Source organism: Chanos chanos, chromosome 5 (genome assembly GCF_902362185.1).
Source record: "Chanos chanos chromosome 5, fChaCha1.1, whole genome shotgun sequence".
Classification (NCBI taxonomy): Eukaryota; Metazoa; Chordata; class Actinopteri; order Gonorynchiformes; family Chanidae; genus Chanos; species Chanos chanos.
The window spans coordinates 40216398-40286433 of NC_044499.1; the positions used below are offsets into that span (position 1 = coordinate 40216398).

At 42.0% G+C, this 70036-nt stretch overlaps 7 protein-coding genes across 7 annotated transcripts; 4 read left to right on the plus strand and 3 right to left on the minus strand.

Moving 5' to 3' along the window:
- Window positions 1–3357: 3357 nt before the first annotated feature.
- aclyb (ATP citrate lyase b) lies at window positions 3358–16886 on the plus strand. The gene is made up of 27 exons (XM_030773464.1): window positions 3358–3516; window positions 3858–3980; window positions 5720–5782; window positions 5891–6081; window positions 6403–6482; window positions 7423–7553; window positions 7760–7878; window positions 8118–8254; window positions 8531–8592; window positions 8675–8792; window positions 8967–9121; window positions 9538–9631; window positions 12044–12185; window positions 12380–12548; window positions 12793–12897; window positions 13021–13217; window positions 13389–13470; window positions 13729–13839; window positions 14633–14760; window positions 14918–15011; window positions 15188–15342; window positions 15451–15601; window positions 15847–15990; window positions 16081–16194; window positions 16311–16393; window positions 16498–16574; window positions 16792–16886. The coding sequence occupies exons 1-27, from the start codon at window positions 3358–3360 to the stop codon at window positions 16884–16886; spliced, it is 3279 nt and encodes a 1092-aa protein (XP_030629324.1).
- Window positions 16887–19517: 2631 nt separating this feature from the next.
- Window positions 19518–22499, plus strand: klhl11 (kelch-like family member 11). The gene is made up of 2 exons (XM_030775381.1): window positions 19518–20056; window positions 20766–22499. The coding sequence occupies exons 1-2, from the start codon at window positions 19518–19520 to the stop codon at window positions 22351–22353; spliced, it is 2127 nt and encodes a 708-aa protein (XP_030631241.1). The 3' UTR covers window positions 22354–22499.
- A 2505-nt stretch (window positions 22500–25004) lies between these two features.
- Window positions 25005–28982, minus strand: LOC115812517 (kelch-like protein 10). The gene is made up of 7 exons (XM_030774995.1): window positions 28864–28982; window positions 27622–28105; window positions 26636–27253; window positions 25871–26020; window positions 25505–25621; window positions 25243–25334; window positions 25005–25146 (listed from the first exon to the last, which is right to left on the minus strand). Exons 2-7 carry the CDS (start codon window positions 28036–28038, stop codon window positions 25005–25007), a joined length of 1536 nt encoding a protein of 511 aa, XP_030630855.1. The 5' UTR covers window positions 28039–28105; window positions 28864–28982.
- A 1155-nt stretch (window positions 28983–30137) lies between these two features.
- On the plus strand, window positions 30138–34664 carry LOC115812518 (cytosolic 5'-nucleotidase 3-like). Its single transcript, XM_030774996.1, has 10 exons — window positions 30138–30197; window positions 30503–30577; window positions 31923–32021; window positions 32237–32306; window positions 32716–32762; window positions 32916–33001; window positions 33313–33402; window positions 33495–33657; window positions 33803–34003; window positions 34434–34664. Exons 1-10 carry the CDS (start codon window positions 30138–30140, stop codon window positions 34542–34544), a joined length of 1002 nt encoding a protein of 333 aa, XP_030630856.1. The 3' UTR covers window positions 34545–34664.
- Window positions 34665–36395: 1731 nt separating this feature from the next.
- On the minus strand, window positions 36396–41770 carry fkbp10b (FKBP prolyl isomerase 10b). The gene is made up of 10 exons (XM_030775422.1): window positions 41577–41770; window positions 40776–40921; window positions 40409–40598; window positions 40031–40176; window positions 39297–39486; window positions 38035–38180; window positions 37565–37754; window positions 37285–37427; window positions 37003–37166; window positions 36396–36814 (listed from the first exon to the last, which is right to left on the minus strand). The coding sequence occupies exons 1-10, from the start codon at window positions 41768–41770 to the stop codon at window positions 36626–36628; spliced, it is 1698 nt and encodes a 565-aa protein (XP_030631282.1). The 3' UTR covers window positions 36396–36625.
- Window positions 41771–42845: 1075 nt separating this feature from the next.
- LOC115812520 (endoplasmic reticulum protein SC65-like) lies at window positions 42846–46263 on the plus strand. The gene is made up of 7 exons (XM_030774997.1): window positions 42846–43337; window positions 43450–43599; window positions 43932–44103; window positions 44936–45064; window positions 45178–45323; window positions 45830–45913; window positions 46111–46263. The coding sequence occupies exons 1-7, from the start codon at window positions 42846–42848 to the stop codon at window positions 46261–46263; spliced, it is 1326 nt and encodes a 441-aa protein (XP_030630857.1).
- Window positions 46264–51870: 5607 nt separating this feature from the next.
- Window positions 51871–69850, minus strand: adam11 (ADAM metallopeptidase domain 11). The gene is made up of 25 exons (XM_030774079.1): window positions 69764–69850; window positions 69200–69328; window positions 65931–66007; window positions 65741–65807; window positions 61786–61868; window positions 61368–61431; window positions 58956–59014; window positions 57001–57118; window positions 56725–56796; window positions 56286–56452; window positions 55923–56007; window positions 55645–55735; window positions 55383–55434; window positions 55083–55182; window positions 54747–54818; window positions 54525–54617; window positions 54175–54255; window positions 53878–53928; window positions 53622–53685; window positions 53417–53522; window positions 53043–53162; window positions 52538–52706; window positions 52331–52445; window positions 52127–52217; window positions 51871–51919 (listed from the first exon to the last, which is right to left on the minus strand). The coding sequence occupies exons 1-25, from the start codon at window positions 69848–69850 to the stop codon at window positions 51871–51873; spliced, it is 2262 nt and encodes a 753-aa protein (XP_030629939.1).
- Between the last annotated feature and the right edge of the window lie 186 nt (window positions 69851–70036).

Below are 70036 nucleotides of genomic sequence, written 5' to 3' on the forward strand. Positions count from 1 at the left end.
GAATACATAAGTCCGGGGGCAATATGAGGATGTGCTGCGAACAGGCCAGTTGCTCACTTGACTGATCGATTTCCCGAGGTGTGCTGCTGCGTTTCGGCAGTGCTTTTCACTCTCTCTAGATGATGTTGCCTTTTCCTCGAGTGTCCTTTCCTTGCTAGGAAGCGACATTAACGCTTGTCCGGGATAAGTGAAATGAGTATTCGGGCTGTCACACGCAAAAAAAGGATTTGTGCGTACAAAGTAGAAAATTACACAAATCCCAACGTTCAAGAGTTCACCAGTAACGAAGACTGGTGTGTTGAGGAGCTATTATTCTTATAGGAGCTATTATTCTTATTCAGATCATTATTGTTATTATTACCCCGCAGCTTTACTGTGCTGATACGCTTTCACTGTGAAAAATGACGAACTACAAAGATTTGGGAAACGGCGATACGGAACGTGGTATTCTGTCTTCATCTTTATACAGTTTTAGGAGATAAAGAAAGCGGTGTTGAGAGTTGTGTTTAACTGCGTATGAAAATGTGAGGGGGTTTCTTGCACATGGGGCCATTTGTCAGGAAAGCGCACCTAAGACGCACCAAGCTGGTCTTTGACCGTAAAACCGTAACATGAAATAGAGAGGAGGGAGGAAATTCAATTCGTCTTCACACTTGATATCGCAGTTTGCGAGCTCTAGAGCCCCACAGCACTGCACATTTTTAAATCTCTTACAGCTCCAACACATTTGATTCAGCTCAGCAGCTAATTATCCAGCTGAACTTTTCATCACCTCCCCTGCAACTTTTTGGGTGCAACCTTCTGTCCGTTTACTGTTCTGTTAACAGATGCACCTTTGCATTCTGCCAGTGAAGACCCAAGTCAGTAGATGTGGTGGGTGAAGTGAATGCTCATAAACCCCACTACTCTTGACTAAATACCTGCTTATTTGATTCTTTTTCTTAAGACATCAGCTGTTTCTTTAACCCAGATGGATTAATTGAGAACCTCTTTTCAAAGGTGTAAAAGCAGCAATATAACTTACTATCTTTCAAGTGAGTTTTCCTCCTTAAAACTACTTTGTTCCTAAACAGTTTGTTCTTGACATTTTTGCGTAATGCTACTTTAATAGGATGTGTAAAATTTAGGCAAAGTTCCTTAGATGTAATCAACTCCAGTCGACTATCTCCAGTCTTTTTTTGAATTTATGAAACAGCTCTGCCTTTGTGGCATGTCTCCTGTCTGGGCTGCATAGATCAGTGTTTCTTAACTCCAGTCCTGTGACCCACAAGACAGCACATGGTTTATCTAGCCCAGTGCCACTGCACCTGTTTCAACTTATCTGTTGATTATGAATCCCTTGGCTTCTTGAACCTGGTATTTTGGTGCTTGGTATTTACAAAAATTTAGTTTAATGGGTCAAAACGAAAGAGGTTTGTAAAACTGATTGGTAAAAAGCACCCTGTTTTGTTTTCTCCGTCTGTTACCATACTGTAGTCCTCATTCTCTTGCGTTTCACCACTCTCTGTGCAAGTTCTTATTTGACAGACCTCTCCCATCTGTCACACCCAATAAGGTGTGATGGCTTTTCCACGTCAGTTGATCTTGATTGTTCTGTCTGGAATGGAATGTCTCATTGAAGTCAGTAATGCTGTTGGTTTTCTGTGACCAAGCTTGCAGTGCACTAGCTATCTGTTAATTAGTCAGTCACACACCAGAGGACAGTACATGCCAATTGCACTTAGAATAGCACAAGTGTTTACCAAAGGAATGGACTATAGTTGTTGAACACATCGTATTGCAATTCATCTCAAGACAAAACCAACAAAATCAATTCTTTTATTGTTGTCTTAACTGTTTTTATGATGTTGATTTTTTTTTTCTACCAAACATTGAGGCTTACAGAATAGACTGTAACTCTTGGTGGTATTGTTTACATGTTACCTCAAGCTACATTAAAGTGTCTATTTGTTGAACTGGTAAGAAGTTTATTTTTTACTGAGGTGTTTCATATGTTGCACAACCCTCTGAATAAAGGACATTAGTTATCCCTTTGCACACATTGCTCTCTGCAGCTTAAATAAGTCACTGAGTCATTTCTGGAGCAGAGACTTGTTTAAAAAATGTCTATGACAACCAGCTCTGTGAACCACAAAGCCTCTGACATACTGGTCCAGCAAGGGCCCAGATGTGGAGACCATGCTAAGATGTTAAATCTGAATTAGGTGGATTTCACTTGCAGTCAAAATGCATGGAATTATTTAGTGTCTCTTTTTCTATACGTTCAGTCATGTGTGAAACCCTTAATTTTACATACGTGTTATTGCATCAAACTAAATATCCAAGAAGTAGTGATTTTTCAGTTATTAATACAAACACTTTAAGTGTCTGGATTTTCAGAATTGTGTATGTTTTTTCCCAAGCTCTAATTTCAAGATAGTAAAGAGACCCTATGAAAATTGCTCTCTGAGCATTAATTTGTGAAGTCTTTAGTCGTAGGAATATCTTGCTTTGATGAGGAACATTTTGAATTAGTACTGTGAGGGATGACGTGAGACTTCATCAGCACAAGTAATCGTTCTGATTGCACTGTTTGTCCCAGCAGGCCCCCTGTAGTCCTGATTTTGGAGGGGAGTGAAAAGCATCCACTCCTCCATCTGAAACAGCTATTCCTGATTACAAAGGACTGTACAGGTTACTCTGGTTTTAATAAATAAATAAATATGCACCTTGCCCATATCTATCGATGGCAAACTTTTGTTAGCACTGTGAGGAAACTTAATCGTATATGACAGGTCTGACAACCACATTGATCCATACAGTCAGTTCTGAAGGAGTTGGGAACAGAGAAAACAGTGAGAGTGGATCACTTAACTATGGAGACAAGTTTTCTAGGCCATTTCTGAAAAAAATAAAATGGTAAGCCAGCCTCGCTGTGCATACTAGTCTTTCCAGTCGATTCACTGCACTGTGTGGAAACGTCAGACTGATCTCTCTTTCTTTTTTTTCTCCTTATGTCTGAGGATCTCAGAAACTTCGGGCAGAGTCGGAAACCATTGTTTTTGATTATTTGCACAACTTTGGGATAAAATCCATATGTATAGCTTCCGCTAAAGCAACAGTGTGTTAATGCATGAATTTGAACATTTGACCGAGGCTTTTGTCAACGGTGACTTTGTCTTTTTAAATACCTGGCGTTTCGTGCTTTGCTGAAGGGCATATTGGTGCATAGCTGTCATGCACAGGAGTCAAACTGACAAAAGATCTGCTTTCTGCACTTATTGCTTTGTGTGTGTCTCCACCCTGATGTGTCTCTCCTCTTGTGTTAATTTTCCTCTGCTGTTTTTACCTCTCAGGTCCATCACTGACTGAGGCAGCATGTCGGCTAAAGCCATTTCAGAACAGACGGGAAAAGAGTTCCTGTACAAGTACATCTGCACCACAGCCGCGGTGCAAAACCGTTTTCGCTACGCCAGGGTTACCGCTGAAACAGACTGGGAACGTCTGACCCAGGACCATCCATGGCTCCTTACTGAGGTCTGTGTGCATTGTCACCCATTACTGCTGATGAGCATAAAGATAAATCAGATTTAGACTGGTTTTTTTCTTTTGTAAGCCCTTTGTACTCGGGTGGTCAGACACTGTTTGTAATACTGATAATACTACAAAGCAAAATATCTGAGTCACTTCTCTTCTCTGTATATTCTTTGTTTTAACCCAACCATTTCTTTTGTCTGTGCCTTCGTGTTCATAAGAAGTGGTTTGGTGTAGCTTTTCAGTGTTGTCTGTTTTAGTGGTCGATGTTGTCACTTTATTTTAGCACAGGTCAGTAGGTAAAGCTACCATAGTGATGTTTTGACTTTTCTCTCACTCTTCAGCGACTGGTAGTGAAGCCAGACCAGCTGATTAAGCGCCGAGGGAAGCTGGGATTGGTTGGTGTTGACCTGGATCTAGAGGGCGTAAAGGAATGGCTGAAAACACGAATGATGAAAGAGACCACAGTGAGTCAACAAACTCAAATGCTTTTCCTGTTCAGGCACTGAAGAGAAAATGTCACTCTAATATCAGAGGTGGGCAGTCCCCCACCAACAGGGCACTGGGTAAATTGTTTTTTATTTTACCTGAAACCTGTTCATGTAACTTGTCAAAGCAAAACTGGCAAGTGCTCAAAGTTTTCCGAGTGTCTGAGCTCAAAAGTTTAATATTACGTTTGAACTTAAGTTTTACATGAAATCCTTCAGTTTCTGACAGCAAACTGCAAACATCCTTGAGCTTGGCAGTTAATACTTAAAACAGCCACTTGGGCCTTTAGCCTTTTGTGATTCTAACTCTTTAATTTTGACATTCAGTCTCTCTCTCTCTCTCTCTCTCTTTTTCCCTTTCTCTTTGGTCTCGGTATTGTGGCTTATCAGGCTACAAGGAAATGACCTTGTTTTTGGTTTCAAGTGTTGAAACAGAAACCTCTTTCAAAATAAGGATAGATATTATAAGAATGCTATAGCTATACTTAGCCATAATATGCTATGCTAATAGCAGCGCCTGTGATGGTTTGTAGAATTATACGCAGAGGTCTGTGAGTCCCCGTGCCTATTCCAACAGAATGTGACACACTAATGAGGCAGACATGGTATGTGTTTGCAGTTTGCTGGTAATGTTTTAAGGCATTTGAACACTTAAGATCCAAACACATTACTCTATTTTGTCAAATTGAATATCATGCTCTTTACTGATGGACAAGGAGTATTTGTGTGTGTGTGTGTGTGTGTGTGTGTGTGTATGTGTGTGTGCGCCTGTGTGAGTGTGTGCATGCTATGCACACACCACTGTCTTTGCTGTCTTTCATTGAAATCTACGTTATATGCTCTGACAGTGTTGAAATCTATTGGCTGGATTGAGCGTGTATTGGAGCGCAAGGTTCATTTAATCTCTCAGAATATTTCTTTCTCCCCATGGAAACCCCTTATAGTCCATATCTCTCTGTATCAGCCCAGCATGTGCTGCAGGTTTATTGCTAGTGAGATCCAACACAATATTTATTGAAATTGTGGAGGAAGTTATTACTCTAAACAATGTGAGCACACATGTAGCCTGGAGCACATGTTTATGATGATGCTTAGTAATTATCTCTTGTGAGGATTTGTCGGGCTGCCCGAGCTTGCATGCTCTCAGATTCACACAAACAGGCATCGTGTCTCTCCAAGCTGTCAAAGGGGCAGGAGAAGTTTGTGATGTCACTGCACTGAAGGCAAAACTCTGAAACTCATTGGCTGATTGTGCCTCCAAATGCAGTGAATGTATGGAATGGGTGTCTGTGTCACCGGTTTAGAGAGCGCTAATCTATTTGAGCTCTCTGTGCATGTCTAAGAAATTAAACGTCTGGGAGTGAGCCAAATTATGAAACACAGACGTCAGTGAGAGAAGGGAGAGTTCAGTGTTAGTGACAGAGAGGGATACTGACACAGACAGCATTTTTCTATGGTTATGTTTAGAGTCGCTTAAGGGGCTCAGTATCAGAGGTCAAGGAAAGTAAAGGTCAGAATTTTACAGGGCAGTCGGAGGATGGATATTTTAGGCACCTACATTTTCTGGCTTTGAAATGGATTCACTCTGGCTTACTATGCAATAACCATGTTACTCTACAATAATTGGGGGGGGGGGGGTCGGAGCCAACTCTCCAGTACAGGATCCAGACTGTTGGGGCATGTTGATTCTGGTTTCTGAGAATCTGTTTGATTTACAGGTAGGAAAGGCAAAGGGCATCCTGAAGAACTTCCTCATCGAGCCGTTTGTTCCACACACACAGGTAATATTTTAAGTAAGGCAGCACTAAATCTACGTGGATGTTTGCACTGCTGTGTGTGTGTGAGTGCGTGTGTAAAACTTGTGTAATCTGTCTTTGTCTTCCCATCAGAATGAGGAGTTCTACGTGTGCATTTACGCCACGCGTGAGGGGGATTACGTGCTGTTCCACCACGAGGGCGGGGTGGACGTTGGCGACGTGGACGCCAAAGCTCAGAAGCACCTGGTGGGCGTGGCAGAGAAACTGTCCGAGGAGACCGTCACCGAGCAGCTTCTCACACATGTTACAGATGAGAAGAAAGAGTGAGTCACTGGCCTATCAGAGCAGGCCAGGAAGAGAAGCCTGTTCAGGAGTTCTTCTGGGGGTTGTTTTGCCAATGTAAACATGGGCAGGACGGTTTATTACTTATGAAACTGCTGTGAGGATGTGGACGCAACTGATAATAGTGCATTTCACAGACTGCCTTGTAATCACACAGCGTGTGCTGTAGCTGGGTAATCATTAGGTACAGTAAACGGTTCCTCTGCAGTGGTCAGTTGAATAAAGATTTTCTCGATGTGTGAAGACAAAATGTGTAACTGAGCTTTAAGTGATGGTACTGCTGTCTGTGTGTTGATCCACAGGGTCCTGGCCAGTTTTATCGTGGGACTCTTTAACCTGTATGAAGATTTGTACTTTACATACTTGGAAATCAATCCACTTGGTATGTGCACCACTTCTCCCTCACTCTCCTGCTCTCTTTGTCAAACTCTCTTTGACAAATCAAGGAAGAATTAAAGATTAAAAACAAAAACAAAAGAAAGGTATTACATATACCAGAGTAAGTGCAGCTCTGGGAGACCCTTCTAAATGTAGTTTCACACACACACATTTTTAGTTGGTTACTGACAAAGGCTTACAAGGATCAATAAATGAATAGTTTAGGTGCTAAGACACAATCAGTGTCCACAGCAGCCATCTGAATATGAGTTTGTCCTTCTCTGACTTTGACACTCTCCTCCACTCTCCCTTTTTTTTTTTAGCTTTCACTCTTTCTCTCTCTTGCTCTCTCCCTCTCTTTCTCTCTCTCTCTCTCTCTCTTGCTCTCTCCCCCTCCCTCTGTCTCTCTCACTGGCACACACACACATACACACAATTTAGTTTTACCCCAGGAAACCTTGACACACATAGTTGATGTATTTTAGTAGCAATAATTAATCTGCTGTACAGTAACAAAATAACAGACCTCTTGGCTTTGTTCTTTATAACGGCTTAACCTACACGATAAAGTGGTGTAACTTTGTGCAGGTTTTTGGCAGTAGTTTTATCCTCAGTAACAGTATTATCAGTGACCTCTGTTATTGGGTCATAACTACAGTGCATTGCTTAGCGAATTATTTGCCATTTTGCTGAAGAAAAAAAATATGCCCATAGTTTTAATACCAGGGAGTTGCATTGTGAGAACATTCATTTTAACAATCAGAATTTAGTTTTGCTTTTTTGAATATTGTTTAAAAAAATGCATATACACTCATTTGCTGTAATTGGAGCAATGTGTCTGTAGAGAGTCTCAGTTCTGTCATTAAAGTGGAGAAAAATCAAGGTCCTGCTGTGAGCTCTGCCCTTTCCCCTGGTTACAGTAATCCTTCCCGTGTCTTCTGCAGTGGTCACTCAGGAGGGCGTGTATGTACTGGACATGGCTGCCAAAATCGATGCTACAGCAGACTTCATCTGCAAACCCAAGTGGGGGGATGTGGAGTTCCCCCCTCCTTTTGGCAGAGAGGCCTACCCTGAGGTACAAAAAGTCTGACTCAGTGCAGTGAAACACTGTTCCCAGGCAGAGGCCTGTGCACACACGCACGCGCACACACACACACAAAGCTCATGGGAAGCTATGACTGACTGCTTCATCTTCATAAGCTGTTAATAAAAAACATTTAGGCATAGCAGTGCATTTGATGTGGTGGTTTTAGATCGTGTGTGTGTGTGTGTGTGCTGTAGGAGGCATACATAGCCGACTTGGATGCAAAGAGTGGAGCCAGTCTCAAACTGACCCTGCTCAACCCCAGAGGCCGAATCTGGACCATGGTGGCAGGGGGAGGAGCATCAGTGGTGTACAGGTGGGGAAAGAGTACCGCCGTCACGTAGTCTGTGTTTGTCTGATTACAGAGTGGAATATTTCATCACCTTCTCATCCTCATATTGGTAAAACAGTCGATGGCTGTGTTCAGGTTAGGTTACTGACTGCTGTTTGGAAAAAAAAAAAAAAAAAAAAAATCACAAGTTATCAGTGTATTTCTCCGTGTTTATACTTTCTGACCGTTGTTGAGTGGATGTGGGACTTTGCATTCTTTTCCAGTGATACGATTTGTGACCTGGGTGGGGTTGATGAGTTGGCCAACTATGGAGAATACTCTGGTGCTCCCAGTGAACAGCAGACCTATGACTACGCCAAGACCATCCTATCACTGATGACTCGAGAGAAACACCCTGACGGTACACGCCCACCGCATGTCTAAGTTTGTGACGTTAGTGTGACAGTGTTTGTGACGGTGTTGTGTTTGTGGTACATCAGTGTTTTCACAGAGTCACTAGAAACTATGACTCGGAGGTTATGACACTAATACTATCTAATACTTTCTGTTTAATGTTTACTCATTTCACATTCCTCAGTCATCTGTTGTGTCTACGTAATCAAACAGTGACAGTTGATTGATTTTTTTTTTTTTTTTTTTTTTTTTTTTTTTAAATCTGTCTGTATTCTCTTCACAGGAAAAGTTCTGATTATCGGAGGAAGCATTGCTAACTTCACTAACGTGGCTGCTACCTTCAAAGTAAGCCCGTTTTTCAGTGGGGAAATATTTTTGGAAATGTTTTCAAATGAACACGTTCTGATCGCTGATTGTCTTTATGCAGGGTATTGTCAGAGCCATTAAAGACTATCAGGGGCCTCTGAAGGAACATGAGGTGACCATCTTTGTGCGCCGTGGGGGGCCAAACTATCAGGAGGGTCTGAGGGTGATGGGAGAAGTCGGTGAGTCCTCTAGTCATTTGGCGAGACATCCAGTCAGAGATGATGGAGATAAACCAACAAGGGGGGAAAAAGTCAGCTCATACTATGCATGGTCAAAGTGATGCTTTTTTTCCCTCTTTTGTCAGCTTTTTTTTTATATACTGATCCTGTGTGTGTGCGCGCGTGTCTCTGTAGGAAAGACCACGGGGATCCCCATTCACGTCTTTGGCACAGAGACCCACATGACGGCTATTGTTGGCATGGCCCTGGGACACCGGCCAATCCCCAACCAGCCTCCAGTCGCTGCTCACACAGCCAACTTCCTGTTAAACTCTAGCGGCAATGCCACCGTAAGTCCCTGTGTGTGTGTGTGTGTGTGTTTGTGTGCTCTCTGTTTACTCCTCCAGTGCTCTAGGCACTGGAGTTCAGTTTTTTGCTCGGTCACTCAAGCACCTGAAATGTTTGTGGCATGGGTATTTGTGTGCACACATCCACACCTATTACAGGCTCCAGTGTTTTGTCCTTTTCGCTCTCACAATGTCACTCTCTCTCCTCTTACTGTCACGGTCAGTGTATTTTTCTCAGTCATCACTGTCAGTGACAGATGTTATTGGGACCTGTGTTACTGTGTGTGTTACACATCCCGGTTGTCCTTCGTGTTGCATTCCCTCATGCTCTATAAATCTCCGTCTCTCTCTCTCTCTCTCTCTCTCTCTCTCTCTCTCTCTCTCTCTCTCTCTCTCTCTCTCTCTCTCTCTTTCACTAGACGCCAGCAGCTACCAGAACCGCCTCTTTCTCAGAGGCCAAAGTCACTAACGACGTCACTCCTGCCAAGAAACCCAAACCCGGTGTCCCGCCAGGTAACTGCAACCGAACTGCCTTCAGCTAGTGTTCTGGCGCTATGCCATGGGCTTGAGTCAGCACTGGGTCTGGAGAAAGAGACCTGATGAGGGTTAAATACAGGCTCTGAACCCCTGAGGAGTTAAACAGGTTTAGAGGAGTCTGCCAAGAGCACCCAAGCACACAAACACGTTCTCCTCCTTTTCTCTTTTTCCCTTTGTCACCCTGTCCATTCAGTTCACTTTTATTTAACTGCTCTTTTTTTTTTTTCTTTTCTCGACTTTTCATCCTGACTCTTTGTATTTTCATTTCTTTCTCTCCCTCCATCTGTCTTTCCTTCGCCCCCCCATGTGTAACGCCTCTTCTCTCTGTTCACCTTCATACTCGTAAGCGTCCGCTTATTGCCAGGCTTGGCCTGTGAAGAGTATGCTCAGTTCAGATGTCAAAGGTAAGAGTTCAAGGGTCAACCTAAGTACGTCCTGTCTTCTTTCTTTAATCATTTTTCCTTTCTCTTCCCTGTTTTCTCTCTCTCTCTCCCTTTTCTCCTTTCTCTCCTATTTGATTGTGTCTGCACTCATTTTGCTTTGGCTCTCGGGTGCTGGGGTAGTCTAGTGGTGTTACTCAGAGCAGAGCGTTGATTTAGCCAGAACTGCAGCATGAGCCCACACAGCTTCTGCATGCTGCTGCTGTCTGTGTCACGCCCGCGGGTCATGCACAGATCTGTGCCGGCTGCTGTCGCTATCCACTTGAGATTCTTTGGCGTTTTGTTGTTTGACGGAGAAAGAAAGGGGGGGCGGGTGGGAGGGGGGGGACTGAGGTTGATTTAATTTGATTCTAGGTTGGAGTAAATGGGTAATTAAACAAGATCAAAGTTCTTTTTAGAACCTTTGTGTTTTGTTTTTGTTCTTTACATTTATTTATCTGTTTATTTTCAACATTTTTTGGAGTTCCATATAATTTTGTTTACTTTGTTGTGGTCACTGTTGTTGTTGTTGTTGTCATATGGCGAACAGAGCTACAAACCACAGCAGAGAGGACTGGAGGTAGGGCCCTGCATGCTATTGGAGTGTGTGTGTGTGTGTGTGTGTGTCTCTCTCTCTTTGTGTAATGCTCTCTCACTCTCGGTTTCTCATTCTTCCTGCCACTGTTCTCCTCTGCTTGTCTATCTTTGTCTCTCCTTCTGGCTCTTTCTCTTCTCTGTTCCACCTGCTCTGTCTGTTTTCTTTTTTTTATCTTTAGGTCCTCTAGGTTGGGTGGGGAGGGCCTCTCCTTAGCTGTGTGCTCCTGCCTGGCATTGTCCTGGTAACTGACTGGCATGGTTGAAGTCCTGCCCTCATGTTGGCGCTTCCAGTGGTTAGGCTAGTAGTGTAGAAGGCTTTTGATTAACAGAAGTCAGAGCAACATCACACAGGTCAGCCCTCGCAGTGCAACTCATCTATTGTCATTCCCAGCACTTTTAGAGCCACTTAACGTCACCGCTGTGTGTTTTCGATGGGTTTCTGCTGAGACGGTTTTAACGTCAGTCACATTTCAGTCAGATTTCATCTGCGATGCCGAGTCAGTTGCCATGGAACCACCCTGCTCTCTTGCTCTGTGTTTTGTTAAAGGTGCATTCAAGGGCTGTGATTGAAAATCTTTTCCGGTTAGAGCAGCTTGTATGAGGAGTTGATTCTGATCTTGAATGCAGTGGGGTTTTTTTTTCTAAAATTGACTTAAGTACTATTAATTGCAATCAAGTGTGAGTGTGCCTTTAAAATGAAATTCTGAGGGGTTTTTTTCTCATCCCAATAACTATTTTGGTTCATTCATTTGGTTCAGTGAGTGAGGATGGTAGTAAATCACTTCATCATGATCTCAGTCAACTGATCAAGCAGATCTTTATACATCAATGATACTGTCTCTAATCTCATTCTGATTCATTATGATGTTTCAGTCACTTATTACCACACAGTTCTTTAAAGCCTGTTATGAATGGCATACACTCACCTGAACACTCTCTACACACTCTTTTTCTTTTCTTTTTTTTTTTTTTTACTGTGAACAAAATGTGGCTTTGAACTTAAACATGTCAGAGAGGTCATTAAGTGATCACGAGTTCACATGAATAGCCCTAAATCTGTTTGAAAGGAAAGACACCAGTACTCTTATAGCTGTCCATACCATTAAAACCCCAGTGTCTACACCCTGAATATTTCTCTCCCTCCCCTGTTGACCGCCCCACCCTCTTATCTGCCTCCATTTATAAATGTATTTTGTGATGAGGGCATTATTAACCCTATTCCTTTGTGTTGAGTTGTGACGTTAACTTGCTATGTTCCCCTGTTGTTTTTGTCCCGACCTTCACTTGATGCGACTTGAAAAACTAACCCCTCTTCTCTCTTCTCTCTTCTCTCTCTCTCTCGCTCTCTCTCTCTCTCTCTCTCTCTCTCTAGCCAAAGCCACTACTTTGTTCAGCAGGCACACAAAGGCTATAGTGTGGGGCATGCAGACGCGGGCAGTGCAGGGCATGTTGGATTTTGACTACGTGTGCTCACGTGATGAGCCCTCAGTGGCTGCCATGGTCTACCCCTTCACGTGAGATTTTGCTCCTATTATATTGCTCCTGCACACTCTGTGTGTGTGTGTGTGTGTGTGTGTGTGTGTGTGTGTGTTCCTTTTTATCCTCCAGTAATGCCCACAATCCTACTGAAACTTGACCCTTCTCCACGACCTCTCAACATATTGTGTAGATTAGGTGATGTGATCTCTGAAAGTCTGTTTTTATGCAGTGGGGACCATAAACAGAAGTTTTACTGGGGTCACAAGGAGATCCTGTTGCCTGTTTATAAGAACATGGCCGACGCCATGAAGAAGCATCCGGAAGTGGACGTTCTCATCAGCTTTGCCTCACTGCGCTCCGCTTATGACAGCACCATGGAAACCATGCAGTACCCACAGGTGAGGCTTCTGTACAGACTGTGTTGTGTTCAGAGGGCGACGATCTTTACGACCATGTAATATCGCATATCATAATCTCATATTCAGCATAGGGGGTTTCTGTAGGATGTCTAAATGAAACCGAATGAAAACATGACGGTCTGCTCCACAGATCAGCGGTTGTTCATAACACAAGTTTGGGAAATGCGTCTAATCATTCTCTTTCCACTTCTGTTCCTAATGATGTCTTGCTTTCTGTTCTCAGATTCACACCATCGCTATCATAGCAGAGGGGATTCCTGAAGCCCTTACCCGCAAACTCATCAAAACAGCCGACGAGAAAGGCGTCACCATCATCGGCCCGGCAACAGTCAGTACAGTCTGTCTCTCTGATGGTATCTGTGTGTGTTCTCTCAGAGATGCTATCTTTGCATTGCGCTGCCGTTAATGTTGGTAAGCGGATGTTTTAAGCCGTGTGCGCGGGTGTTTGCAGGTGGGGGGTATAAAACCTGGCTGCTTTAAGATCGGGAACACGGGGGGAATGCTGGACAATATCCTGGCGTCCAAGCTGTACCGGCCGGGAAGCGTGGCTTACGTTTCCCGCTCGGGAGGCATGTCCAACGAGCTGAACAACATCATCTCCCGTACCACGGACGGCGTGTACGAGGGAGTGGCCATCGGAGGAGACAGGTGAGAGATAAGAGAGGGGTGAGAGATGGGTGGTGAGAACGGGAGGAAACAAAGAGAAGAGACGTGAAGTGAACGGGTGTCTCTCTCCTCATGTCAGTCCTGATACTGAGTGGAATGTGTCGGTCTGACTGGTGCCGTGAGGTTTATTCTGGGTTTTTTTCCCCTCTGTAGATACCCTGGCTCCACCTTCATGGACCACGTGCTCCGGTATGAAGACACGCCCGGAGTGAAGATGATCGTGGTGCTGGGAGAGGTGAGATTAGATACAAATTCACGTAACGGTTGAATCGCTCGTTTTATCACGTCCTGGCTCTGACACGTTTCATTTCCTCTCTGAACTTTTCAAATGTGAAGATAAGGAAAAAAAAAAAAATTCATCCGTGATTTTTACTTTTACCCTACCTAAGGATTGTAAGAATAGCATGATATATATCACACACATGAGTACATTCTTTCTCTCTCTTGCTGTCTATGTCTGTCTGTCTGTCTGCGTGTGTGTGTGCATGCGCAGATTGGAGGAGTTGAGGAGTATAAGATCGGACAGGGGATTAAAGAGGGCAGGATCACTAAGCCAGTGGTGTGCTGGTGTATTGGAACTTGTGCTACCATGTTCTCCTCTGAGGTAAAAGTTCATGACATTTTGCTCAGTGAGAAATGAATTAATAAACCAGTTTTAAAGGGTCCACAGCTCCAGTTCAGTGGTTACACCACCACAGAACAGGTGGTTGTCAACTTCATGTATGAATAGCTTAATCTTTTTTGCAATCAATAATTTGTATTGTTCCAATGTTACAAAAACAAGGAAACAGTCAGGGAAAGCAGGCTCATTCAATCCTATACACACACTATCAGTCAGGCTCATTCCATATCATTATTTCTGGATTTTTGCAACTAGATATTCTGCTGTGATAAGCCAGGCACTTAGAGGAATGCATTTTGCTTTGTTATTCCTTGCCATGGAACATTCCAACAATACAGTGTAGAAGAATTGTTATTTTTCGCTGTTGTTAGAGCGATATGTAAGATCCATCTGTGATTAAAGGAATGATCAGAAGTGTAGTTTTTATTTAGCAGGGAAAGACTAAGGGTTTTTTTTTTTTTTTTTTTTTTTTTTACATTTTGTTACCACTGATTTCAGATGTAACTTCTGATACATATTCCCTGAGCACTGATATGAGTGTGCAGAACATTGAAATGTATACCAACTGCATCAGATTTACAGAGGAGTTCTTCCCATTTACTTTAGTAAATATGGTGTTTGGTGTATGTTCTGTGAATGAATTGAAGGCGCGTGGGTTCAGTCATTTTAAAGTTGAGCCGTCTGACAATTTGTTGAATATGAAGTCATAGAGCTGAAAGTTTGATTGCCATGTATGTGGGTGATTGAGAGCGGATGTGTTTACATTCTCTCTCAGGTGCAATTTGGGCATGCAGGAGCGTGTGCTAATCAGTCATCAGAGACAGCTGTGGCCAAGAACCAGGCACTGAGGGAGGCAGGAGTGTTTGTCCCCAAAAGCTTTGATGAACTGGGTGATGTTATTCGGTGAGGGCTGACGTTTTTAAAGAGAAATCATTCTGCAATTTAACGTGTCCATTAATTTTGTGTTTTTTCATATGAGGAATATATTTTCATTTTATGATATTGCCTCAAGAATATGTTCCTTTGCTTTAAGAAAATCTTTGTCCCTATGATTGGACAGGTCAGTGTACGATGACCTGGTAGCCAATGGGATCATCATTCCCGCTCAAGAGGTGCCACCCCCAACAGTGCCGATGGATTACTCCTGGGCCAGAGTAAGAACAGTCTAATCATTCATTCTCACTCACCGAGATATACCACAGTGTGTGTTTTTGTTGGTGACACCTGACTGCGCCTGTCTACAGCACTGCCAGACGTGAAGTGACAGAGGACTGTGTTTGTGGGTGATGTCTGTAAATCTTTTCTTTCTCTCCTGATTCTGTGTGTGTAGGAGCTTGGGCTTATCCGTAAACCTGCTTCCTTCATGACGAGTATCTGTGACGAGAGAGGACAGGAGCTTATCTACGCTGGCATGCCCATCACAGAGGTCTTCAAAGAGGAGATGGGCCTTGGGGGAGTCCTGGGTCTGCTCTGGTTCCAAAGGAGGTGGGTGGTGCCCGACTGTTTAAAGCTTTTTTTTTTTTTTTCTTTTTTTTTTCTTTTTTTTTTAAAAAAAAAGAGAGAATCTGTGTATGTGTGTGTGTGTTTAAACAGGTTACCCCGATATGCCTGTCAGTTCATTGAGATGTGCCTGATGGTGACTGCGGATCACGGGCCAGCAGTATCTGGAGCTCACAACACCATTGTTTGTGCACGTGCTGGGAAAGACCTTGTCTCCAGTTTGACCTCTGGGCTGCTCACCATCGTAAGACCTGTTTGACCTGTTGGGTTAGCAGTGACACAGTGTAGTCCGGTCTGACCGGTCAAACTAGTATCACCATTGGCTTGAAAGACAATAGATTCACATTGGCTTTTTGTGATGGCACGTCAGATGCCATGTTTTATAAAAAAATCACATATATCAGATCTCAAGGCAAGATTTAATAAGTCAGCAGAGAAAGCTTTTAAAGAGCTATGATTAACATTTGTATGTATGTGTGCGTGGTTCAGGGGGATCGGTTTGGAGGGGCCCTGGATGCTGCAGCGAAGCAGTTCAGTAAAGCGTTTGACAGTGGCATGTTGCCTATGGAGTTTGTCAACAAGATGAAGAAGGACGGCAAGCTCATAATGGGAATCGGACACAGAGTCAAATCGGTGAGTGATGCGCCACACGCGGGTACAGAGCTACACCGGCATGTCACGGCTAAGGAGGACTGAACTTTTTTTTTTGTTTTCTTCTTCCAGCTCAATAACCCTGATATGAGGGTGCAGATCCTCAAAGACTTCGTTAAACAGCACTTCCCAGCCACCCAGCTGCTGGACTACGCCCTGGAAGTAGAGAAGATAACCACCTCTAAGGTACAGTGATGGGTGTGTGTAAGTGAGGGGGGGGGGGGGGGGGGGGGGGGGGGGTGTCAGGGGGGATGTCTGGCTCTCCCACAGGGTCACTGCATTGAAGGTTGTGTGTTTTGCAGAAGCCAAACCTGATCCTGAATGTAGATGGCTTCATCGGCGTGGCCTTTGTGGACCTGCTCAGAACATGTGGAGGATTCACTCGGTAGGAGAATGCTCCTAATGTCTGAATCCAGTTAAGAGAATTTATCTCCCTGTGCTATGTGGCACTATGTGCATACTTATTCCCTTTAATTCCCTGTATCACAGAGACGAGGCAGATGAATTTGTAGAGATTGGAGCACTTAATGGAATCTTTGTCCTGGGACGTAGCATGGGTTTCATTGGTGAGTTACCACAGCGAACAACCAAATGTATCCGTAGAGATGCATGATACCTGAAAATAATCCTCACATTATCAGTTATTGATCATTTTGTTCATTATAATGACACAGTCACCATTCACACACTATAACTCCCTCATCCCTCTCTCTCTCTCTCTCTCTCGTCTCCTCACACCTTTGTCATCGTGTCACACTCACTTATATTCTGTCTTTTGCTCAGGTCACTACCTAGATCAGAAGCGTCTGAAGCAGGGCCTGTACCGCCATCCGTGGGACGACATCTCATACGTTCTTCCTGAACACATGTCCATGTAAATGCTTACCTACGGAAATGTCCTCATCCAGGCAGGGGTAGCCCAGAAACAGCCTTTTCGTTTTTTTTTCCTCTTCTCACCAAAAAAAACTAATCACTGGAGAAAAATAGGCCAAATGAAAAGAATGGGGGAATCTGAGGTGGAGGGAAATCAGGGACTTTGTAAAGAACGGTGGCACTTGATACTTGTTCTTCGCCATAAAAAAGGGGAAACCCAAACTATTTTTCAAATGCTGAAATTTGGAAGGGATTAGAAGTCCTTAGTAGTCCTATCTCTGCAAAGGGAAGGGGAAGCATCTCTTCCTTTTTTTTTTTTTTGTTAACCAAGTTATTTAGGTAGACTTACAGGGGAGAGACTAAGTTCATCAGAAACAAACACTAACCTGTATGGGCAAGAAAAATGATTGACAAGTTTATGTCATGATTTAGAATGGCAGACTGCTGGTTAGAGGGTTCCGTGATGAAAGAGAGGGCGAATGAAACGGTTTCTCACCATCTCTAGATCACACAGATGAGGTCCTGTCAGGAAATGAGAGCCCTCAATTTCTAATACATCTGCAAATGCAAATATTAATGTATTTTAACATACTTGTGCAGTTAGGCAGCTCTAACTGTGTCCTCCACCTAAACACTCCATAGAATGTCGTTTGCTGCCGGATAGTTTAACCAGTGCGCTGATTGTGCATTTAATATAGCAATGAGCAGATCATGAAACTGCATAGCTGTGCATAAACACAACGAATGGCCCTGGTAAAAACAAACAAAAACGGTTCATGTGTCATCATCTTCTAACGTTCGGTAAATTTGGGGAAAAGTGAACTCAAAACTACATATCACAAGTGAGTTTTACTGAGTGACTGATTATGTCTGTTTAAAACAAAAAACAAAAGAAGTTATTTTCAACCAGAGTGTCTTTCCTGGTGGGTCATGGCCAGCAGTAATCTGTTTTAGGTCATGCTGTGGAGAAATGGTTAACTATACTGTACATGAGCAATGCTTTCGCAAGCAACTGTAATCCAATAGTAGGTTGAGAAATGATGTCGGGTCAATCAAATGTGTTTCAAACCTTATAGGTTGTGCTGCTGTGAACCTGAAAATGGTATATAACAGGATTGAAAGCTTTTATTTTTTATGGTTCAGTTCAACTTAAACTGCTCCGTAAGAAGAAGACAAGCTTTAAATGAGGAGTTGACAAGTCGACCAGCATGTATATCTGTCTTAAACGTTGCCCTATGAGGGACCATGAAGGTGTTGTATTGTAGTTCACATGAGAAGCATCCAGCCGTTGCATGACTCTGTATAGCTGATAACTCTGAGATGTGCAGCTTACTCACACATGGGCCTTTTACACTAAAATGATACACTCCTGGGGAGCACTTTGCGGGAAAAAGATTGTTCCACTTTCTACACAAGGCATCTCTCAGCACTGTTTTTTTTTTTTTTTTTAATGTTTTTCTCAACTGAGTTATTTAACTGTGACATACAATTGCTTCTGCTTTGTTCTATGTTTTTAATATATGCCCAAGAACTGTTATATTGTAGAATAATGAATAAAGAAATATCTTGATAAACTTGATTGGGTCAGGTAGATCATTTTATAGGATTAAATAAAATCCTTCTATTTTTTAATACTTATGGATGTTTTCTGCAGTCTCAGTTTTACAATCCAAATCCTGCGGTGTCAAACAAATGGATGAATTTTTACTGCAATAGAGGTCAGTTGGAAAGGTCAGATTGTGTCTACACTGGACACTGGTGATGTTCACCTCGAATCAGATTGAAAGCTTTTGGAGGTCAGTCATTTAGTGTGGTCATCAACATCATCTACAGTATGCCATTACTTCTTTTCTTTACTTTATTTTGTACCTTTGCACATGGGAATTGCATTTCTAGTACGGTAGGACAGTAGATCGATCTCTTCGAAATATAAACAACTCACCAACAACTATAATATTTACTGTTTAATCGAATTAGAACGTAAAAAGGTCTAAAGGATATATATATATGTATATGTGTGTGTGTATATATATATATGTGTGTGTGTGTGTGTGTGTGTATGTATGTATGTATATGTGTATATATATGTGTGTGTGTGTGTGTGTGTGTGTGTATATGTATATATATATATATATATATGAACACACTACTTAAAGAGGGGGCAAATCAGTCCCTTGTACTGTGTCACACTTCTAGATGTAACTCATTAGACATCAGTCTTATACGTTGAGATTTTGTAAAGAAACCTGTGATTTTTACATATATATATATATATATATATATATATATATATATATATATATATATATATAATATTACTTAAAACTCAGTAACATTGCTCCAGTCACCAAGTCTGAAAAAAGTTAAAATAAATCTTGTTGACCGGCAGATGTCAGTAACCTCCGATTTTCTATTTTTCTGCATTTTCTAGAAGCATTACAATGTGCTCCAACCTCCATTTCCTTCCAAGCTTCGGAACGCTATGCTTCCATTATTAAGGAAAACCACTCTCTTGCTGTAGCGCCTACACAAAATAAAGGATAAAATTTCAAATGCATAGCCAAAGCTCGAATTCCTGCAACGTCATCAAGTTTGATCAACCATGCTTCTACGCATGCCCAGAATTTCCCGTGTTTATGTTTAAGTGTGTGTGTCAGAGCCTTCTTTACCGCGCTAATTTACTGCGATTTTTAAGAACAAAACCCGCTGATGCCGACATGGCAACAGTAGTCCCAAACATCGAGGACGCAAATCGGAGTGGTAGTGGTTCCAGCACTACCAGCGCTTTAGCCGGGGATGGAGATTCGGAGGAGGCCGAGGAGTTCGCCTCAACAACCCACTGCTCTGAACTCTCCCGTAGACAGAATGAGCAGAGGAAACTCGGTCTGTTCTGTGATGTTACTTTGGTGTTCAGCTGTGGTGGGTTTTCGGAAACAGCAAGTAGTTTTGAATTTAAGGCTCATCGGTCAGTGCTAGCCGCCGCTACAGACTATTTCACGCCTCTGCTTGGAGGACAGTTCTCTGAGTCGCTCTCTGGGCGAGTGGAAATGAAGGAATGGAGTTGCGAAACGGGCCCCGATCAGGAGACTGTGGAAGGCGTCATACAGTTTATGTACACCGGAGAGATAAGAGTAAGCACTGCCAACGTCCACGAAGTATTAGAGCTCGCTGACAGGTGAGTATTCGTCTTGAATGCTAAATGCAAGAGCAAATCCTAAGGTCCTGTCGCAACGAAAATCATTAAATTTCAGTGTGAAACTGCATTTGTGCACGGTGATTCCGTTTCTCAGTTCGTATAAAAAGGAATAACCACATCAAATTCATGAAAATTCAGTTTTATTTATAAAAATTATTTCATCTGCAAACTTGACATACGCTGTACAACAGTGTGGAAGTTTGTAAATGTTGCGTATACACAGCTTTTTACGATACATGCCAAAGCCGGAAGGGATATTTTCCCAAATATTACCCCACCCATCGACGTTTAAAATGCCCCTACGCATGCGTGTGTTCGAATCCATTGCTCTGTTGCTTTTCAAATATAAATAGACACTGATTATGAACGATGATGTTTATACACTGCTGGTCCAATTAAATATGTGTCATCAGAGGCATGCTCTCTCATCCACTTTGTCCCAATTATGTATGCCTTGGCGGCAAGAATCGTTCGTGTCACTTGTCGTCTGTTACTTGTCTCCCATAACATCTTTTCGAGGGGATTACTGGTTGTATGTATTTAGTTTTTAATGTCTTTTGCTTCTTTGTGTATATGATCATAAACAGAGTTGTCATGAATACTTTGTCAGATATGTTTTTGCATATTAATGTCACACTTGATATGCTGACTACCAGTTTAGATATTCAGTTTTTTTGCATTCTTACAGATTCCTGTTGGTGCAGTTAAAGGACTTCTGTGGTGAGTTCCTCAAGAGGAGGCTCAGCCTGGCTAACTGCGTCGCCGTCCACAGCCTCGCACACATGTACACACTGGACCAGCTGGCCCTGCGAGCGGCGGACATGATCCGACGAAACTTCCACAAGGTTATCCAGGACGAGGAATTCTACACGCTCCCATTCCACTTGGTCCGTGACTGGCTCTCTGATGCGGAGATCACTGTGGATTCAGAGGAGGTGCTCTTTGACGCTGTGGTCAAATGGGTCCAGCGCAACGTCGAAGAGCGGGGGAAATATTTTGAGGAATTGTTTCGACTCCTCAGGCTTCCACAGATCAAGCCTACGTTTCTCACCAGGGTTGTTAAGAACGAGCCACTGGTGGCACAGAACGCAACTTGCCTCCAGTTGGTGTCAGAGGCCGTTGAAGGCCACGCAATCCGCTTTGAGAACCTCAAATCGGCAGACACAGAGTTCTGGGCCTCATACATGGCTACATTCCAGCCGAGGTTTGGGCAGAACATGGATGTGATTATGGTTGTCGGAGGGGTTTCAGAGGGAGGTGACTATCTGAGTGAGTGTGTGGGTTATTTTGTTTATGAAGACCGTTGGGTCAACCTACCACATATCCATAACCACTTAGACGGTCACGCCATTGCGGCCACCGATTCACACGTCTACGTGGCTGGATCCATGGAACCAGGGTTCGCCAAGACTGTGGAGCGCTATAACCCTAACCGCAACACCTGGGAACAGGTTAGCAACCTGACGACGCGTAAGCACTCCTTCGGCCTCACGTGCATCAAGAACATCCTTTACAGCATCGGTGGCCATGGCAACTTTAGTCCCGGCTTCAAAGACGTGAGCGTGTACGAGCCTGACCAGGATAAGTGGCACAACTTGGAGTCTGCCCCCAAGATCCTGCGAGACGTCAAAGCCGTCAGCGTCGAGGACCGTTACATTTACGTCACAGCGCGGACGCCCGTCGACACGGACAACGACGACGGATTGAAGACAATCACGACGCGCTACGACACGGACAGCCGGCAGTGGCAGGAAGTCGATTCTTTGCCTCTCATTGATAACTATTGCTTGTTTCAGATGGCGGTTGCCTCCACCAACTTCTATCACACGGCCTCTTGCTGCCCGAAGAGCTACACCACCGTACGGGACGAGGCGGCACGGCAGAAAATCAGCAGCAGGATCTCCGATGACATCCTGGAGAGCCTCCCGCCTGAAGTGACCAGCATTGAGGGTGCGGCCATCTGTTACCTGGGTGATGACGTGTTTGTGATCGGGGGCTGGAAGAACAGCGACGACGTGGATAAGCAGTACCGTAAGGAGGCGTACCGTTACTGCGCCGAGCGGAAGCGATGGATGTTGCTTCCCCCCATGCCCCAGCCGCGATGCCGTGCCACCGCCTGCCACGTCCGGATCCCTTACCGCTTTCTGTACGGGTGCCAGCGATACCCCATGCCACAGAACCTGGCTCGCCAGCGGGACCGCATGCAGCAGATGCAGCAGTTGCATCGCCGCACGCTCACCCTGCGCAGACAGCTGCAGTCGCAGATTGAGTGTTGAGTGTCCGTTGGATGGGCTGTGTCACACGGAACTTAAATAAGTTGTTGGAAATGCAGCTGGCATCAGCTGTCTGCTGTCAGCTTGTCTTATATTCCGTCTGTTTTTTGTTTTTGTTTTTTTTTTTTCAAAGTGGGGAGGGGTCAGCATGGGAAAAGATTGGGAGGAGAGTATTTTGAATGTCACAAAATGTATAAATTTGTATAACAAGTCTCTAGAAAGATGTCAGAAAGTTGCCTATTCAGTTATGTGAATACACTTGTATAGATTACTTTGCAGTTACACACACACACACACACACACACACACACACACACAAATGTATATACAAAATCTTGCTTTTGGCCTTGCTTGAATTTGCCTTACTACATTCTGCTGCTCGCAGTCACAATGTGCTGCAGACAACTATTGCGTCTTTAGAGCATAGATACAACAGACATTCCTTCGTTCTACACTGTGATGGTTACCATGACTACCTTTGTGCTCTATTTTTAGCGAGAACATGCTGCTTATCCAGGATAGACTAGCTGCAGTAGATTAATAGGCAATTCTAATGTCAACAGTTTTTCACTGTTCACCAGTAACCCAAATAACAGCCTTTGGATGACTCCGATGGACAGAGCAACTGTGATTTCCTTTTGTGTGGCGCTCACTTGCACTAAATATGTCAATATTATGGAAAGCAGTTATGAGTAGTATAGGTTTATTATATGTACTGTGTACAAAAATCATTACGAAAAAAAGAGAGCACTTAATTTTTGGGGCACAGCTTGTGCTTAATCATAGTTTTTTTTTTCCAGTGTTTTGGGGGGAAAAAAAAGAAGAACTCCCGTGGCAGTGTGCAACAGTGTGACAGTAAAGCAGGTTTAGTATATATATATATATAGTCCATAATTGTCCATAGTCCACAATACGTGAAAAATGAATGTAAGGTATGCATGCCTCCGTGTTCTTGCAGTTTGTACAATTTGCAACAGCTGTGTTGAGAGCAGCCCTGTGTGTGTGATGAGATCAGGGTGCAGCATTACCTCAAAGTCTTCATCACCCCCTTTTTTTTTTTCTTTTTTTTTTTACCCTCCATTATGAAACCGACCCAGTTTAAGAATATTCAGTCCTTAAGATATCAGCTATGACAGCATATGTTTATCCTTGTCCATCCACTTCACTGATTCAAATGATCAGTGTATATGTAGCTAACTTTATAGGCAAACTGACGGATACCTCATGTCACAGGTTCATATCATCATTATACCATTTTTATAAACGTTTATGGCAAGATAGCATGATAAATTCAGATTTTCACTTGAGCATAGAATGAATGAATCAATCAATCAATGAAGTTGAATTGCTTTCAGCGGGCAGTTTGACTTCATTTGTTTTTCCATAACGGTCTGATGGCAATATATTCCAATTTTCATTTTTAACTCTTAGGAAAAACCTTTCGGACCAAGTGTAAAGCATTTCCGAGGCTTTCTGTTGATGAAAGTGTTGTTTACTGCTACTGTTGTGTGTAGCTAGTGTTTCCCAGTCACTACACCTTTTGAAAGCTTCAACTTTTATGAGTTGTGTACTTTTTTTTTATAAGCTTCATTTTCATGTTCTGCAGAATAACTTAACACCACAGACATTCTTTTTTATAGTCTTATGCTCTTCAGAATTTGTGTACTTGTGTTTGAGATTTGTGATGATGTATAACTTTTGAGTTCCATGATTTTTGCCCCAAAGACCAGCTCAAAAACCTCTCTGGTAAAAGTGTACTTTTCCATCTTACAAAAAAAAAAACGTTGACTGAGAGCCATCATTAATTCATGCACGGGTCTTAAAGTATCTTACAGCCCTTTAAAACCTTAGAACTGAGTAATCATACACATGGTGCTGGTAAGTCCTAAATGCCATGTAGGAATCATATTACAGTACTGTTGTTTATTGTAGTCTTACTCAGATAGGGGGAATCTCAGCTCTGCAAGTGAATAGGAGGACCATTATGTATTGATCATTTATACATCAATAAATTTAGCTCTTAATATCTTTTCGTAACTGTATTGCTAAAATATTGCAGAGTGAAATGGTTATATTGTACACAGTGGGGAATTATATTGTTCTGTGATGTTTTGTGTGTCCGGATGCATAGGTCGCCAATTTCCAGGTTATTTATTCTCTTAATCAGTTGTCATTCCTGCCAGCAGAGTGAATCAGAGTTTAAACTGTGCAATGACGAGTGTGACAGAAAAAGAGAAGGTGAATGTGAGTGTTCCTATGAGAAAGGGATGATGAATCTTCCTCCTGTTCAATTCCACTGTATAATAATTTAAAGTCTTAAAAGAAATGTACTTTGCATGTGTTGTCAGTGGAGCACAGCAAAAAAATGTGAAAATTAGACAATAAAAATAATTTCTTAATAATTTATTTAGTTTGTGAGTCTTTTATTTCACTTCCTCTAGAAAATGCATTTATGAGAATTGATGGACATATAAATCAAACACACGCAAAACTTTTGAATAAAGCAGCAACGCCATAGTAAAACTATTCGTCTACTCCACCGAACACATTCAGCACTTTCATAACAAATTTAATCTAAGATCTTTGGAAAGGTCTCTCTGAAGGTTATCCAAGGCCATTATGGAGCCATGAGGAATGTGGAATCTGAAGAGTCATCAGTTGTCTTTGCAACAGACACCCTTGGGCAGGGACGGAGTGGCAGCACGGGGGATGGTGTACTGGGCTAAGCTGGGGAGGTCTGTAAGAACACAGCAGCTCAGAGCACTGCGATGAACACCCATGTCCTGGATGTCATACCTGGGAGGGTATTGACAAGAGCATTGAAGGGATAAATCAAGCCAGTGCGGTAAAGGATATTTCACTCTTCTGTGTCATTATGTCCAGGAGTCATACCATTCATTTGTCTTCTCACTGAAACACTCAGCGTTACAGGTGGTGGCCAAACCATTGAAGCCACCCACTACGAACAATAAACCGTCCACTATCTGAAAAGAAGACGACAGAGGAGGAGATAAACAACACAGAGAGAAGGTGACAGAACAGGGACATGAACGTGTTTCCTTAAATGGAAAAATGATTTGGTCATGTTTTCTGAAGAGGTTTCTGGATTTTTTTTTTTTTCTGTTCATGAGTTTTGTTGAATTACGTGCATTACCGCTGTGCCGAAGTTGCTGCGTGGGTGGAACATGGAGGGAATACGGTGCCACGTCTTAGTCTCGGGACTGTAGGCCTCGCCACTGCTTTGTCGACTGATTCCATTAAAACCACCAATCTGACCACAGCAAGAAGGGAATGTCAGTTAATACTGTCAGTTCATCAGACAGTGGGACATAACATACTTCATTCATCTGAAACCAAAGCACTAACACGGGTAATTTAGCCAAAACATTTTAGAAAGACATGACCATCTCTTACATCAAAATTATTAAAAGGCAAAAACTGTGATTAAACCAACTTAGGAGCACGTTCATGGTTTAAGGTGTGTTTGCGCATAGACATATGCATATGAATACACTCTTACTGCATAGATGTGGCCTCCACAGGCTATTACACCAAGTCCACTCCTGGGGCTGCGCATTGGCTCAATGAATGTCCACTGGTTTGCACGTGGGCAGTAGCATTCAGCCGTGAACAAGCACTCGCTACCATTAAAACCTCCGCAGATATACACCTATAGAACTCAACATAACAATAGTGGCAGGTTAGGAACAGGTCACAGCATCACAATACCAACACAAGAACGAGAATACAGTCAAAGCTAAAGGACAGAAGAGGAGCAGTCTCCAGTATCCCAGCTCAAAGAGGACACACGTGATATTTAGGGTTGCTCTCATGCTGTGCTTGACTGCGTGGAATGAGTTTTGCACGTCTGTGCGTTCTTTAGTTTTGACTGTAGATTTCGTGGTCTTGTGTTCATTCTGTGATGTTGTGACTTTTGTGACACCACTCCTTCTTCTGTTTGTGCTTTTTTTTTTTTTTTTTTTTAGCTTATTTGTGATGAATGCAACCTGTTGTTCATTGAGTTGTATTTGTTTAATAAAGATACTTCAACCGTGTCATTGTGTCATTTTACATTTTTTCATAAAGTACTTAAAAGAGTATTTTAAAAGAGTATCTTAAAAAATTTTATAAGATATTTTTGATGCCCAGCATATTATACCTCATCACTCTGAAAGATCAATGTATATGCTCCACAGATACAGAGACAAATCACATTTCGGGGTTACTGAATAATGAACGTGTGTTTGTGTGTGTGTGTGTGTGTGTTTGTTTTAATTATTGTCACCTTGCCATTCAGGGTGGTGGCACTGGCATCACTTCTCTGCTCATGCATATGTGAAATCACAGTCCACTGGTTGCTTTCAGGCTCATATCGTTCTGCTGTGTTTAGCCGGATGTAGCCATCAAAGCCACCCATTGAGTATATGTGCCCATCCAGCGAGGTCACACTAACGTAACAACGCCGTGAGTGCATGGGAGCAACCTGGTGCCAGGTATGTGTGACAGGGTTAAACTTCTCTACGCTGTTGAAGTAATCCATGCCGTCGAATCCACCTATAACATACACAAATCCATTGAGGTACGCTGTGCCGTGATAGGCTCGCAGACTTCCCACTCTACAGCTGACTTTCACCCAGTTGTCTGCACGTATGTCATATGTCTCAATGACATCGGTGGGGTTGCCGTCGCTCCAGCCGCCGACAGCAAACAGGACGGAGGAAGGTAGTCGAGGGCGGGCCAAGGGATTTAGAAAGTTGTCTTTGTTTGGTCCAGTCATGTTGAGCTCATACATGGATTTCAGAGCATTGAGGATGAGCAGCCTGCATTCCTGACTTTGACATACCAGTTGGTTGCCCCTCACATTGTTCATGAGATAATCTGCGTTTATCAAAGCCATTCGCATCTGGTCATTATGGACATACAGACAGACACACAGAGTCAGGCGAGCAAAAGCAAACATTAGACAGTGTACTATTGACTGCCCCTGAGTCCACTAAACTGGATTATGGGATAGCCCATGATTTTAAGGATAAGCTACTAATCAAGTCTTAGTGGAGAACTCTAATGACACCCACAATTTCAAAAATATCAGTTAGGTACTAAGATACCAAGAAAAGCTACACATACGCTTGCATGTGCCTCAAATAAGTTCGGCCAGTTTGTGATGCTTTGGCTTTGAACCAGGGAGAAAAACTATACTTTCCCACATCTATGTGTCAAACCAAGGGTCTTGTTTTCATCTCAAACCCCACAGATTGCCCTGATACTGACCTTTGATAACAGGGGTCCGATGAAGGCCTTGCGCTCGGTGGGAGAATGATAGATCCATCTCAGGATGGCATCAAACACAACCTCCTCCTTTTTCACATTCAGTTCATCCCTCCCCACAATATCACACAGCTCCTGTAGCGAAAGCTGTGGAAGCTCCTCTGACATAACAACCTCTTCAAAATGATTCAGGATATAGAGGAATGCGCTCTGACACAACTCCTGACATGAATAGAAGGCTGCAAATTTGTAGATTCCAATGCAGTTATCAACGCAAAGTTGAGCTTCCAGGAAGTCGCAGCAAGCATGAACAACATCCATGATGGAGAACTGGTCAGCTGCGACAAGGAGCTCTTCCACGTTGTCCTCGGCGATGGGGATGAAGTGTGTGTAGGCGTACTCAATAATGAGGTTCATCATGTTTGCTGACACACCGGGGATGTTGTACACATACTGGTTTTTATCCCAGTTGCTTGTGAACAGAGCCCTGTGTGCACAGATATCACATATACACTCACCGTCCACTTTAGCACAAACAACTACGTTGGAACTACACTCACTGACCACTTCATGAGTTATACCTACCGACAGTATATACGTTTACAGTTGTAGACAGTAGCCCATCTGTTGCCACGCACAATTTGTCAGCCACCCTGTACCCAGTTCATCTGTGCTCAGTTTGTGACTATAGGACCACTGCTGACTGTGTATTATTTGGATGGCAAACCATTGTCAACACAGCAGTGATGCTGACATGGTAATGGGTGTGGGGCTGGTATGAGTCTATCAGGCACAGCAGTATTGCGAGGGTTTTACACAGGTCACAGCCACTGCTGGGTTGAGAGTGGTCTTCCATCCCAAACTATCTAGTGAACAGCAGCCCTGTGCTCAGAAACTGACCACTGGTGAAGGGCTAGAGGATGGTAACACAAAGTATGGCAACGGATGGTGTACCTACAAGTTAAGTGTTTCTAATAAAGTGGCCAGTGTGTACAAACAGTTCAGAAATAGCAGTATTCTGTGAGTAGAGAAAGAAGAGTCTTCTTTAAATGTTCCTTTCTGCTGCCAAGTTCCTAGTTGAGGCCTTGAGTTGATAACATTGAACGATTTTCTGAATGTGTTTGTTTGTTAAATGTTACAATGTTAAATGATATACACACATATTCATATAGATTTTTACTTAAAATGCAAACAGTTTTATGAGGAAGTCCTCAAAATAAAAACAGAGATCTGACCTCCTCTCACCTGAAATATGAACTACATCCACATAAAATGTTCTTGTGGGCGTTGAATTCTGTGCTCTGAACTTTGATGACTACATCGCAGAATTTACCCTCTAAACGTAGCTCATTCAGGATGCTGCGGGTTCTGTCACTCCTACTCCTCCCTGTGGGCATTCTCTGAAACTTGGTCACTCGAGAACTAACAGGCTCCTCTGCTGAATAGGTTTATAATGAGGTTTGTACTTAACGTCTTTTTACTTAGCTCCCTCGTTCCCTCTAGAATGTTGATGTATTTTGACATCACACTTCTACGTATTCTATGCCAGTTTGTGTGTGTTTTAAAACTTTGGTCATGGAAACAGTCGGAACATCTAAACACAAAGAAAAAAAAAGAGTCCTTTCATCCTTTCAGCTGGATATGTCATTAACATTTTCGCTGTTTCAGTCTTTATTATTTTCCTTTGATATTTAAGACAGGGTAGATTTATTAAATTATCTTAGCAGCAATAGACATTTTGATAAAATAATCTTTTTAAAACGTAATAATTCCAAAACACATCTGTTACTTGATTGTTGAGATGGGTACCTCGGAACCAAACATAATGGACTGTATTATCCAGAAGAAATGTAATAGGACGCACAGCTTTGTTTGTCGGAAGTCAGTCAGATACTAGACCCTCCCTCCTTGTCAGTGTTCGAGCGGCTGATTTTGACTTGAATGTTTATGTTACGTTGCAGTACAGTTTGCTGACAGTTTTCATAATTTGAAGTCCTTTTTCTGATTGTCATACACAATGGTAAGATTAGCTTTATTAACTCTGCCTGAAGCACTGATCGTTGTTTGTAAGCAAATCGATAAGAGGGTCTAAAATTAGCGAGCTAGCCAGGTGGCTTCAGAAGTTAGTCTTATCGCATCGCGAAAGACAGTCTTTGCACAGTGAGGATACGTTGGGCATTTACCGACTGTGTGCTTATAACGATTGTTGCAGAAACAGTAGTATAGTATGTTTAATTGAAGTATGTAGGTCGCATTCGAGAGTGCTAGCATTAATCCCTATCACTAGCGAATTCAGTTGCTTATGTAACTCATTCACTGTAATTCCCTCGTATACGTCATCCATACAGTTTACAGTCAACATTTCATCGGTCTAAACGTGAATTGTTCACGCAATGCGATGATTATAAATGCTACAATTTCCGTTTAAGTCAGTTCCTATGGAGGAGAAAACACGTACCGTTTTTTGTTACAATTTGACAATCTTAATGATATTAGTATACGGCTAGTCACCTTAAAAGATGGTTTGCTCTGATGCATATGTGTGCTACACCGTTTGCAGCTCAAACCCAAAGAAGAAGGTCTGAAAAACACTTCACATGATCCATGAGTCATTTTTTATTGTGTATAATTATTTTTTCATTCATTATACCTTTCAGCTCTATTCTAGAGGACGTTTTACCTCTTATCAAATTCATGCTATCCATTCTTCTTGTCTCTCTCCCTCTATCTGTGCTCTCTGAATGCAGATTCATATAATAGGATATCTCTCAAATTTTCCATTACTCTCTATTCTGGTAACACAGGATTTCTAAAGTGCTAGTTACATCCTGTTGGGCTATGGCCCTGTTATAAACCTGAACCCCTATCTTGGTTCTGTACCTAGATTTTCCATATTCCTTGGATCTATGTTCCTGTCCGGAATGCCCTAGCAATTTGGCATCAGCTTACAAAATATGAGGTCAGGTGACACTCTTCGCTATGCTCTCTCTCTCTCTCTCTCTCTCTCTCTCTCTCTCTCTCTCTCTCTCTCTTTCTCACTCACTCAGTCAGTCACTCTCTCTCTCTCTCTCTCCCTCTCTCTCTCTCTCACTCAGTCTCTCTCTCTCTCTCCAGTCGCCAATGTTTTCTTTCTTTCTTCTTTCTCTTCAGCTCCTGTAGATGCCTCATAAACTAGAGAATAATAAGACCAAATAACAGCATGCAGACTGACTGTTATTGCCTGGTTTGTACAGATTACGATGAGGTTGATGATGGGTATTCCTTGTGTCATGGTGCCTGGTTCTCTTAAATCCCAACCTCATCTAAAATAACTGGATATCTTAGACTCTGCCTAGAGCCTCACGGAACAAATAAAAATGAATTTCTACCTTATAGTTCATAAAAAGAACACACAGTTGAAATGAAGGTAACAGAACCGTGTCATTTCATTATTGTGTGGGTGAGTAACTGTGGACAGGACTAACAGCATGGGCATCTCTGAATGAGATCACACACACAATAAAAAAGACCAGTGCCTCCTTGCCCATTGCCTTTTAATGGTTCTGTGTTACCAACTTTTCTGTGTTTCAACTTAAAGAATTCACATATTATCCTTACCATGAAAGTGTTTGTTTGAGAGAGTTTGTTTTTGATTAAAGTTTTGATTAACATGCTAAATGCAAAAATGGGAAGCATGCTATATATAACCAGCACACTCTTTTTTTTTCTACACATGCCAGCATTTCATTACATCATCTTCATAAATGCTGTCTCAAAGTCTTTCCTGTGTCTAGTGCAGTAGTCGTATTACGCAAGATTATTGCCGTGATGTAATGTGGTCCTTTGGTTTGGGCTGATGTAAATGCAGGTTCTGTAGTGATGACTCACTCATTAATTTGCACGTACAGGTTTTGCAATACAAATCAGTCTTCACAGCCTTGAGTGCTATCACTGTTAATAGAGCATGGCTCTCTTTTTCACTGACGGATAAGTCATTTATTCACCGAACCGCCTTATACAATGAAAAGGTTACTTTGCAATAAATAGAAAAACATTCAGGCTAGTGTAAGAAGTCATTTGGTCTGAATGTGTGAGCAGCACTGTTAATCTCTGACAGACCACAAGACAGTAAAGCAGATACATTTTTTTTCTAATTATTTCTACCTGAGTCTTACTGCAACCAGTTAACCTGTTTTCCTAATGGTCAGGCCTATTGCAAGTGACTTTATTTGTCTGTGTTCTGCCCTTTATATATTTAAGTCACTCGGTTATGTAGATTTCTGTCTCTTTCTCACTCTGTCCCTCTCTCTCCTGTCTAAACTCAGATTTCTGAGCTGGCTAAACCCACAGTCAGCATAAGGGAGAGAGGGCGAGTAGAAGAGATCATTCGCAACATGCACCGAGCTGGACCTGGTGCATTACAGGTACACGTGCAGACACACTAAGTGGGAATCAGTGCACTGCAGATGTACACACACATATAAGGACCACTGTGCAGTGTGCTGTACGAGATATGACTTGCCAGATGCACAGAATTTATTAAGCATAAGCCAGTGAATTATATGTTGACATAGACACTAGTAGGCCAAGTTCTGTGTTCATTTACTGTTGCATCTCTCTCTGTTCCTTTGTTGTCAAGGTGATCTCTGATTTTGACATGACCCTAACAAGGTTTGCACACAATGGGGTACGCTGTCCTACCACGCACAGTAAGTATACACTCACTGTCTCTCTGTTTCTGTCTCTGTCTCTCTCTCTCTCTCTCACACTCTCTTAGAAGTAACAATATGTCACCATCAAAGTCCCAGTAATGGTTACTGCAGACAGCCAGGCTGTATTTTGATTTTATTACTGTTGAATAATGTAAGGACTATGGGACACAGTGGAGGAGCGTTTTGAAAAGTTGATAGTGGGAGATAGGTAGGGACTCAGCCCTTCTCGCTATAGGGAGAAGATCATTCCACTCCCAAGATGTAAGAAGAGTCGAGTCCTGAAGGAACATATCGAAGGCTCTTATAGAGACTGCACAGTCGAGCATCCGGAGAAAGCCAAGTAGAGCGATCTTCCCGGATGTGAGAATATTGTTAAAGAATATTCCTTTTTTTCTTCTTTCTGCAGATATCTTGCACAACAGTACTCTCATTAGTGAAGACTGTAAGACCAAGGTAAACTATCTCCTGTGACTTGATTACTATAAAAAGCATGACGGCAATCAATGTAATCATTTTTTTAGCTTTTGTTAGAGTGTCTTTGCAACCTGATCTAATGACAAAAATACGTCGAATTAATTCAGCATCATCTGTCTGTCCGTCTTGTAGATGGCAAACTTGTTGAGTACGTATTACCCCATAGAGATTGACGACTCGATGTCTGTGGAGGAGAAACTGCCCCTGATGGTTGAATGGTAAGTTATGGTGCACCCAGTATCAGACTGCATAATGTGCTCGCCCTCAAAAGTGTTGAAATCGTCATGGAGACAGTGACAGGGTGATGCTGCAAATTGCTTTAATTTTTTGGTCTCTACAACCAATTGTGAAAAAAAAACTTGAGCAAATCATTTACTTTGTACACTGCTTTTTTCTTTAAAAAACTGGCCCTTTTCTCTTTGTTCATGTCTATTTCTGTCTACTTTTGTTGTGTTTGTGTTTGTGTTGTGTTGTTTGCGTGTGCGGTGCGGTGCGTGTGTGTGTACGTGCATGTGTGTGTGTGTGTTAGGTGGACTTGTGCCCATGATCTGCTGGTCAAGCAGAAGATTAAGAAGGACGAGCTGGCTCAGGCAGTGAGGGAGTCAGATGCCATGCTGAGGTCAGAGGTCACTCCTCCTTTGAAGAGGTGTCCAGACAGACCCGGGGCGATAATGACAGTGACTGACGTGGTGTGTGTCGATGTGTTCACAGGGAAGGCTATGACGTCTTCTTCCACACCCTGAAACAGCACCTCATCCCACTGCTCATCTTCTCTGCCGGGGTGGGTGACATCCTAGAGGAGGTCATCAGACACAACGGTGTCTTTCACCCAAACGTCCGAGTCATCTCCAACTACATGGACTTTGACGAGAGGGTGAGTCACCTTTGGCATTTTCCATCATGTAACTGCAGCAGGTGGAGGGGGGGGGGGGGGGGGGGGGGGGGGGGGGCTCTGTCTTTTGTTCATCTCTGTCTTTTGTTCACTCCCTCTCTCTTTCTCTCTTTGTCCTTTTTTTCAGGGTGTTTGTCAGGCATTCAAAGGGCAATTAATCCACACCTTTAATAAAAGGGAAGGGGCAATGCTGAACCATGATCAGTTTCGGGAGCTGCAGGACCGGCCTAATGTACTGTTGCTAGGAGACTCGCTTGGTGACCTCACGATGGCTGACGGGGTGACAAACGCACAAAACGTCCTTCGCATTGGATACCTCAACGACAAGGTGAGGAACGTAAAAAAAAAAAAAAAAAAAGGTCAAAGAACCAGATCCAAATTCTCAGTCAAATTTGTCCCTGCAAAGGAAGTTTTTAAACAATAAATATATGCGGTATTTGCACAAGGAAGGAAAGATTTGTAATTTTGGGAATGTGCAAGACTGACAAAAATATTGCTCAAAATGCAAATGATCAATATTACATTTTTAGCACTTCTTTTTTTTTTCTGCCCCCAGTTTTCCACAGAATAATACCTGTCTAAACAAAACATAACAGTCCGACAGATCTGCGGGAAAATGACAGTATGAAGTCATAACGCATTAGATATATTCTGTCTCATCCACAGTGCTGCTGATGTTGTATTCATTTAACCCATGAGCGTGAACATCCTGCGTGATCAGACCGGGTGACTGTTGTTGTCTGTTGTTATTCGTGCAGGTGGAGGACAGGAGAGAAGCCTACGTCAGCTCCTTTGACATTGTGCTTGAGAAGGATGAATCTCTGGACGTGCCCAACGCTATTCTCACTTACATCACTGAGGGGAAATGAAGCGCTTTGGGACACAACTGTACCTCCCACAAACGGGCGTTGTTCTTATCACCTGAGCTGAGCTTATCAGGAGACTCCTGACACACAGATACATCACGTGTCACAGAGGTGACTCTCAGGTTCAGTTTAGACTACAGGAGCTCCCCCCTTTTTTTTTTTTTTTGGAATGACTTCACGGTTGTCATGGTAACACCTCTCTGTCTGGAGTCATGGTATTCAGAGGTATGAACCACGCAGAAACCTGTCCCTCTTTCCTTTAATAGTCTTTAATTTAATCCCTCACTGGTTAATGTTTACTAGTTAATGTAAAAACCTCCACAGTCTGTTTGTTCAGTAAAAGACTGATGGAGCTGTGAAAAAAAAAACAAATATTTCTAATAGCATCATATGTGTGAAGGCTTTGTTTATTCTAAGGTCAGAGATTTGAATATTTATTTTAGTACACAGAAAAACGGCGCCAACCCCTACTGTCATTTTGTTTGTTAGAGGAGGAGATGTTTTGTGTATATTTCTTTATTTTATTAACAAATACCATACTGTGATAAGCTGTTATAGGGAGCTGGTATTAAACAAGGTTGTGCTCTTTGTTTATTGCTCAACTCATGTTGAAATAAATCTTTTAATGTTGCTGTCAGGTCTTACATTGTACTTATGTCTTTGAACAGAGGGAAAATGGTTTTTTAACAAGGTATTCTTTCATGTAAAGTCAAAGTAACTGATGGAATGGCTTGACTAGAACGATCTGTTTTTTCTTTTTCTTTTATTATTTTATTGCTAAAAACATTCTAGGTCCTTAATTTGAATAAGCCACAGGATGAGTCTTAGTTTTTGTTTTTAATATGTTGTATTGAAATTGTGTTGAAGGGGTTATGTTTCAAAAATGATGCATTGCTGCTGGAAGGAAAGAGTGTGTTATTTGTCAACATATACACGTAAAACGACTGTCTCACTGTCAGCGGGAGGAGAAAACTGTTCCAAAATAACACATTTTTGTAGGTCCTACAGAGGAAAGGAAAATTTTGACATGGCTTTCACATGTGTTCATATTTTATTCAAATTTATTCACGGTTGAAAGCGTGCACTGTATTTGCATTGTTCTCCAGATTTTCATTGTTCTTGTACGTTCTTTTTACAAGCGCGTGTGAACACTGTCATTCATTTATTTTTATTATTTTCCAGGGATATTTAATAGTCATAAAATGTTTACATGGTCACTGAATAAGTGTAGTTCTCATATTTTTCTCATTTTTCTCCCTATTTGTATATCAGAAATCCCTGCTGTCTCTCTTCTCTCTCTCCTACCCGCAAAAGTACTGTTTTTCATTCAGTTACTGCACGATACCCATGTGAATTCAGCGTACCTCTCGCACAGTAATGGTGTATGTTGTGTTTGTTAAGTAACAGCCGTCATTTAACCCTGGACACAGACAGAGGACTGTAGACAACTGAGACAACAGTTGTTTTTTTTTTTTTTTTGTGGGAGAGCACATCGCTTTAATTTGCATGATTCTTTTACAATGTCTCCTGTCCAAGGCAAACAATACAACATATTTTACACATGAATGGTTGATTGTTCTTTTTTTTGAAAGGAAAAAAAAAAAGAACAAAGACTTTTACATGTTTGCCTAGGTGAGATGTCACGTGACTTTGGAAGAATTCTGTTCACTCGTGTCACCAAAAAAAAAGGGAATGTGCAATATCAAGCATGACCAAATACAGCAAGAATGAATCATCTCCATTTATAACAACAAAATATTTTCAAATAAAAACCATATTATTTTCCAAATAAAAAATAATACACAGTGCAAACAAACATGTGCTATTTCGAATGTTCTGTTTCTTTAAAGGCATAACTGTCATTTCCTGAAGGGTAGTTCCACAGTGTGTGTTTGGTTAGTTATTTGTGTAAAAAAACATTTTGCCCTAGCTCCTCTCGTGTGTCTAAACATTACGTAACGATGCTTTCTGTGTCTTGTGTACCAGCCTCGATTGTTTTCGCTCCTGTTTTTGAATGAGTTTATGTATTGATATGGATGTTTGCTTTGTCTACATGTGTTTTACTTTATTTGTGTCTCTCTGTCTCACAGTTCCTCATGTCTCGCCTTCTCTGCATCCTCTTCCACTTTAAGTTTCAGTTCGTCTGCGGTGATCCGACCGTCCTGGTTCCGGTCCTGGTTCTTAAACATGTCGCTAATGACAGCCGTAGGGTCCTGCCCTGGCTTTAGACGACCTTTGCCCCCTGCCACCTGCTGATTGATGAACTCTGAGAACTAAAGATAGAGAGAGAGAAGAGAGGGTTGAGATACTGAAGAGTTTGTGGCAACCTTTTTTTTTTTTTTTAAGGTTACTTTGATGGAAGTCACCACACCGACTTTCCACGTGAAATCCACTCAGTTTTTCTCTGCATTTTACAACATACAGTCTAAAGCTAAAGAGGTCTTTTCAATTCTAAATGTACCTCCTCTAAAGGAACTTCCTTGTCTTGGTTCAAATCCATTGCCTGGAAGAGTTCGGCAGGACTGTCCTCCAGCCAAACAAACAGATAGCCTTCAGGAATGCCCTTCTGCAGAGACAGCAGCTCCAGCTCAAAATGAAGGACTGCACTCCCTGGTACATCTCCAGCTGAGACAGACAGAGCACAGACACACAGGAGATTACTGCCTGTTTGTGTCACAGAATTAACAATAACATCGCCACACTCAAACGTTCTCTCTCTCTCTCTATTTTTTTATTTTTTTACCTCCCTTCTCTCCATGGCCCAGGTGTGGCGGTACAATGACGGTCCTCTTCTCTCCCACACACATCCCCCTCAGTCCTTCATCCAAACCATCAATCACTTTATCTGCCCCCAAAACCGTTTCCTGAGGCCCTCCGTAGACCCTCCTATTAGACAACAAAGGTAATGAGTAAGACATTCCGTGAACCCCGTTCTGTTTAGTGTAAACACTTTTTTTTTCCCCCAGTGGAAAATGTGCCTGTTACGTAACGTGGCAATGTTGGATGGCGGTAAGTAAACTCACGAAGTGAAAAGTCGGCTGCCGTCCAGTAGGGAGCAGTTGTAGTGATACTGAATAATATCATGGATAGCACTTGTCTCATTACACTGCTCAGGCTTGTGGGTGATCTGGACCTGCACGGGGTCTTTGGGGTTGTGGAAATCGATCACGTGGATGTCAAACACCAGCACCGCCGAGCCTGGGATGTCCTTACCTACGCAATAACAAGTAGTTTAAAACAAAACACAATTTGCAACTATAACGCAATGATCACTGGATGTTTAACTGTTCCTTTGACAAATGTGTTCACTTTAGTTTTACTGTGAGCCAATACACAGATATTCAGATATAACTGTAATATTATGTGACTGAAAAGCTTTTAGTCATTTTTAATCTTAGTTCATTTTAGATTTCTAAATTCTTTGAGAGAGTGAGTGTGCGTATGTATGTGTGTGTGTGCGTGTGTGTGTGTGGTGAGAAGAGAAGCTGCTGACCGACTCCCTGCTGTCCATAAGCCAGATGTGGGGGCACAATAACTCTCCTCCTCTCCCCGACACACACACCCTGCAGAGCTTTGTCCATGCCAGGGATCACATAGCCCAGCCCAATATATGTGTTATATGTGTGGTTCCTCTGGTAACTGTCAAAATGAGAATATAAACAGTTCAATTGTTTTCACTCTCAGATCTTTTACACGTAACATTTGTGATGGAAGTCACTCGGATGGCATGTTTGGTTTACAGATGTGTTGCTACGAGTATGTGAGAAACAGAAACACAGCTGGGCTTTAGACACACAAGTAAATGGTGCAAGTGGTTTACTGACAGCGATTTTTCAAAACGCAAACAGTAAACAGCAGTTGTGGCTTGATAAACAATTCACTAACAGAAGAGACCTCAGATAGCTTGTACAGTGCAGCAGATATGAAATTTGTTGTATGTTTTTATAGATGGGGTATGCCAGATGATGACTTAACTGAATTCCACTTTTGTTGCCAGAATAAAACAAAAAGCTGTTGTAGCCATGGGCTAGGGACTACAAAGAATACACTGGACTACTGGAGAAAAAAACTTTTGGAGTGAGATGGACTAAGCTATTCATAGATTCAACACTAGCATCAACACTGGCCAATTAAAAAAAAAAAAAGTATGGGAAAAAATGGTGAATCCCTCTTGTGCACTTTTGACAATTTCCTGATTTCATGCCCTAAGAAGAAATTTATACAGGAAAAACAGGAAAGGGAAGAAAATTTCCATCAGGCTTTGCTATTTGGCATAGACTTAGTGTAACTGACGGTAGGTTTTTGATCATTATAGATAAATCAGTTGATTATTGTTTCATTGAATTCTTTAGCCTTAAGAGTAAGAAAGCACGTTTGCTGCTGTGGAATGTCCCTATCGTCTGTGTTCTTTCATTCTCTTCCTAATCCCACTGTCTGGACACAGGCGTGTAGATCTGGGTCAGACAATTCCTTGTACAACAAACTTTTTTTTTATGTGTATCAAAAGCAGGATTTTCTGCAGCAAATAATTATTAACCCGCTTTGCAGCTTTAAGAGAAGCATAAGTAGATGAGGCTTTGTAACACTAGTCATCTTCAAAGAACGTATCTGTGCTTGTGCCGTGGATGTCTTTCCCGGGTTTATGGAACACTCTTTGTAATTTGTTACCAAGTTCGTGTGATTTCCTCAGCTGTCCAACGGCAGAAAAAATTAAACAGACCTTAATTCGTCCCCCAGCCGTGTAGCACAACCCACCTGGTGTCGAAGGTCACACCATTGAGGAAAGTGCCATTGTAGTGGTAACGGATGAAGTCCCCGGGGACAGACTTGCGTGCGCAGGGTTCAGGGACGTCCTGGAGCTCCACTGTGATGTCATCTTTGGGGTTGTGGAGGTCCTCCAGCAATATATCATACACCAGCGTGGCATGGGGAGGAATCTCAGAGCCTGAAGGGAGAAGGGAGGTTTTGTCCTTTAAATTCAATGTAACTAGTAGATAAAATGACCAAACGGCATAATTATGGTGAAATGTTTCCAGATGTGGTGATGTGAAAGATGGGGGCTGAATGATTTGAGCGGGGGGGGGGGGGGGGGGGGGCAGGGGGTAATGAAACAGGTAATTGAAATCAGTCACTCAGTCTTTACTGAGGGGCAACAATGACCTGGGTGGTCACTGCTGCAGAGAAACGCTGTCATTACACAAAGAATTTCGTTGTCCTTTCGTTTAAAAACACATCCTCATTCTCTTCCATTCCTGCCTTCTTTTCACCCTTTAACATATAGGTCTTGTTTAAAAAAACCCCAAAAAAAACGAATCAAATTTCTTAGATATCTCATAACGTACAGAAAACCTAATGTTAACTTTTCAGATTTGTCTTGTACTTTCCTTGCTGCTTCCATTCAGGTTTCTTGACCTGACATTGACATTGCCTGAATATTCAGATATGTTTATTTGCACGTTCCCTTTACACGAAAGTGTATGGTCATTTACCAAATCCTTTTTCTCCATAGGCCAGGAATGGAGGGATGACGATGTTCCTCTGTTCACCCACACACATGCCCAGCAGTCCCTCATCCAGACCTTTGACCAGCCAACCCTCTCCCACCAGTGAGTCCTGTGTCTGTGACCGCTCATAGCTGCACGGGGCTCACACAAGGGTCAAGTGAGGCAAACATGCCTCTATGCAGGCACACACATATTCATAATATTACTGTAAACTTAAGGCTTTGGGTTTGTTAGAGGTATGTCAGGATAATTTACAACAGTGTATCGCTATTCAAGAAATAGATCAGTCTTAATTCACAGTTAATTCACTCTTTAACTACATCGTTATTTTTTTTTTCTTTTCCACGCAAGACACGCACTAACCTGGAGTCAAAGATGGTGCCGTCGAGCAGAGTCCCGTTGAAGTGATACCGCACAAAATCGGACCTCTTCACAGCACGTTTGCAGTCCTGCGGCCTGTTCAGAGTCCTGGTCTGGACCCGATCAGCCATGTTCCATATGTCCAGCAGGACCAAGTCAAACACAAGGGTGGTGTCAGGAGGGATAGTCTCACCTAATCAAGGGAGAGAGCAGTCAGTGTGAAAGTCTACGAAAAACTCCTACTGGTGAGTATAAGGCACATCTCTTTACAAAAACCAAACAAACAAAACAAAGCAAAAAAAACAAAGAGATGTTAATGAAGGATATGTATGTGCTGCGTGTGAAATCAACAATGTAATAGGTACCGTACCTGCCCCCTGGCTGCCATAGGCCAGATGTGGAGGTACAGTAAGCCTCCTATGCTCATTGATGCATGTTCCCACAATGCCTTTATCCACACCAGCAATTTGTCTGCCTTGACCCACTGGCCCTGAGAAAGCTGTTCCCCGTTCATAGCTTAACTCATGAGAGAAAGAGGTAAAGTTAATAAACACAGAACGAGAAATTAAAAGTGGGCTACTAAAGTAAAAAGGCAGAAAAGCACTATGGTATTCCACTTTTTTTTCTTTTACTTTGGTTTGGATTTTATGAACCGTGGGTGTGTGTGTGTGTGTGCATGGTTAAAATGTAAATGTAATTAATTAAAAATTTTGGAAAATGATACTGATATTTGACATCGCAAAATAATTGAGAAGACCTTTTTTTTAAGCAAGCAAACCTTTGTAACCGTTCTGGTGTGAAACACGTTAACGAACAAGAAAAGACATGTTGATCAGCTCAGATGACTATGTCCGGTTGACAAAGAACTGCAGAACTAGTTTAAGAGGTTCCATGATATTTCCATTCAAAAATGTGCCTAGATTGTGCCTTATACAATCAGATCAATAAATAAAGGTGATTAAACAAAGCTGCACCACATATTATTTGCATATCTGCACAACAGTAATGCCTTAGAAAGCAGGAAACTTAGGCATAGCAGCTTTTTCAAAATGCAAGGAAAGATCAAACTCATATGTCTTCTAAGAACAGCTCATAAAAGTAAGCGGATTCTCATTGTACGAGTGCTTCAGAATGAGTTTTGAATGAGCTTTTATAGCCCGTTATACTTTACCTCGAATCAAACTGCGTTCCGTTAGTAAATGTTCCGTTATAGTGATAACGAACAAAATCCCCATTTTTTACTTCCCTTGCACAGATTTTAGGAACAGAGTATCGCTCCACAACAACATCGTCAATTGGCCCGGGGTTGCAGTCCACGTAGGACGATATTGCAATGAATATAGTCACTATAAATCTCGGTAACATCTTAGATATTAGTATCTTTCTTTCAGGAAATGCAGCGGTTTTAACCTCTTTCCCGGTAGTTTGTAAAGAAGAGTCGAGGCACTTTAAAGCTTGCTCTGGGCGTTCTCTCGGTCAACAAGACGACTTGCGCGAGAGAGGGGTCTGACGCTGAAATACGCCTCGTGGAAATGTGTAAACGTGGAAGTTCTCCATCAAGGCTCGATGGTGGACTTAGGTGTGTGAGCCAGTAAAATTACAGGGATGCTTTCTCACTTCGGTGTAATGACAACAGGAATTTCTTATGTTACTGTCATATTTGCATTGTAAATGTTGTTGGCATAGTCTGAAAAACATTTTATCTCCCCTAAACTCGGATGCAAACTGTATTTTAGAACAATTTTCCGGGAAGCTCTTGGATGAATTTGGTAGTTTCTGGGTCCTACACACCGTCAAAATTTGGGAGCACTCTGGACTGTATATAACGGACTAGGTGAAAGAAACATGAAGGTCCCAACTGTTGATTAGGAGACCAGTCAAATAACAAGAACAATTAAGAATTTCCATAATTTGTAAATATTCTATAAGAATTCATTAGTTCGACAAACACCATACTGGTGTAACATGTGTGCTTTGTAAAAATTCAAAGGGACACCTCCGTCACAAAGGGATTTTCTCATGAGGGAGGTCCCCAACAGGACAATTCTTCAGTTGTCTTTAAATTAAGAGGGACTATGCAATGGTTGTGCCTAGTCGAAATTGGTCTTCTGAGTCTATGTTCCCTGCTCAGTATTAATGAAAAGAAGGATGGGAAAGATAAACTACTCTGAAGATGTTTCACCTTATGATATAGGCTAGTACACAATAATACTAACATTAAACGTCTCCGTATATAGTCTAGGTCTCATTCAGTTATTTTAGACTCAGACCCTGGGGCTAAAAACCTCCGGTCACATACCTCCGCGGCCCCCAAGTCCCCTAAGTGTTTCCACATACAGTTCCTCGGCTTCAGATTACCCTTTCTGCTGGTGACGACCACAGTCCATCTTGTTAGAATTTTATACTGATATTAAACAATGATCTTATTTCGTAAAGACAAATGCGGTCGAGATCTGTGATGCTCCCCAGAGATCTTTGCGCAGAAAGAGTGCTTCTTTCAACCGTTTTATGCGCATCCTTGACATTTGCGTTTGGAGTAGCAGCGCACTCACTGAACACTTTCGAGAGTTTTCTGCAAGATGAACTTTTTTCTATCGAATTCACATATGGTCAAGCCTTGGACAATTACGTCGCGGAGAACTGGAGGGAAAGCGTTACCTACCTGGAGCTCAGTATTCGTCTCTATCGGCACTTGAAGGATAGTGTAGAGTTTTGTTCAAACAGTTGTAGACACGGCAGCCAGGATAACATTGGACCTGATGACCACCTTCCAGACCTTCAAGTGTTTTGGCAAGTCCTGCTCCGCGCATCATGCGTCAGAAAGTGTAAATTGCGTTTCCCCGTGTTTGTTTTCTTACAACCCCGAAGAGAAATTCTGGATGATTTTGAGAGAAGAACTCCATATAAATATTTACACTATGCATATCATCATGTAAGCTTTTTGTTTTTTTCTAAATGGTTATCTGTTCCTTAAACTACTTAAGAGTTATTTACCCATCTTCTCTGAACATGTTTGCCGGTTACTTTTCTTTTATTTATTTCAGTTGAACGACACAGAGAATGCTGCTTCTGCAGCTCACACCTTCCTCCAAAGAAACCCTGGTGACTTAGAAATGACGGAACGCATGAGAGTGTATAAAGACCTGTTTGACCTGGACGGCTTTCTCACGGACAGAGAGGAGCGGCAGTATGAGGTGAGACTGGGTTTCACTTTGGTGAAATCAATTCAACGATGACCCAAGGCTTTTGTGCTATATAATATGCTATATTCCTTGTCGTGAGCATGAAAACCCTTTTTTTTTTTTAATGTGTATCCCATTTTTATCAAGACTATGCAAAAAATACTAAAAGATAGAGAGCATTTCTCCTTTTTAGTCCTAGAATGAATAAAGTAAGTACTGCAAATCAAAGAGGTGAATAGGTGTTATGGTGCAACCTACGCCCTTAACTGTGACTGAAGATTGGGTGAGTTGGATAAAAAGAGTACAGCAGCATTTCTCATTGCTTGTCTCTGTTGTCGCTCTAGAGGAGTTTCCTGCGTGCTGTGTTGCTTTTTAATTCTGGAGACTTCAGCAGCAGCTCAGAGTCCATGGAGGGGGCGATGAGAGAGTACTTGCTGGAGTATGACCTCTGCACGGCAGGGTGCGAGGGAACTGTTGATGTTGCTGAAATGAAGGACTCCCACACCTCTTTGGCAGGTATGAAATCACGTTGACCTGCTCAACAAATGTCAAAACGATGACCGGGGGACAGCTTTGGAACATGTTTGACTTCATCTTTGTGTTCACAAAACCATTCTTAAATCATCTCATGCCTTAATTTATTCACTAGCAGTTGGGAACAGGTACTGCTGAAAGGTTCCTTTATTATTCTCCAAACACACACTCGTATGGGAGAAAGAGGGATGACTGCTTAGAGATTTAGTTTTGCGCTCATTAAAATAAAGTGTATGTTATTTTACTTAGGCCGTTTTACAGTTTCCTAATGGCAGCCGTAGCATAAAAGCTTTGCGAAGCACCAAATGTTTGGGTTTTCTTTAAACTGGGTAAGAGGGATGTAGACCCAGATCTGTGGTCATGTTTATGACTTCTGCTTTGTGTGTTTTGTTGACGCTCCTGTTAAATATGCATGTATTCTTACCAGTGAGCTTTGACTTGGTACTATTGGCCCACTGTTATAATGGAGTTGTCAGGCGTATGCTGTCATGATTCTTAACACTGAATTTCAAGCCCTTGACACATCAGATGATATAGCGGGTTCACTGATTAACACAACAGCTTTTAGTCTTTTTCTCAATCTCATGTTGATTTACAAACTTGAGTATGAAAGTACAGATTTTAATGAATCTTTCACAGCATAGAAACGACGCTGAACTGAATTGGGAACTAGTTCTGAAATGAATATAATAAAATATACTGCAGAAATATATACATAGTAGAATCATTGAAAACAGGTATTAAGTGTCTTAAGAATACAATTAACAAGTTTCTACACTCTCTCTCTCTCTCTCTCTCTCTCTCTCCTTCCCAGATGCCTGTATTGCAGCATTGAGGTGTAAGGTGAAATGTGAAGATAATTTGACGCCAAACGTTGGTGGATACTTTGTGGAAAAATTTATGGCCACCATGTACCACTACCTACAGTTTGCCTATTATAAGTGTAAATCAGACACTAACACCAGTATAATGAGATGTTGGTCATGAGTCACTGTTCTCATTAACTTTGCCCAACGTATACGATAACGCCCCCTGTATCTCCCTGTCTCTGTGTAGTGAATGATGCTCGTGCTGCTGCCCCCTGCGCCTCCAGCTACATGTTGTTTGATCCTGGAGACGAGGTCATGAGGCAGAACATGCAGTACTATCACGCCTACAGTCAGGAGTGGGGTCTACAGGAGAACCATTTTATGCCACGGCCAGTGAGGGTCCACACACGCAGACACACACAAGCATTGCAAAAATAATTTCACAACTTAAGAAATTCATAAGAAGCCAAAAAAAAAAACCCCATGGAAGGAGGATGATTGGGGACTGTTAAATAATGCATGTCATAGACTGTTTCCCACACGTTCATTCTGATGCTGTACTGTGCACTCCTTTGCACACAGAGAGTGTAAAAGAGAGGAGGGACATAGAGGACTTAGAGGGATGAACCAAAGTGGGCAGTACTGTTCTGAACATTCCTCACTTTCAACTGAACCTCCTCCGCCCCCTCAAATAATGGTTTTACCAGACTGTGTTGTAGGAAGTCTAGTCTCCCTTCTCACAGAGTTTTCTTCCAAACACAACTCAGCAGTGTTGCAGTGGAAAGAGTTATACACAGATAGGGTAACTACTGCACAAGAGTTTGCCTTGGTTCTAAGGTCAGCCGGTCTGAGGGGGAACATCCCTAATGGAAAGGTTGCGTTTATCCTTCTGTGTGCAGGAAGGAGTGAAATACTTCAACCAAACGACCCTTCAACGACGCATGCTGGAGTATGCGGAGACCAACCTGCAGTATGATGATGAGGTCTGCTTCTGTGTGTGTGTGTGCACGAATGTTTGTGTATGACCCTAGACTTGTGGTATAATATCCATGTCAGAGTTGTTAATAACACTACTTTATGTTCAAATTAGGAATGACCATGTAAAGCAGGCACCTTATCTTGTATTTTTATTCTGAAAGATTTAAATGGATCACATTTATAACTTTTTTCTTTCTTTTAGGATGTTGTCAGATCTGATGAAATGACTGCTATAGGATCCACAGAATCTCCAGATGTGGAATTTGAGGGGACAGGGGACTATGAGGAGGGAATCTATGCCGAGTTTTGGCAGACACCCAAATGCAGGGGAGATATGGGTGAGAATGATGGCTGAGTCTCTCCTCTCTGCAGTAACCCAGATCTCTGCAGTTGTCCTTACAGGCATCAGACACTGGCAGCCTGGGCTGCATTGTTCTGACATGTTCCTGGCAGATCCAGGGTTTAGATACCATTCGCTTTCTGAACAAGCAAAGACTGGAGGGCTATTAATAAACAGCACTGTTTGTTATATGGTCATTTAATCATCAAACTGGCAACTTATGTCTCACATTAAATAATTCCGGTATGGATATGAGATAGAATGCAGTGTTTAATGAATAGAAAAAATATACACAACACTTTGATATGCCTCTAAAATTAAGACACTCTGATATGCCTCTAAAATGAATACTGAAAGAGTTATAAGGGTGACCTTGAGTACTGCACAAATAAATGAAGTAAAAGAAGACGTTGCTGGTTCATATATTCTTTTTATTTCAGCCTTTATTCTTGCACAGTTTAATTTCATCGTTTCCAGTTGAATTGTTTTCAGATTATCTTAAAGTGAAATTGGAGTAAATTTACTTCATTACTTTCCAGCTCTATTGTTAAACACTAGCCTTGAACCCAAGAACTCCTACCAGCAAATCTCAGAACAGCCTAAATACCTTAACACAGGAAATAAGCATGTGAACATAAATGTCAAACTGGATCCCAGACTTTGACCTAAGGACCTAAGGGCTAGACTTACCGAAGCCTTTAACATACTTAACCAGTTTAAGCATGTGCAAACCCTATGACAGGCTCTGGCTGAGACATGTACATTGCATCAATCATGACAGTTTTTTTTTTTTTTCAAGGCATATGCCGCCACGTTTACCTAAGGCTTCAGCAGATCTAACTGTTCGAATGTTGATGCCAAGTATAGATGGGCCAACAAAAGTCATGAACAAGATGCATACGACATTTGGAAACAGGGGTTTCAGTGTGCATGAAAAATAAAATCACCCATCACCCGTCTCGACATAAGAACATGCTTTGAGCAACATACCAGAGTCAGCATACACAAGCATATTCTTAATGAACTACATCTTTCAAGTTCCATCAGAGACATTCAGCTGTGTAGAAATCTAAGCCTGAAAGGCATTTTATGATTGATATATATACTGTATATGTATATATACATACATACACACACACAGTCTTTGGAAAGATACTTCCAAGCGGTTATACACAAATATACAATCAAATGCTGTACTGTTCTGGATTATACCTTGAAAATATCTTATATATATCTTTTTCTGCATATTAAGCTTAAATTATATTTGATAAACCCACAACCGGTAATACTGTCTGGGTGATATTCTGCTAGAAACATTTTTTTCCCTAATATTATACATGTTAATTGTTCATGTTTACATACAAATGTTTTGTATACATGTTAATATGGACAGAGTAGCGATTTACACAGGTGCATAAAGATTGTGTTGTGTTGGCAGAAATGGTTGATCGTGTCAAACAGATTATTGGAAAGTGATATTCCAGCAAATGTGATGACAGAATTCTGTACCTCTTCTTTCCCAGCCTTCTAAAGCAACACATGTATGACCAAATACCGAAGGACATTCCATAATTAAAACAGACATCATCACCGTGACCTTTTCCTTTGCTTCCTCAATGTACAGTGTGCTTGGTGTTGCCCATATATCACACATAAAGTAAGCACTGACTGGTTTTCAGCAATGCCAGTCTGTAAAGCATACATTCAAGCAGTCTTAACGTAAATATAAAAATTAAAAAAATTATTCAAAAACGTTATTAACGTATAATAATTATTAAAGTACTGCTGTCGCAAGCTTCCAGAATTTTGTTTTCTCGTGTTTAATAGAACCATGATTTTCAGTGTACTGTCATTTTTATGTATTATCACAAGTCCTGGATACCTAGCAACTTTATTCAAAGAGGCAGTACTTGTCAAAACTGAGCTCTACAGGCACAAGTACAGCCAACACAGTACAGTCCCCCGGGTGGGAGGGGCAGGATTGCTCAGTATACAAGTTTTATGGTCCCTAAACATGCTATGAAACTGCATTATAACTTATGGCTAGTAAATAGGAATTACCCGTCTAACTACTCTAAACAGTATGTAGCCTAAACGTAAGGGCAGTCTGGTGGCGTTAGCTGAGAGTACCAAACCGTCTGAACGCATCAAATAAATTCAGGTAAACAAATGTCGGTGGCAACCATTCACATCTTTTACTCCTCACAGCTCACAAAACCAATGAAAAGAATATCTTCAGAACTGTTCGGTCAAGGCAGAAAAGCTAGGCTCTTTCACTAGGTAAACAGGCAGCCGGCTCATATGTGGGCATCAAGAAGAGAGAAGCTCCAGCACATGAGCAGTTCAGAGCACTTTGTTCTCAGGAATGGGAGTATTTAGAGTCAGAGAAGAGATGTCATCCCACTGTCTCAATAGCGGAGGCAGAGAGACGAGCTCAGACCGTATATATACAAATCCTAATCTCACGGCACAAAGTAAACTCACAGATACCGCTGAGATAGGGCCAAGCCATACAGTGTTATCTCCCTGCCATCACAGTCTTTGTCCATGAATGAGACAAAATGAGGCCGGGCACAGTAGAAACTCAAGTACTGACTGAATGCTACAGTGGGCTGGCTGGCAGTGTGTCCACTGAAATCTGCTGCTGAAAGAACACTGATGCTGCAGTAGAGAAGAACTTATGTAGGTCTCTAATGAGATCCTTCACCTCATACAATACGCCAGGATGCTGGTCCACTGGCGAACGGCTATTCTGGTACTTCTACTGCGCTCACTGTTCTTGGACTAGACAGAAACTGCAGTACTTTTCAGCTGCCATTCTCACAAATTTCATACAAAGGGCCAATTTAAAATTGTTCAGATATGACAAACACTGAATCAGTGAATCATAAAATTACAGTGAGGGAATATTATTTAACTTTTTTTTTTTTTCCCAATTTTAGCCCTACGTTTTCCAAATTTCGCCAATAGAGTGTCACTAAATTGCATTCAGCTGTGTATATATTAAAGCAATATTTTATGTCTATGATTTTCCACACACCCGTTATGCTGACAACAGCTGACATAAACCATAGATGGCTTATGGGGACTTTTGGTAAATTCTGGAGTTAATAAACCATTTCTGATCTATGGGGAATCACATAAGTATATTTGGTAGACCAGAGCTGTAACATTTCACCAGTACACATAAAAGTCTATTGCATTATGAAATAACATACCTTTCACAAATGATAACATGAGTAAACTGTAACAGATCACACACTTTGGTGATGCACTAAACCATCACCAAAATTCAAACCATCACATAGTTCTGCCAGGCACTGACACCTGTATTCATCATCAAATTATTCTTCTTATTATTCATAGTCATATGTTTGTGCTTATGTCTGTGCTGCTTTGTAACACAGTTCGGAAAGATCAAAGGGAGCAGTATTATACACAGTATAAACAAAAGCACCTCTACAAGTATATCTATCTATATATACACACACACACACCCCTGTATGTGTATATATATATATATATATATATGGTAGTATACCCTAGATGAATTATACTTCATACAATACCTATTTACTTAGCACACTTTAATGTGTGCTAAAGAAGTACATTCATTTGTTAAACATACCATGTTATATGTGAACTGCCAGATATTAAATTACCTGATATTTAAAAAAAAGCAGCAAACTAGCAGGTTGGTAACATGTCAGTTTCATACTAAGCTAACTGCGGAATGTAGGTAGAGAGGCCTAGGCTACAAAAGCAAGCATAGCCTTTTTATAGTGCTTTTGGTGACTTCTGGATGTTCCAGATTTTTAGAACACAGAAAAAAAATTGTAAAATGACATGGCTTAAACTTTCACTGGCAGAACAAGGAATCTCTGTTCAAGGTTCATAAACTTTAAAGGTTTCTCTTCTCACAACAAGCCTGAGGCAGCGATAGCTCTATTTTACATAATGAGGGAACCCATGAGGAGAGAGACAGGGAGAGGGAGAGAGGAACAACAGTGAGACATGCAGAGAGGGGGGGGCAGACAGACAACAAAGAAGTGAGTGAAGACAGGAGGGAGAGGAGGCAGAATTAAGACACACTAAGAATTAATCAGAAAGAAACTGAATAAAACCTTCTTGGGCTCAAACAGTAAAATCTTGTGGTTAAAAGCAGCTATACAAATATCACTTTTCTGTATTTTTGTCCTAGCACTTTTAAAAAGAGGTCAGCTAAAGCAAAGCTGATCCACACACCCTATCTCAAACCCACTTAGTTCACACTGTTTTCTCAGTAACATATCTTCTGCAGTATGTAACTGTCTTATGTACTGTGTCAGATTATTATAACCATCAATGGGACCCCCTCCCCCCCCCCCCCCAAAAAAAAGCCAATCAATCTTAATTTCAAAGCTACTAAAAGGCTGTGTCAGTTGTAACTTTCAAAATCAGACAACATGTCCACACTGTGCTTCAGATAACAGTTGGAATGTTTTGTAGCTGAAACAGACTTAGGGCAAGTGGTGAGTTTCAGAGAAGTGGTAAAGATGTCGATACAAGAGAGAGGATGTACAGTTATCATCGGGATAGAAATTTGTCAGAGCTGTAGCGTTCTGAGTGAGTGGAAGACATAAACTTCCTTTTCTCCCCTCAAAGTAAAAAGATTACAGTATGAGGAAGACAGGACAGTGAACGGAGAGACTTCTTATCCTCCTCCCGATCTGAAGAAAAAGCAGAAAAGAAAGAGAGAGAGAAGAAAAAAAAAACAAGAATGTGAAGACTGAAGCAGATAGAAGAGACTCTTATTTACACATGACCACACAGGTACATAGTGGAGAGGAAACAACTGGTGAAAACAAGCAGATAAGACTTTATATTTATCCTGCATAAATTACATCTCCAAATAAATATTTGTCGGATTTATTGTTAGTTCATAATCCTGTCAGCGTTTGATGAAAATCCCTTGGGATAACACTAACACCTTTTCACATTATGTCTCAGTTTATTCTTTATTTGTCACAACAGATATGAATCAAATATCACAAACCTTTATGAGTAATCAAAGGCACAGTCACACAACTCAATGACCATTTACAATACGAAAATACAGAACTGCAACACACAGAGGGAAAGCGGGCGGATTTGGGTTTGGGATTGTGATGGAAGGTTAAGAGAATTTTTCCTGGACAGAGGAAAATCAATGGGAGAGGGTAAAAGGATCTGGAACCGAAATAAGCTAAGTAGGCTTATACAAAGATCAAAATTGGACCCAACATTGACAATGACAGATGAATAAAAGTGATGTGAAATATTTCATTTGGAAATAACTAGGGAAGATGACTGGCGTATAAAAAACTGGATGAGAATGATGAATGATTTGGATATAGAAATTGTTATAGTGAAGTGTAACTGGCAGAGGAACAGAACTACAAAGACTGTAGTATGTTATTGGGAATGCCTGATGTAGACTATAATGGGAGTAGTTGTGGGTAACTGGGAGAATGTAATGGGAGTAGTTGTGGGTAACTGGGAGAATGTAATGGAAGTAGTTGTGGGTAACTGGGAGAACGTAATGGGAGTAGTTGTGGGTAACTGGGAGAATGTAAGGTGGACTGGAATAGGATGGGGAAAAAGTCACATCATGGCCTGCTGTGCAGGGTCATACCTTCCTTTCCGGATGTTTCTGTCCAAGAGAGAGGGACGCAATTCAGATGGGAGAAAAGGAAGAGAGATAGAATAAATCATTTCTACAACTGTATTGTTACTGTGATATTCACACACAGACACACACACACACACGCACATACACACTCACTCACACACACGCGCGCGCGCGCACACACACACACACACACACACACACACACACACACACACACAGAGCTCTTACTTAAAGCCCCAGCCAGTTCCACCCAGGACGATAGCTGCCAGCAGAATGGCGCCTGCTATGGAGCCTATGATTATATTCGTGCCGCTGGGACCTGTGCAGAGGAGACAGACAAAAGCACACACCACCAGACATTGGGTTTTGTAGTTCTAGACATTACAAATCCATGTATCTACACAAATGAGGGTTGGACAGAGGGGTCTGAACCTTTATATCTCTCAGGTCCCTCTTGGTGTTCCGGATCAGGGATGGGGTCGTACACACTGCAGTCCTTCCCAGTGTAATCCGCATCACAGATACACTTCACCTCGTTACTACAGGTCTGAGAGAACAAAACAAGTCGCAGACTGGCACTAAAGCCTACTATATACTGACATACAGAGAACGTGTCCAGTAATAAAACAGGCAGCTCACCCCATGGTCAGAGCAGACCCGGGAGGAGGAAGAGCCAGGGCAGGAGGAGAGGTTGAATGTTGTGAGAGGGAGACAACGATGGTCCAGGCACATCATGTTTGGACCACACGGTGTACCGTCCTCCACATAACCTAGATCTGAGCCATCCTCCAACACCGCATGACCACCCCTACACACGCACACACACACATACACAGACACACACATCTTTAGGAAAGATTTACGACATGGTATGCAAGATTCAAGGCCCTATCATACCGTGTATACACAGAGAGGCCAAAATCTCAGCTCAGACACCCTGCATCTAATCCATCTCTGAGCTCTTTGAAGCTATAGTCACACACACACACACACACACTCTTTTCCTCATAGACATAATGACTGGACACTGAGCTGTAATTCAGTGACAAACGGGGATTCTTTTCCATATTCAGTGTTTGTGCAGAATCTGTGTCTGCTGGCCTTAGAGGACATGATCTTTATGCAACAGCTAACGCTCACTCACCTGCAGTCAGTGTACTTATTTTGGTGGTAGAGGGTGAGACTGGTAACTTCTCCCTTTAAATCACCGTACCGCGGTTTTGCTGTAATATTAGTGCACAGCAAAAATCCACACAGTACATCCCTACATGAGAGAAAGGTAGAGAGAGAGAGAGAGAGGGAGAAAGGGGGAGACAGGAACAGAAGGAGAGAGAGAAGGGGGTGGAAGTAGTGAGTGAGTCCTTCTGAAGCTCATAATGTCTCTCTCTCTCTCTCTCTCTCTCTCTCTCTCTCTCTCTCTATATATATATATATATATATATATAAGGATCATAATCTAGATCATTTAGGACATACTCAAAGTGTGGAGGGTGCGGGTCCTAGGGTGCGAGCACTCACTGTTTATTGCACTGAACCCAGCCTTGTCCACTGGCATCCCGCCCACAGTTCCCTTTCTCTGTGCCCTCTGTGTTCAATCTCTCATAGCAAATACGATCTGCAGCGTCTGGGGCATCAAAAGCAAATAACAAAGGAAACCTCATCTGCTGCTATTCATGAATTTTAAATTCAGATATTGATTGGTTCGTTTCTATTTTGCACTCACTGTGGCCCCACAGTACCCAGCACTGTGCATCTCTAGTTTTACAACGACCGCCATAGCAACGACCCTGACAAAGATAAAGGGCAATGGGTCATGACACTATTAATGCGATAATATTTTGTACACATGCATGAATACACACACATATTTACACATATTACATCACATTATACATAATCATATATACATGCATAAACACACACGCACGCACGCATATTTACACATATTACATTACAGAGATCACACACAGTGATGGTACCTGTCCTGTATCACACATGTAACCATCCAGTTTATGAACATTATGAGGACACTGTTAGAGGATGAGAAAATGTTATCATGAAAACTCAAAGTATCAGCATAAAAATACATAATCCATTTTTTACTGTGAATTCACTGATGGCCTAAATATTGCTTAAAGATCTATATTATATTACAGGTCAGTGCTATAACAATTCATGATTTGGATATATGGTCATCCATAATACAAAGGTCAAGAGATACTAAGAGAGAAATTATACCAAGCTCATTTGCATGATCACCCAGCATGCATCATCACCTGGCTGGAATCTCCGGTGCACATTTCAGGAATGTCACAGTCATTGACTGCATCTCGACATGTCACCCCTCTCTGCTCATACTGCAGCGTACAAACACCATGTACACACACACACACACACACACACACACACACAGGGAGGGGGGAGGGAGAGAGAGAGAGAGAGAGAGAGAGAGAGAGAGAGAGAGGGGCAGAGATGGAGATTTGTGTCGACAGAGCTGGTGGAGTATACGTGTATACACTCAGGTGGTATTGTAAACAACATGAATCAGTAATTGGTGGTTCATTTAGTTTACCTAATGTCTCACGTGCACTTTGGAGATAGTGTGGCAGGACTCGGCAGAACTCACCCTGCATCGGTTACAGCACAGTCCATTGCTGCACATTGCATCATGGGTCAGCGTGCACTTCTTACAGCAGGCTCCCCCAGCCCGAGAGCACTCCTTCAAAACCAAAGACGACTTTTAACATTTCCCGATTCATTTCATTATGGGATCCCTTATGGGATCCTCATTGGCTGGTTCAGGAACAGTGTTAGTCACTTTATGATGTCATCAACATAAGAAACTCACCACTTGTGATCCACAGTCACACTCCTCTCCAACTTCAACAAAGCCGTTCCCACATTCTGGGGGGTCTAGTAGCTACAGACAGAAAGGAGATGTTAAAACTAAATTTTAGGTTGCTTTGCGCTTGAACGAAACATATTTTAAGACATGATTTCTCTGTCATATCTGTACCTAGATATATTACATATTACATATATTACAAAGCATTAATCGACTTCACGCAGTACTAGTCATGCTCAGTTTGATGCTAATGGCATAGAGAGAATGTGATGTGAGAGAGACTGTTTATCCAGCAGCACACTCTTCTCAGGTCTCATCAGTGCCAGAAACTGGACTTACCTTGGTGGGTTTATTAAAGAGACAACTGCCTCCTCCCTGCTGGAGGAAGTGGATGTACTCATCTATGCTACATCGCGAGAACTTCCTGGGTAGGTAATACCTATCAAACAAAGCAATCACACAGAATGCAAAACTACACTACTCCAATATCATACAATCACATTCCATAGGAAACAACAATAAACAGCTGAAGCTGAAGAGCAGTCAACATTTACTCCGTCGATCTTTTTCTAAAGTCTGTTTTATGTGACTGCTAATCACTCCCTATCAGAGTGTGCTGTCAGAAGTGACTGGTCTTACCCAGTGTCTTCCATAATGCAGCCCAGCCATGGGTCTGGACACCTACAGTCTCCTGTACACACAGACACACAAATCAATTCAGCATCAGCACACACACACACACACACACACAGACACACACACACACACACACACAGACACACACACACACTCTGTGGCTGGCCCATTCTGGGCATGGTTCTGTTTGGAGTATGAGCTAGGCATTCCTGGGTCAAGTCAGAACTGGACGGATTCCCTGGCAGCAAAATGGGCAGGATTTTACCTGCTGCAGCACGATCCTTATTCCACATCATACCGAGGTTCTGCCCCAAACTCTGACACAGGGTGATTGCCATTGGACCGACGTTTCCGTACTGAAAGACGCACACACAGACACACACAGACACACACACATGCATACGCCCACACACACACACACACACACACACGCACAGACACAGTAAGAGAGAGAGTAATGGAACTTTCAAACGGTTTTTAAAATGCGTCGACAAAGACAGGTAGGAGAAATGCAATCAGCAGCTGAAAAAAGAAAGCCTTTACCTCGTTGACACCTCCTCCGCGTGTCAGCGAACAGATCCCTCCGACGTAGGCCGTCCCACTGCGAGTACTCTGGAACGTGCGTCCCCTTCACAAGTCACAACACTCATGTTTCCAGATCAAGTCGTTTAACTACATTGAACAATGGCTTAATATGGAAGCCACTACTGGTTAAATGACTTAAATGACTAATTCCATGTTTCAAAGTAGTGCTCCCAAAGTATGCTCTGAAACACCACGCTACTACGTTAAGAGCTGAGGAGAGATAAGGATATGGTTGGTGATGGGGGAATGGCCGTTTTTGTGAGTAAAGTCATGAAAAAAGCAGAGCTCCAAGAACAAGTGTGTTGTGGGCTGTGAACTCACGAAAAGAGGTGTGCTGCATCGCTCTTCTCTTTGATGTTTTCTTTCCTGTACTTCATAAAGTCCCGCAGGGTCAACAGGGGGTCATCACCCACGGAAACCATGTTCTGTGATGACCACGTTTCCATGGCAACTAACACGATCCTGGTGTTCAGCTGTTCTTTGTAAATCTGAAAAAGAAAACAAAAAATGGCAATGTTATCAAAGTATTTCTTTTAAACCCCAAGGACTTAAGTGTCTTACAAATTTTTTGAAACAGCCCGTGTCAAAAAGAACAAGAACAACAGATGTGGTAGAAAGTTGCTATTTTGGATAATGAAAAGTGTAGGAGGCTGTGACAGCGATGAGAAACTTTGACGTGGCTTTAGAAACAAAAGAGTGAGTCACTCCCTTTTTAAAAAAGCTGACATTTCTCAAAGGCTTTACATAAAAAGCAGCTCACCGCATCAGCCATGTTCACCACTGCTTTGGCAAAGTTCCTCGTCTGTGGAGTTGACCTGCGCATCTGCACAAACTACGGACAGATGAGGAAAAAATGACAACAAGACAAACGATGAAATACTTATTTTCCCAATTACAGTAATACTACACAATCCAACAACCCTGATGAACACACGAGACACTGAGGTCCAGCATGAGTCTTGCTGGACCTCTGTCTTTCTCACTTACTTATATACTAACACAACACACAGACATCCTGTTATAGCTAAGGTCTTACCAGGTCATAGTCATTCACCACCAGTAGTTCAACATACTTGGTTTCAGTCTGAACTGTGCGTTGTCCTCTTCGTACCTGTAGGGGGAGACAGAGACCCAATTTCAATTGTGTCCAACACCTCAGCCGAACATGTGGACAAACTGCACTCCTAATTGTTTGCAATTTTGTTTAGTTAATAATTTAACTGTTTTGCAGTCTGTCTGTTGGGAAATCAAAGTTCAAAGACAAGCTTTTCCACAGTTTACCCTACCAAACTACACCAGACCGAGCAAATCAAAATGATGAAATCATATCATTTACAAAAAAGGGCTCCAAGAGTGTTGATCTATTTTTTTTGTCTCAGGTCAGATGATAGATTATAGGCTCTTGAAGTTTGTGAATTAGTCAGACATGTTCATCCCAGATGTGCTCTTTTCAAAGAATTGGTGTATGAAGGAGGGGTGAGTCCATAATAAAACATACAATACAACAACAAAAAAATGAAAACTGTACAAGCCACAGTTCTATGAGCAAACTATGAATAATATTAAATCTCATTTTTACAGTGCCAAGACCTCATGACAACATCCTACCCTTCTCTACTCTGTTTCTTTGGTCAGGATACGGGTGGAACTCCTCTACGAGAACAGAAATCTGACAGTTGATGCGCATACAATTTCAGTGCGAATTTTCAGTGGGTCAAAGCCACACTTATGAAGTGAGCAGTGTCTGTTTCTCTGGAGGGCAGAGAAGAATGTTGGTGTAGTGAAGACAGCAGCATGTGCCACCACAAAGAGCCTCTCAACCCTTATGTCCTGTTAGATAACTCCAGACACGCAACACCTTAAACGGGTCAGTCTAATTCAACTGGGGCGCCTCAGCTCATCTCTCTCTCTCCCTCTCTCTCGGGCAAAGTAATATCGGTGGATGAGTGGAATGTGATCTCTCAAGGCAGATCTTCCGTTACTCCTGATTCCTCCTATTACCACAGGGCACATTAACCACGACCCGCTAATAACATAACATTTAGTTTCCACAGACACCTGGTGTGCGTGTGGTGTGAGCGAAAGGCCGTTACATGACAGGCCCTGAAGTCGCGCGCCACCCTCTGTCCTCCTCAGAGTGGAAGGACGACAGCTCTGGCCTTACTTCTCCCCTCTTTTTTTGTCACGAGTACAAATATTGTGAGGGTTTGTTGTTTTTTTTTTTTTTGTTGTTTAGTGTGTGTGTCATCTGTGTTTTTCTCTTTAGCGCGTGCCGTATATGACCGGAGCTGACATAAACAAACGACCAAAACAACCAAACAAACAACTTCTCACCTGTCTTTTGGAACGTTTTAATTCGTGCGTGAAAATGGGCTCATTTTCTTTTGATTCCACGGAGACCTGAGAGACCACATCGGCATCAGTGTTCTCCAGGTCACTGTTAGCCTCTGTGCACTCTGGAGGAGGGTAAGTGATGGAGTGAGAGTGGTGGAGAGTGGAGGTGGGGTGAGGGGAGAAAAAAGGGATGAGAGAAAATGGGAAGAGTCCCAGATGAAAAACACATACTCATCACTTTTCAGCCGATCAATAGAGGCGTGTATTACTGGACAATGATCCATGCAGAAAATCAATAAGCAGCAGACAAAAAAGCGGAGAGCAAAGACCAAGTTGAGGATAGGAAAGGAGAGAGAAAGAGAAAAGAAAGACTGCACGGAGACGCATTCAACCAGATGTGGAGGCGGACAGAAGGACAGAAAGAGGGAAAGAGAGAGAGAGAAAGTAAGAGAGAGAGAAAGACAAAGAGAGAGAAAGAGAGAGAGAGAGAGAGAGAGAGAGAGAGAGAGAGAGAGAGAGAGAGTAATGGCGGTAGAGAGTGACTGGAGGAGAAAGAGGTTAGCAGAGGAGAGGGCAGAATTTATAACAACAAGGACAATAGGAAAACACGAGGGTGGAAAGTGTGAGGAGTGGAAAGTGTGAGGGGTGAATGAAGACACACCAGGACAGGGAGGAATCATCTGTATCTTAGGCATTCTATACACCACATGGCTCTGCTCCTGCACAAAAACAAAAACAAAAACATGCTGTTAGACAAACACACATTACTGTAGGTGATCCTCATCAACATAACAACAACACGTATCAGAAAATACTCATTTAAGTATATTTAAACTGGTATATTTAGCACCAGCACAAAAGTCCAGTGCATTACCAGAATAAGAAGATATGATAATGCTTCTACTATCGACACGCACACACACACACACACACACGCACAAACTGAAATGTTGTATACATACAACATTACATATATATATATATACACACACACACACACACACAAATTGAAATGCTGTATACATACAACATTACATATATATATATATATATATATATATATATATATATATATATGTATATATATGTGTGTGTGTGTGTGTGTGTGTGTGTGTGTGTGTGTGTGTGTGTGTAAGATAAATGGTATGTGATAATTAAGTATATTACATTATAATCATATTACACGTTAATATAAATATATTCAGCAAGTACATTTTTCACCTAACTTTAGCTACATTAAAACAAACAAGAAAATCATTCACAACTATACATAATTTCAAATCATACAACTTCCTAAAACACATTTTTTTAAATGTGCAAGCACATCAACATATGATTTCCTCATTATTCAATTGAGCTGCTTTTCAACAGAATGAGCTGAACAAAACCTACAGAACAACACGGACATGACTTCAATGCCAGCTAGGAGTGGTGGAGCACTTGTTTAGACTCTATTGTTTTATTATCAAAGGGAACAAGTTTTCACTGTGACAGTTATATTTTGTTTGATGGCTTGACATCAATAGGTAATCCATTTTTTTCTGAAGTGCTTTTTGAATGGCTCACAAGCTCAGAACAGTGAGCACACACAATCTGAATAATGCATAATTAATCTTCACAATGCCCCAGTAATGACACATTAACTTCGGGCTTTTAAGATGGGTTGGAGAAGGAGAGCGCTGAAGAGAAGAAGTGGTTAAATACTTAATGAAAACGATCCATCTCTGAGAGAGAGAGAGAGAGAGAAAGAGAGAGAGAGAGAGAGAGAGAGAGAGAGAAAGAAAGAAAAGAGAGAGAGAAAGAACAACACAAGAGTAAGGTAGTTGAGTTGGTTTGAACAGAAAGTTAGAACAAATGAGAGTGAGACAGAAAGAAAGAAAGAAAGAAAGAAAGAAAGAGAGAGAGAGAGAGAGAGAGAGAGAGAGAGAGAGAGAGAAAGAGACAGACAGAGAGAGAGAGAGAGAGAGAGAGAGAGAGAGAGAGAGAGAGAATGTGTATGGGAGAAAGAAGACAAAGGGAGAGAAAAATGCTGTTATTGATCCATTCATCACGACACTGTGATGGACCTCTGCTCATATTACCTTGAGTATTAATGGAAAACCGCTCAACCTCTTCCGTCCCTCTCTCTCACTTTATCTCTCTCTCTCTCTCTCTCTCTCTCTCTCACTCTGTCCTTTATTTTCCCTCTCCCTTGCATTTCTCTCTATTTCACTAATCTCCAACAGATTCTCTTAATATCAAAAGGCCATCTTACAGTTTAAGACACAGCTAGAGTGATCTTTAGATCTGACAGGTGGTTCCCATTTCAGAAACAAACAAACAAAAAAGCCTGTTTTTCTTGTGTCATTTTTAAAAGGTCTGTGTGTGAGCATCCTCCAGTAGACTCTTAGGCTCAATATGATTTAGATCATGGTTTATATAAATACCTCACTTCACAGCCTTAGTCATAAAGTATACACACACTCGCCATAAACACAGCATGATACCAAAGCATGAGTTCATGGTCCGATATTTTTTAAAGTGCAATTATTTTTTTTAAAGCGCAATAAACAGTCTAAGCCCAAAAAGAATGCATTAATCATGTTTGGGAGGAGAAAGATCTCTTACAGAATTTGATAAACATGTTGATGCCTCCATTGAATACTCCTGAAGTGGATTAATGACTTATAAACCAATAGAGGTCCACTGGCTTGTCCTCTACCCTCCAATCCTCCACTCTCTTACACTCTTCATCTTTTTCTCCCATTCTTTCCATTCCCTTTTGCCCTCCTTCACTCAGCACTGTTGCCGTGGCGCCCTGTGACCCATGCAGTGCACTGGCTTGTGTGGGATTATGTATCAACTCATTTCTTTTCCATACTGCAACACACAGCTAGAGTAACACTGAACTCCAGTACACTGTCCACGTGCAGGTCAGAGAGACAGACAGTTAAACAGATAGATAGATAGATAGATAGATAGATAGATAGATAGATAGATAGATAGATAGATAGATAGATAGATAGATAGATAGATAGATAGATAGATAGATAGATAGATATCATGTTAAAGTAATGTCAGCTAAGTCACCTGATTGTCGCTGTCAGGAGCAGGTTCAATCCCATAAGAAAAATTCCCATCAGAAAACATCCCCCTGAAGGGAGAGAGGAGAGAGAGAGAGAGAGAGAGAGAGAGAGAGACAGACAGCACAATTGGGGCTGTGTGAAACTGTAATGGGCCAAGTGCACACATTTAAATGTAACAATAGCAATGTTAAATGTAACAAGAAGCAATGCTATAAATGTATCCTCAAAGCTAAGTGTATTGTCCGAGTGATTTAGAAGCATATTGAAAAAAGTTCCTAAAGGAGGAGGAGTAAAGGAATCAGGATTTTGTGCCCTTTATGAAGACACGGATTTAGTCACAAGTCTAGGTATATGTATAGGGTTGGGCAAAAACTTAGGTTGCATGTAAGTGTAGAGAGAATGTGGCTTGTGTTGGTTCTCACCGTAGGCCATGACAGGTAGAAATAGCAGCCAGAGACCTAGGGACACCCCTCAAGTGGCCATGGTAATAACAGTGTTCACCTCCCTGTGATGAAAAAGTCCCATTATATCTCCTTCTACACAAAGACACACACACACACACACACACACACGCACATACACACACACGAATATACATGCACAAAAAAGTCTTCAGCAACAACAGCTCTCCTCACATTTCGGAGAAAAACTGAAACACTGTAAAAACATTACGATACTCTTTCCTTCACTCATGCCCCAATACACACGAGCACAAACACATGCAGAGAATTAGAGTTCAGATTTCCAAGTTTCAGGTAAGTCTAGGTGAGTCTACTGTATCAGGTACATCTAGACCTACTCTGACCAACGGAGTGTGAAGGGCACACACTATAACACCAAGTGACATGGCATCTATTTGTGTTGGGCTGTGTGTGTGTGGGTGTGTGTGTGTGTGTGTATGTGTGTCTGTGCCTCTGCGTGATGGGCACTGTTACATGAGCAAGTGTCAGTGTGTGAATGTGTGTGTGTGTGTGTGTGTGTCTGCATGTGTGTTCAAGCAGAAGCAGATGTAATGAGTGTTCTTTGTAAGTCGGATGTGTTACTTGAGACAGTTAAGTGTTCACAGTGCCATGTACAGTAAGAATGGTGGCAGTCATGAGTAGCCAACTGAGTCTGTAAACCAACAATCTACTAACCTACGCGCTTGTATACGTGTGTGTGTGTGTGTGTGTGTGTGTGTGTTGCATTATGTGAGCAATGAGCTATAAAAATACGTTAAGCACACTCACACATTTAGAACCTCTGCGATCGTGTGCACACACACTGGGAGCAGTAGTGAATTTAACCTCTGCATTTAACCCATCCTATAGACACTGATAGTGAGCACACACAGCAGGAGCAGTGGGCAGCATGCCTGCGCCTATGGGGTAGTATGGGGTTAAGTGCACTTCAACCATGGATGTTGAGGGTGGGGAAAATGCTGTTCACCCACTCCCCCGCCTACATTTTTCCTGCTGGTCCCAGGGATTGAATCCTCCGGTCGCAAACCTGCTTCTCTAACCATTAGACCACAGCTGCCACATACACACATACACAGTACATGCTACATACACAGTGGCCACTGACCAGTACTAGACAGAGAGTGCAGAGCTCTTAGTGTATTAAGTTATGTAAACAAACAGTTTATCAGTTATGGATATTTATAAAACCTGACAATCAAAGAAATATAAGCCCTTTCATATAAACACACGCAGTTGTTAGTGAAAATGTGTACCCCGTCACTCCATGTATCCCTCACACACAGTAAAACAGGTAAATGAAAATGTTTCAGTAAAGTACTGGTAAAAAGGTCTTAACAATAGGGTCAAAGACACACTGTGCGAGTTGAAGAGTGCATGAGGAATAATGTGTGAGTGTGTGTGAATGTGTGTGTGTGTGTGTGTGTGTGTGTGTGTGTGTGTGTGTTTGTGCATTTTGTGTGTGTGTGTGAGTGTTTGTGTGTGTAAATCACTATAGCTCAAATTCAGCGCATGCATTTCTGAAAGTCTTATGTAACCAAGGCAACCTTCAATCTCATTGGAATTCATAAAATCACTCTGCCAAACACCACAAAATGCATCGTAGTGAATTGCTATGGGTCAAATACCAGATCAACCACTCTCTTTCTCTCGCTCTTTCTCTCTCTCTCTCACACACACACACACACACACAAAAACACATATATACTCACACAGACAAAAACATGCAAACAGAAATTCTACAGTCTTACCTATTACCTACCCTCAGTCTATCTGACTCACTCTCATTCAAAGTCTAACTGTGGATGTCTGTGTATAAGGAGAGCACTGTGATTGGTCAGGGGCAGGTTAGCTGGCCCGTCTTGACTCTGTGTGAGTTTGGGTTGACCTTGTGAAGTCTGACAGTGATCACACCTCCCCAGTCTCCCCTGAGCTCTCCCTGCCACAACATTCCTGTCAGATACAACAGGACTTTACCTACAACTGTTTCTGTGAGTAATGAGGTGGTGAGACAGAGAGCCAGAGAGAGAGAGAGAGAGAGAGAGAGAAACAAAGTGAAGCTGAGAGAAGATATACTCTCCTTTTTTTCTTTCTTTTGCTCGTCTCTCTTCCCTCTGAAAATTATTTTAACATAGGTGCTCTTGTCAAACCAAATGGACCACACATCACCCCTCTCTCTCTCTCTTGCTATCCCTCCATCTCTCCTTCCCTGACTTGGTCAAAGAAGACTGTGATTGCCTGTTGTTGGATGTCATGGCAACAGTTCTCTGATTGGCTGCGTGGGCATGCAAGGCTGAGTGTGTGGGTGACGAGGGGTACAGATTTCCCAGGGTTCTGTGCATCACTGCAGCAGAGTTAAGAGTCTGCAGCTGAATGAGATAAACACACACTCTCTTACACCTCCCCCTCCCTCAACTCCCCCCTCCTCCCCACCCCCCCACTCCCCCACACACAAACACAAAAATGTCTCTGGTCTTGGTTTTCTGACCATTCATAAACAATCCAGCATTTAGTACTTCAAAGTCTCGTTGAACTCTGAAAGATACGAGTAATAACTTCCTATTCTTCAGACTGACTGGCCATTTACATTTTTGTTGAATGAAGACGCCTACTGTCTAGCTGCTCTGGCAGTTCATCAAGCCTTTATAAAAATGGGAGGACTTGTGGCATATCCACGGGCTACAGCTGTGTAGTCTCTGGTCTAGAAAGGCAACAGAATCACACACAAACACACACACAAACACACACACATGTAGCACATTCCTGGTGTGCACATACACACAAACACACACACACACACAGGGGTGCATTGTACATATAAAAATTTGTACACACACACACACACACACACACACACACACACATGTACACCACACGCCCACACGGGCGCACTGTACACATAAAAAATTATACACACATACACATAAACACACACCAACACCCACACACAATCGGTTCACTGGTCACATCCAAGATCAGACAGCCACCTCCACAATTTGCCTATCAGAGTAATGTACAAGCCTGTGCAGTTGGGTTAGAGGCTTTACTTTTCTTCAGAAATTCCCAAAATATTTGTGTCAAACACATTCACGTTTAAGTGCTTTCAGGACATCTTCCCATCACAAGGACACCACAGAGTCATCCTCTCTAGTGACCAATTCAATTCAATCCAAGTGTAAAAACGGAGATGGCCATTGTGAAAGTCATTCTGTGTTCAGCTGACCATATCTCTGTTGATTTTGACATATGCCTGTCTTGATTCTCTGTCTGAGAGAAACATCTCATCAGAAGGTCTGTGTATTTGTTTAGGTTCCACGGATCTGGAGCAAGAGGCTTAGGAATGAAGATGAAAAACAAGCCTGTAAAACCAAAGATCCACCAAGATATTTCACTGCCTTCTGTCAACGTACACTTTCTTACTCTGACACCGAATGCGCTACAGATGAGTGAGGCCAAACCGTTTCATTTTTGGTCTCAATTCACCCTAATGCTTGGTTTTAGTAAAGAGTACAGAAAAAATCCTAGAGAGATATCAGAGATTAATCCTGCAACAGGTTAAAAGGACTGATTTTGCCAATTACCTTTAAAATAATTCTTAAGGTGTGCAGAATTGTGACACATGACTTTCAGAAAGAGTATGACTTGTTAGATTTTTTTTTGTCCTGTCAAATATACAACACAAGATTTTCCCATGTGTGATCTAAAATGAAAAACCAGACGAGGAAAACAGAGTGTGGGCACAGTGAGTGTGTAGTGTGGCTTTTGCTTTCATGACATTAACGGTGTCTGTCTTGTGTTTGGCGTACAAGTTGTGAAATCAGACTCAGCATTCTGTGTATGAATAACGTCTAGAGGAAGTCTGAAGAAACGGGAAAAGAAAACATGATCGTGTAAAAGGCAGAAAGAGGAAAATCCCTACCAGGCTCTGGGTTGGTTTCCCATTCTCATCAAAGTGTCTCTCCACATAGTCTGAGGACAAGAGGTCACTGCAAAGTCAAAAAGTCAAAATGAGATCCTGTACAAAAAAAAATACATATTCAGTAAATAAACAACAAATAAATCAATAATGGTGACTGGACACTTTGCAGAGTTTTGACTGATGTACTCACTGGTTGAGCTCCAGGTCCAGAATAAAGGCCATTCCAAAGGCATTGACCAGGAAAGAGATCTGGGCCACATGGACAGGCTGGATGAAACAAACATTGACATATTAGAAGTTTTATTTGTACTTAGTGTACAGTCCATTCCCCCATATTCTACTGCAGGTTGACACAAAATAATGGTACAAAAATCTGACCACTGCTGTAATTCGACCTGCTAGCACTACGTAGAATATATTACAACCCAACACCAATAGGTATTACATGTACCAAGCAAATTAAATTATTCAACAATTCAGACATTATTGATCTGGCATGAATATTAGCCTGGAATATGAGAGGGATGAAAAAGAACGTGTTTCTTCATCTTCTTTCACTCTTTACCATCTGCTTATTAATAGTTCCCACTCTCATTTTCTCTCTCCATCCCACACGCAGACAGCCCTTCTATAACCAGACTTGATTTGTGACATCATTACGGCATCTCTGAGCACAATAGAGCTGAGGTGATGTAATCAAGAGTGCTATACGTCTCTCCAGATGGCCTCCCCAGTGCTCAGACGCCGACGGCCTCTGAATGCATATATTCCAGAGGCACGGAGACTGTGTCTACACCAATCCCATGCCTTGGCTCTGTCTGTTACAGTTGTGTGAATGGCCTCTTCTGGACAATGGGGTTGAACATTTTTGGGGGAAAGTAAAGATAAACCGGGAGTAGTGAAATAATAATATCAGTAATAGTAGCAGTAATTTTTGTTGGTATGTAAAGTGCAGCACCTCTAATCTGTTGGTGCGGTAAGACATTGTAAAGGCTCTAAGCCATGGTAATAGTTCTAGCATTAGCAGCAGCAGTAACAGTCTTAGCACCACTACTTTATGAGTGTAAGATGAATACTAGTGATATTTTTTTAAGTAATAGTAGTACCAAGGCTTGTTAAAGCAGTTTTGGTGGTGGCAGTTATAGTAGCATTACAGAAAGAGCTGACATATCATTTCCAGTACAATCTCTCCATATGCAGACACCCCATGGTTTAGAGGCCAGTCAGGGCAACTTGCCCCACAGACACCAGACAGTCAGGGCCCCCCCCAGGGCAGATCAAGGTCACACAGCTGTAAAATAGCCGTTGATTGGCAGACAGTATTTTTAGTGTCATGGTAACGTGAGAGGAGCACTGAAGGTGCGAAACGTGATCGGGCAGAGAGCGGGCGGTCTTATGCCACATCCACGATGACCTGCCACAGGGTATCAGGTGGGCACACACACGCACATACACACACACATGCACAAACGCACATACACAGACAAATGGAACTGTCATGATGAAGAAAGATATAAGAACCATAATCAAGAGTAGGCGTAAGAAGTCCTTTTCATACAAAAATACAAACCTGCCCTAAACAACTGTGCCCATTCTGGGTTTCTGACCTTCAATTTTCCTTGATTAAAAATTCAAATTATTCCTGAATTTTTTTCTCTACTTCACTTCTTTCCTTTCGCCCCTAGTTTCCACTATACCTCATTGCTAAGACATATGAGACATCTTTTGCAATCTTTATGGGCTGAATCAGGTGTGCTTGTGTTTATATAAAAAACAATGACAAAAAAACTGTTCAGTTTATCGCAAAATGGAAAAACAGTGACTTAAATTCTGAGCACTGCATCAAAATCATTGCTGTCCTTCAGCTGTTTCGGATAACGTCAGCCACTGTGTTTAAGCATTAGTCCAACATATATGTTTATAACCTGTTCCTGAGCTTAAAGTGGAAAAGCATAAATGTAAATGGGTGTGCATTCAATCAGAAATCGAAATCACTCCAGAAAGATACTTTCTTTCATCTGCTTCTCTATAACCTTCCTCTTTCAGTCTGTCTACCTTCCTCAACCCTAAATTATATCATTTCAACTACAACACCTTATGCCTCCATAAACACATCATGGTTGTACTGCAAAAGTGAGTCCTCACCCGAGAAAAATAATTCTCGCTACATCACTCTTCTCTCCTTCATCCACCTTTTCCTCTCCATCTTTTGCATTCTCTCCATGCCATTTTTCATCTGTCTCTTTCTTGCTTTTCTATAAGGAACGCCATCACTCATTCTGGCTCCCTCTGCTTCCTTGCTTTAATCATTTCATGAAAAAATTCTTCAATTTGTCAGCAGATTATGAAAATTCCAGAGTCCTGTATTTATCTGAGTGTGAGTTATTTATCTCTCACCCTGCAGATGACATCTGAAGGTACTCACCAGCCTTTCAGTACCAAATCTCACCCAGCTCCACTGAGATACTTCTAAACACATCACTTTCCACAGTGCGTCATTGACAAAATATATCAGCTTTGAAGACGCGATCAAATGAAAAATGCACTCAACAAAACTGAAGAATAAGCTCTAAACGTTACTGAATAAAACAGTCAAAATCGAAAAGGTTAAGCACCTCTTGGCAATCACACACAACTTTTGTGGAAGTATTCTTTCAAGCACATCTCTTCATATATTTGTTCATATAGTCTTTTCAGCACAACAGATCGGGTTTTAATTCATTTCATGTTGTGTATTAAAGTCTAATCCACATCCACGTGACTCACTGAGACATGAGGCCCAGTGTTTCCGACCCTCTTGCCTGTACAGTAAGCTCTTCCTTTGGTGTGAGTAACATATATTACATTAAAGTATACACTTACAACCTAGCGAGCCCTTCAGTATCCTGGAGGAGCTTAACACTAATTTCCCCCCTTGCTTGAATGGCGTCTAGAATGGCTATAGTTTCCATGTCATATGCACTGCGCAGTTCAGGTTTTCACTTTGCATGGGACCTAAAGGCAACCATCTCATCTCATTTCATCTCATCTCAGATGAACGAAACCCCTCAGTCACAGAGCCACTAGTGTCAGTAGAGCCAGCAAAGTAAATATCTAATTCTCAAAAGAAGCACAGATACACATGCAAATGTTCTCAGACATACACACAAAGCCTTCAATAAAGCATTCACATAAGTGGTTTTACATCAGTTTTTCATTTACTAAGAAGTAAATACACTTAGATTGGGGAAGAGGACACCTGCTCTAGGGACAATTAAGATGGTAAGTAGTTCAGGGCTGAAATCCTTTACCTCCTGTTTATTACACATTAAATTGCAGAGCGCTGTAAACTGCAACATCACCCTATCAACCATCAGATCCTACATTTTAAACATTACAGATATAAAATAGATAAAAGCAGCAGGATCTTTAGTAACGAGCTATGTATATTTATCCTCTGTTTCACAAAAATCTGCTCACCTGCGCTCCATCGTTACTGTTCTTCACATTTGTTTCTAGGCGACTGTGTGCGAGTTCTTCCTCCGAGTCAACCTGGTGCAGAAGCCGTTTCGGTACTGCTATTTCTTCAATATAGTCGGACGGTTCACGCTGGTCCACTGATGGCTCCCACTCCCATATCGGTCTATGTCGCGTTATGGTCGTACTCCAGCCTGGAGCAGTCAGATGTAGGGCAAGGATCGAGAGGGTGAATTTAGTAATAACCGGTTGAACGGCTTAGTGACAAGTGGCATTCTATGTGGACAGCGGGTCCATCATGAGCATATTATTGTCGAAATTACTTTCGTGCTCCAAAAACTACAAGACACGACAGGAAAACTGGAGAGCTGAGATATACAGTTCAATGGTGAGGCAGATTCTGCCTAGCCTGACAATAGTCAGGGAAACGGGGCCAAATGAAAGCTGACGCTCATATACCGAAACATTGCCCATGGTGGCAGAGACAGAAAGAGGGAGACAATCCCTGTTTGAGAGCAATACCGATAATGTCATTTATGCGGACAGTTGCAAGGCAGTTTGCTCTACCCTCTCCCATCTCTGCCTCTCACGCTTACCTGTCACGGCGAACTGAGCAGTCACTGCAGCCCAGAGCAGGCACTGCAACGCCAGCATGATGTTCACATAGTCCCTCGGGTTGGCTTGAAGTAACAGTCTTAAAAGGTAAATTGTTCAAAAGTGAGGACGGATGACAGGCGACGACGAAAAAAAGAATATCGTGCACACAGTCAGCGATCGTCTCTCATCTTCGAACGGCGCTATTTCTATGTCACAACATCGTGGGATGCTGAGGTCGATTTT

Coding starts and splice junctions, on each gene's coding strand:
- aclyb (XM_030773464.1), top strand. CDS start 3,358: ATGTCGGCTAAAGCCATTTCAGAACAGACGGGAAAAGAGTTCCTGTAC. Junction 12,549..12,792: donor AAACCATGCAGTACCCACAG/GTGAGGCTTCTG, acceptor TTCTGTTCTCAG/ATTCACACCATCGCTATCAT. Junction 13,840..14,632: donor CTACCATGTTCTCCTCTGAG/GTAAAAGTTCAT, acceptor ATTCTCTCTCAG/GTGCAATTTGGGCATGCAGG.
- klhl11 (XM_030775381.1), top strand. CDS start 19,518: ATGTTTAAGTGTGTGTGTCAGAGCCTTCTTTACCGCGCTAATTTACTG. Junction 20,057..20,765: donor GTATTAGAGCTCGCTGACAG/GTGAGTATTCGT, acceptor GCATTCTTACAG/ATTCCTGTTGGTGCAGTTAA.
- LOC115812517 (XM_030774995.1), bottom strand. CDS start 28,038: ATGATGAACCTCATTATTGAGTACGCCTACACACACTTCATCCCCATC. Junction 25,622..25,870: donor GTGGAGGCCACATCTATGCA/GTAAGAGTGTAT, acceptor TGCTGTGGTCAG/ATTGGTGGTTTTAATGGAAT. Junction 25,335..25,504: donor GCAGCAACTTCGGCACAGCG/GTAATGCACGTA, acceptor TCTTCTTTTCAG/ATAGTGGACGGTTTATTGTT.
- LOC115812518 (XM_030774996.1), top strand. CDS start 30,138: ATGGTTTGCTCTGATGCATATGTGTGCTACACCGTTTGCAGCTCAAAC. Junction 32,763..32,915: donor GTGAAGACTGTAAGACCAAG/GTAAACTATCTC, acceptor TCCGTCTTGTAG/ATGGCAAACTTGTTGAGTAC. Junction 33,002..33,312: donor CTGCCCCTGATGGTTGAATG/GTAAGTTATGGT, acceptor TGTGTGTGTTAG/GTGGACTTGTGCCCATGATC.
- fkbp10b (XM_030775422.1), bottom strand. CDS start 41,770: ATGTTACCGAGATTTATAGTGACTATATTCATTGCAATATCGTCCTAC. Junction 39,487..40,030: donor CTATGGAGAAAAAGGATTTG/GTAAATGACCAT, acceptor TTCTCCCTTCAG/GCTCTGAGATTCCTCCCCAT. Junction 37,755..38,034: donor TTATGGACAGCAGGGAGTCG/GTCAGCAGCTTC, acceptor GTTATTGCGTAG/GTAAGGACATCCCAGGCTCG.
- LOC115812520 (XM_030774997.1), top strand. CDS start 42,846: ATGCGGTCGAGATCTGTGATGCTCCCCAGAGATCTTTGCGCAGAAAGA. Junction 45,065..45,177: donor ACAGTTTGCCTATTATAAGT/GTAAATCAGACA, acceptor GTCTCTGTGTAG/TGAATGATGCTCGTGCTGCT. Junction 45,324..45,829: donor ACCATTTTATGCCACGGCCA/GTGAGGGTCCAC, acceptor TTCTGTGTGCAG/GAAGGAGTGAAATACTTCAA.
- adam11 (XM_030774079.1), bottom strand. CDS start 69,850: ATGCTGGCGTTGCAGTGCCTGCTCTGGGCTGCAGTGACTGCTCAGTTC. Junction 55,435..55,644: donor TAAGGATCGTGCTGCAGCAG/GTAAAATCCTGC, acceptor CTGTGTGTACAG/GAGACTGTAGGTGTCCAGAC. Junction 52,218..52,330: donor GGGACCTGAGAGATATAAAG/GTTCAGACCCCT, acceptor TCCTCTGCACAG/GTCCCAGCGGCACGAATATA.